Here is a 72089-nt window from a genome sequence, read left to right as displayed (position 1 = left end):
AAGCCCCTACACAATTCTAGTAGCAAGAGATTTCTAGTCTAAATCACAACACCACACACAAGCTATACTAGCTACATAAACAAACTAGAGAGCAACTAAGAACTAGTTACTACTAAAACTACAACTACACTACTCTAGCTAGCTAAATCAAGCAACTACCACTCACAAGCACAATAAGAAAGTAAATACAAGAGTGAGTAGTAGTAGTAGTAGTAGCAAACCAACGAGGACAAGTGATCAACATAATGATTTATCCTTGTGGTTCGGTTGCTTGCTAGCAACATACGTCCATGTTGTTTTGAGTCCCCAAGTGATGATTCGTGTGCTAACTAGCGTGACAAGGTAGACCCACAACTTGGGTGCCACAAGAATCAAGCACATGGTACACTCCAACTAGCCACGAGCATTCCACTAGAGTATCCCTTTGCAACTCAACTGAGGTGGGATCATACCTCTCACAAATCACCGGTTGGAGGCAGAGAACAATCATCAACACTCCCCTCAACAACCACAGCTGCTCTGAGCCATCTAGATGGTGGAAATCACCAAGAGTAAAAAGAAAACCATAGCCTAATCGAAGAACTAGTGCCACTAGATGCAAGACAACAAAGCAAAATGCACTAGATCTCTCCCAAATTCACTTTGGATCAAGCACAAGTCAAGAGATGAGTGGGAGGTGTTCTTGGAGGCTCACAAGTGTGTTGTATTGCTTACAATGCCAAGAGAGCTCTCAAAGAGCCAGCCAACACCTTTAAATAGGCATCCTCAGATAAACTAGCTGTTGGGCTAACTGCGTAGGAACCGAATTGGTCCGATGCCCACCTGAACACCATCACCGGACTGACCGTTACGTGAAACAGGAACCCTAGTGCTTTGTTCGGTGCTCGGTGTTAGCACGACCAGACAAATCTGGTGGCAACTCAAATCATGGCCCACAGAAAACTAGCCATTGGCCTGCCAATGACTATTGTGTAACGCTTTGTCCGGTGCTTGTTAGTGGGTTAGCACCGGACATGTCTGGTTGCAAACCCTAGCCTCGACTAAGTGACTTCGTCCAACACCCTCTTTGTAGCACATTGTCTGATTCCCTCTACAGAGGCACCTCAAAAAGCTCCATTTTGACCACTTTTTCAAATGTGCTAACTCCTTCAAGTGCCCAACATGTGCAGTTGAGTTAGCATTCTCCAAACAACTTCCCAAAGGGTTTTCACTTGCATCTCATAATGTCACTAGGTCTAATGCATATGCAAAGTCATTTCATACCTAGTGTCACTTAGATAACCAATTAGACTTTAGAGTTCCCCTCTTAATAGTATGGCTATCTATCCTAAACCCGACCACACACTCTATTAGGTCTTGGCCGGCAAAACAAAACTCTAGCATATACCTTTGCCTTGATCATCATAGGGTTTTGTTTTTTCTCTTTCTTCTTTTCCATGTGTGGCTTGCTCCAATTGGATTGATCACCCTTCATCCATCTCTAAGCCTTTTCCACTACCTTGGTGTGACTTAACCTAGCTTCGTTAGTCCAAAAGTTGTCTCAGTTACCAAAAACCAAATATATGGCTTTCAATGGTCCGTTGCAACAGCTAGTATTTGTGGCGGCACCGGAAGCCTCCGGTGGTGCAATAAACATCTCAAGTGCTCACTAAAGATAGGTTGTTGTGCAATAAACCAAATATATGGCTTTCAACGGTCTGAGCCTAACAAATAGTTTGTTGTGTTGGGGCTATATATATTCCCAACCGACCAAATGCAGTGTGTGAGCTAGTTGAAAGCATAAGAGTTGACTCATCGACTAACGCTCTATCCACCAAAGTGCTTAATAGAAGATTAGGAAAATCAGCTAAGGTGTTATGGCATAAATGGTCATTTAAACATGCACCATGTATAGAGCTTGATGTGAGATCTAGAAAGACCTATAGAGGTATCAATATTTAAGCCTTATAATAATCACTTATACTCCAAAAGAATCTTAAAGAACAAGAAAGTCACAGGTGCCTTTAGCATTTACTAACCTCATCCACCTCTCAAGACGCACTGGTAGAGAACAGAACTTTACTCCCGGTGGGGAACCCCCTCTAGTCCCGGTTCCCCACCCAGGAGCAAGCATCCGAGACTAAAGGGGGGTCCTTTAGTCCCGAGTCAGGAACCGGGACTAAAGGAGGACCTTTAGTCCCGGTTCGTATTACCAACCGGGACTAAAGGTGCCTCCTGACATGCCACGATGGCCGACACCTTTAGTCCCGGTTGGTAATACGAACCGGGACTAAAGGTTTTATTCCTTTTTTTTCTTTTCTTTTCAAAATAGGTTTTCGAAGTCGTATTGTACGCTGCTAATTATACATTTATACGCGCGTATAGTATGTTTCGGTTCAAGCACAATGAACGTATTAAATCACACAATTCAAGCATAGAAATATATATATATATATATATGCATGCATCATATATATATTTACATGCATGCATGCATATGTGTATTTTGCATTATATTATTTCATGTGCATATATTACAAAAAGATTGCATTATAGTTGTTGTGATATAACAAGTTTCCTCTTATCCTCTAGCTTGGCTTCCATGGTAGTGTTGGGTCGAAGTAGAACTCGCCCTTGGAATCGATGACCTACTCATTAAAAAATCCAGCTATAGACTCTTGAATTGCTTTGATTTGGTCTTGCCGTATGACCTTTTCCTCCAACCATCGAGTCTACAGGTTTGAATTAAAGGAAAATAAATTAATATATGTACATATATATATAAAGACATAGTAACACAATCAATAATAATAATTAAATGAATATATAGTGTATTTTTAACGTACTTTGAGTCTCTCTGTAGGAGTTCTTTGGGAGACCACCTTGATAAACTTGCAAACATAGTAGCCACAGTAGTTGTTCCCCTGTTCCTGCCTCAGACACCACTTTACGAGAAAAAGATTTGTCATCCAATCTGGTGATCCGGTGAAAGCTATATGTTTAATTAATAAAGATGATGCGATTCAGAGGGACTTACTTTCAAAGGGATTACATTCAGTGGCGCTTTGCATTTTTCCATGTGTTGCTTCTCAATAAAGGTTTTCCAAACACTGCCCAATAAAAAATTTGCCACGTCATCAGATATAGTTAATCATCATGTTTGTGTGTATATATAGTTGCTAGAGATCCCTGAAATTACCTCTGGATAATATCTATCATATCTTGGTAGTCTTGTTGTGGTTTTCTCATCGAGTCATAGATTATCAAGTGACTTTTCACCAGATCGATGTCCATCAATATCCAGTGATTGCTTGCATGTGTTTATAGGATATAACGCATAACACTCATTAATTAACTAGAATCAACATATGAGTCATTAAGGATGATCGACATTATTAATACTCACTTGAAGTTATAGGGAAAGAGTATATCCTTCTTGTGACGTTGGTTCACTAAGAAGTTCATGAGGTTACTCTCTTAACTCAGACTTCCAATTAGTCTTTAGAGTAATTAGGGTCTTTGAATACTATATGGGGATCAACAAAACCAATTTCATTGCAGTCCTTCCTTTCTGAGCTCTATCATTGTAAATCTACATATATATAGTACTTGTTAGGATAATTTATATGCATATACACACATATGATGAGTTTAATAATAGATCAAAAGAATTATTACTTATAGGCAATAGCAGCTAATGATAACTTTGTCCAGAGAGGTCAGGTGGCATAGTTGATGAAATTCTGCAAAGTCAACATACATAACATCATCGCCACGGAACCAATGTTTGTCTCTAATTCTAACACCAACGTAGAAGTCTCCACCGGTAGACGCCTGCATGTACCACTTGTTTAGCAGGTACATTTGTGTCCCCAGATCAGATAAGGCTTGAGGGTTGTATAGACTCTGGCCTAGTACTAAATTTTTTCTTTCCAAATATCAACCTCCGCCACACTCTCAATGTTTCTATCACCAAACATCTGGTAAAGGTCGAGACTAGTCTCATCAATAAATTCACCAAGGTGATCCAAATCGATATCCGGAGGTATGTTTGCCTAATGCATTAATCCTAAATTCGAACCATATTCATTACCAACAACTAGCGGGGGACTGATTGGTGCGCTTGTTGTCCGAGTTGGGCAACTCCTTTCCCTGTCCGCTTCTTTTTCTGTGCCGCCTCAATTGACTTGGTGAGAGTGCGGTCATAGTCCGATAACGTTGATTTGGACGGCTTACGAGATTCCCGCTGTTGTTGCTGGTAAGAAGCCACCCTTTTTCTTAGAATATCTGGAGCTACGAAGAAGTATGGTTTCTCTAGGTTTCTCCTTGCTTCTTGATTCTTTTTAAGTTTGTCATAGAATCTAGACATATCTTTTTTATATGCATCAGTTCCTTCTTCCTTCTCTTCAGATATTATTTTAGGAATAGCCCTTGGTTTCACTGGTGGACTTTCTTTGCAGGCAGGGGACTGGTTCTTCGTTTGAGGGGCTGGCCTCTTGCTAGGCTTCTTGGTAGGCGGGGGTGGGGGAGGCTGTTGGAGACCTCCGTTGGAGGTGTTGGCAGCGGCGTTGGAGACCTCCTTAGAGGTGGCGGCTTGCGGCGTTGGAGACCTCCTTGGAGATGGTGTGGATGCAGCCTCGCCTTCCAACACAATGTCATTGTACAGAGCACTATAATGATCTGGCTGATTGAACAATTGGATTTAGGTTGAGGGAGGATCTGCTACAAAAAAGGAATGACATATTATTATGAGCAGATTGTTAATTATTTAAGCCAATACTAAATTAATGATGTAGTGTTTTCATCCGCACATACCTATGGTGAGGTAGTTCATGATGAGGTGGAGCCGACATCCCTGGAATGATGATGTAGCGCTTGCTGCCATAGAATGAATGTCTTCTCCGCTTCTCCTAGAGTCTTCTCGCCATCACCTCCAGGAATGTTAAGAGGCAAATCACTAAAACCTTTTTCAGCTTTATCTACCGAGATGGTAGCATATCCTTCTTGGATTATATTCCCATGAATCCTTGGTGTCTTGGTTCGATCGATAGGATTAACAAGACCGATAGCCACCTTGATTGTGGAATTCCCCTTCGGAATGTGTAGCTCACACGTTGTACAAGGTTCAGTGACATCATCCACAGGGAAGCGCAGTCCTGTGTCCCCTTGATTTGATATCTCCGTGGAAGCGCAACTACTTTTCAACTGAACAGATTGGCTAATGTTGATTCCTGGCTCTGATGCCTGCTTGCTTGCACTCACTGCTATTTGCACTTGCCTTCTGATTTCCTCTTGCATTCTCGCTTCAAGGTTTTTTCCCGCTCCTATGCTTCACGCACCGCTTCCTCCAACCTCTGGAGCCGCTTGTGCCTCTTCTTCCTTCTTTCTCTGGCGGCTTCTGTAGGAAGGTCTGTCCTGAGGGAATCTATGCTCTCACGAGACACTTCCTTTGCCTCTAGTTCGACCACCATGTTCAATAGTCCCGATGGCAGTATGTCAGCTCATCCTTCTCTCTGTTGGGCCTGAACGCACCACTAGCAGTAGCTCTCTGAGCATAAAACAATCTTTCTGCTGCTTCTTGCAGTCTTGCGCCATAAACGCACTTCCCTGTCTCCTGGTCTAGTGTTCCCCCATGAGCGAAAAATCAATTCTTTGCACGTTCTCCCCACTCGAGTGATTCTGGTCTGATACCCTTGGCAAGAAGGTCTGCTTCTATTTTGTTCCACTTCTTAATGGCAGTTGGGTAGCCACCTGATCCCAAGTTATGGTGGTATGTCTTCTGTTGGGCATTACGTTAGTTCTTTATCACCCGACTCACACCCTCTTCTGAAGTCTTGTACTGTACAAACTCATCCCAATAGGGCCTCTGCTTTGAGATCAGGCCTAGGACAGTAAAATCTGGTGCTATGTTCTTCTTGACATACATCGTGTATAGGTGTTTCTTCCAAGTCTAAAACTGGGTGGCCATCTTCTTCATTGCCTAATCCCTAACTCGCTCCTTCAATTCATCACTATCAATTATATCATCATAACCATCTGTTTGGAGCGTGAAATGTACCAAGACATCTTTCCAAATTAATGTCTTGTCATGATCGGAGACAAAACTGATATGAGGAGCATTGGTCTTCTTCTTCCATTCACAGGTACTAATCGGGAGCCGGTCCCGTACAAGGTAACCACAGTGGTGCACAAATTTCATTTTATTCGGCCCCCCCGGTTCTCCTGTATCCACATTGAACTCTGAGATGATGAAGCGGCCCTCCAATGGCTTTTTGGGACCTCAAACATTTTTACTCTTCGTTGTAGTTGTTGATGTCGATCCAGAGGGCTACAAAACATAAACATTATTTTTAATGTCATGAGCACACATAAGACATATGATAATATATATAGCTAATAATAAAAAATATATACTTGGCCAATATGTTGTTGCTCATTTTGTTCAAGAGCTAAGTACTGACTTCCATCATCTGCATCCTCTTGCACGTTATTTTTAGCACCATCATCGCCGGCAACTTGAGTGCCAGTGTTGATCAAATTCATCATCAACTCCTCCTCATCCATGTTTCTCGGGTCGGCCATCTAGCTTCAAAAAACAAAACCAATATATAGTACGTCAAATCTTTGCTTACATGCGTAAAATCTATGAACAATATGCATTATTAAATCTTGCCCCTCGGTCATGGACGTAATTCGCCACACTAGGGCGAAACTGCATTGGTACTAGGGCGAATTAGGGTTATACATAAACTGGCAGAGGGCGAATTGGCATCGGTGACTAGGGCGAACCACGTCGGTGACATCAACAGCGCGGTTCGTCTTGGTGTGATTGTTTAGCGTTAACGATAACGATAATACGAATGTTGATCGACTAGGCCACGAGAGAGGGCGGTGTGACAAGAGTGGCGGTGCTCCACTCTGCCGTATATATGTCTATACACATGGGTGAACGAGGGTGGCGGTGCTCCGCCGTATACATAGAAACGCATGGGCGAACGAGGGCGGCGGTGCTCCGCGATGTATATATACATGCATATGAATATTAATGACGTATATATACATGTCGGCGTGGTGGCCAGTGTGCTGACGACGATGACGTGAGGCGGGCCGGCGTGCTGACGACGACTGACGTGAGGCTGGGCCGGGGCGGTGTCGGTGCGTGATGTTGTGATCCTATGTACCATGTGAACCATGTAGTCATTCATCATATGAGAAAATTCTATGTTGATAATGTAAGTATAAGTCATTATGAAATATAAGTATATGTGTCTTATTGCTAATATAACCATTACTATTTCCTGAAATGATAAGAATTTATCTTCTTTTTGGACTTTTCTTTCTTGTGGCCCAAATTGTCTGTAGCCATGCATGCAAGTCCAACCAAAACTGCTTACATCATCACATGTGATATTTTTTATAAACTAAAAAACTGCTTAGTTTACAAACTGGGCATCCAAATTGAGTTCCTATTTGACCGGGAGTTATATACCAGAGAGAATTACTCCCTGACGCCAGCCACCTAGCCGGGAGTAAAGGGTCTTTACTCCCGGTGCGAGTTACCAACCGGGAGTAAAGGTACCTTTACTCCCGGTGCGAGTTACCAACCAGGAGTAAAGGTACCTTTACTCCTGGTGTGTCTTCTCATTGCCACGAAAGCCGAGAGACGAGAACTCACCTCGGGCGGGCGTGGTGGAGGGCCATAGGCGCGAGGAAGAAGAGAGAAAGGGCGGTGTGACGAGAGTGGTGGTGCTCCACTCCGCCGTATATATGTTTGTACACATGGGTGAATGGGGGCGGCGGTGCTCCGCCGTATAAACCCTAAACCCTAGGGCGAACGAGGGCGGCGGTGCTCCAGCCGTATACATAGAAACGCATGGCGCTTACATACAAAGTTTTAATCCCATCACACACTATATATTATATGATTAAAGAATCATTTGAAAAATTTTAAAATTGAATTTGAAAAACTAAAAAATTTAAAGCATAATTTTGGGGCCATATACTATTTTAATTGAAAATATCATCAAGTAAAGGTTGTACATGTCTTCTAGCTCAACAACTTCAATAGAAAGTTCTTAATCTAACTTGAAAGGGTTATGAACTTCATTGCGCTGTATTTCTTTTTGAGACCGGTCACATTATTACCAACTATGTCTACAAATCGATTTCAGGGTGATATACCAACCGTCTTTATAAATCGATTTATGGTGGTAACTTGAAACATCAATCGTAATATCTGTAACTATTTTTAAAGATAAATGGTGACTAGCCACTGTATCGTCGTACGCTTAATTTGCCGTTTTCGTTGGTGTCGCTGGATGACACGTGTCAGTTACGTGCGCTAATGACGAAGACTACGCTTGTCGTCGTCGTTAAGGAATGGCCTGGTGGCCGACAACAGCCGCTTGTGCACACTCGCGGACAACGAACTTAACATTTGAACAACATAGTACACATCCGCAACAACACAGTACACATCCGCATTGTTCAGATCAAGATCGCATCACGAACAAACTTACCAAAACTTACCAAACCAAGCAGCGGCTGGCGCGCGCGTTGGGCCGGGGTGGGCAGCAGCAGGCGCCGTGAGGTAGTCGGCGCGTGGGGTGGCGTGGGGACCGCGGATGCGCGCGAGGCGGTGGCGACGACCGACATCGAGCGGGGTGGCGGCGGCGTCCTCGATGTGGCAGGCTAGGTGGCGTGGGCGCAGGGGGAGAGGAATCGGTGAAGAACGCAAGGAAGAAGATGGCACTGGTATATATAGGCCACACCCCTTTACTCCCGGTGCTATCCCCCCACCGGGAGTAAAAGTCCTTTACTCCCGGTGCGTGTTACCAACCGGGAGTAAAGGTATACCTTTACTCCCGGTTGGTAACATGCACCGGGAGTAAAGGGTTTTTTTTGGCGGGCCACGAAACTGCAGCCCACCTTTACTCCCGGGTGGGCTTCCCACCCGGGAGTAAAGGTGGCCTGCAGTTTCAGTTTCCCGCCTGTTTTAAGCAATAGTCTTGTTAAATACAATAGAAATGCAATAGTTTTTGTTAAATACATAATAAATTAAATAAAAGGCATAAAATTATTTTGTTAAAAATATGGATTTTCTTTTTCTTTATTGCACATAGGAAAAATCTATTACCTAACTTTTTTATTTTTTGTTACAATTATAAAACATAATGTAACTAATATTTATTATTTCAGTTAATGCAAAAATAGTAGTGTTTAATTAAAATTATTAAAACTATTGGTTTGGACAGGAAATTTGTTTTCACATCATTTTAACGTTAATATTTTAATTTTTCATCACTCAAGTATCCTAATTTACCTTTTTGAGAGAGAAATCCCACCAAATCAAACATTGATTTAATTTGAAACATGACATAATAAACATCTAAATTCACAATTATTACATAATATCTCAAACACACACTACATTAAATCACTATATCATCAAGTGGGACACAACAGTGAACTTCTTCTTATGTATGTCCCTTGGTTATGATCGCGTCGTAACCATGGAGTGTCCTCATCATTTACCAAGATGCTAGCGTCTTTGTTCACTTTGAATGGCAGGAATTCGGTCATCCTTTTCATAATCTTCTGACATAGTCCGACTTGTCCTCAATTCCCACGATGACTCTTTTCCCTGAAAGAACTATGTGGCGCTTTGGCTCTTTGGTTGAGTCATTATCGTTTTTTCCTCTTTTGGTTTGGTAGACATATCATTGACATAGAACACCTGATTCACATCCTTGGCAAGGACGAATGGTTCATCTTTGTACCCAATATTACTAAGGTCTACTGTTGTCATTCCATACTCATTGTCTACTGTTACCCCGCCTCCGGTCACCTTGACCCATTGGCACTTGAACAATGGGATCTTCAAAGTAGGTGCATATTCTAGTTCCCATATTTCATCTATGCATCCATAATATGTCTGCTTATTCCTATTCGGGTCTGTGGCATCTATGTGAACACCACTAGTTTTGGTTGGTACTCCTTTTATCTTGGGCTACTGTGTAAAATATGTTCTCCATTTATCTCGTACCCTTTGTATGTGAAGATATGCCATGATGGTTGCATAGCCAATAAATACAGTTGCTCATGGATGCTCTCATCACCATGACATTTTTTCGCAACCAACCTGCCGAAAGTTTCCTATGTGCTTACGCGTAATCCAAGCTTCAGTCTTTCCCTAGGAAACTCGGATCGTAAGAGATCCTTGTGTGTCTCAATATACTGGATCTACCAAAGAGGAGTTCTGTAGAACTGTGTAGTGCGCTTTATTGAAATAATCATCATCCTGTACCAATATATGTTTTCCTCCCTAGTGTCCCCTTTCCGCTTAGTCTCCCCTCATGTCTCGATTTAGGAACACCAATCGAGTCAAGGTTGGGAATAAAGTCAACACAGAACTCAATGACCTCTTCTGTTCCATAGCCCTTGGCGATGCTTCCTTCTGGGCAAGCACGGTTGTGAACATATTTCTTCAAGACTCCCATGAATCTCTCTAAGGGGAACATGTTGTGTAGGAACATAGGACCGAGAGTGAAAATCTCCTTGACTAGGTGAACTAGGAGGTGTGTCATAATATCAAAGAAGGAAGGAGGGAACACCAACTCAAAGCTGACGAGACATTGAACCACATCATTCTGTAGTTTAGCTAGATCAGTTGGATCAATTGCCTTCTGAGAAATTGCATTGAGGAATGCACATAGCTTCACGGTGGCTAGACGTACATTTGGAGGTAGAATTCCTCTTAATGCAACTGGAAGTAATTGCGTCATGAGAACATGACAGTCATGGGACTTTAAGTTACAGAATTTCTTCTCTAGCATATTTATAATACCCTTTATATTCGAGGAGAATCCAGATGGTACCTTGATGTTGTTTAAGCATTCAAACATGATTTCCTTCTCCTCTTTGCTTAGAGTGTAGCTAGCAGGACGTAAGTAATGGCGTCCATCATCTGTCTTCTCTGGATGCAGGTTGTCTCTTTCTCTCAAACAACGCAGGTCCTGTCGTGCTTCAAATATGTCCTTAGGCTTTCCATACACACCCATAAAGCCTAGCAGGTTCACACAAAGATTCTTCGTTAGGTGCATCACGTCGATCGAGCTATAGACCTCTAGGACTTGCCAATAGGGTAGGTCCCTAAAATATGGACTTCTTCTTCCACATGGGTGCGTGACCGTTAGCGTCGTTCGGAACAGGTTGGCTTCCATGTCCTTTTCCAAAGATGACTTTCACATCATTGACCATATCGAGTACATCCTCACCAGTTTCGGTTGCGAGGCTTGGTCAGGTGGTCTGCCTTCCCTTTAAAATGCTTGCCTTTCTTTCTTACGGGGTGATTTGCAGGAAGAAATCGACGATGGCCAAGGTACACGACCTTTCGATATTTTTTCAAGAATACACCTCTAATATCATCGAAGCAGTGTGTGCATGCATTATATCCCTTGTTTGACTGTCCTGAAAGATTACTTAGAGTAGGCCAATCATTGATTGTTATGAACAACAATGCTTTGCTTCGTAGGTAGTGGCGGGCAATTCATTGTCATTCGGAAGCATCTTCTTTTAGGGTTTTTAGTAACTCTCCAAATCCCTTGTCACATACATCATTCTTTGCCTTCCATTGCAGCAATTCTAGTGTGGTTCCCAACTTTTTCTGCCCTACATCACAAGTTGGGTACAACAATTTCTTGTGATCTTCTAGCATTCGCTCGAACTTGATCTTCTCCTTTTCACTTTCACATTCTCTTTGTGCGTCACGAATGACCTGAGAAAGATCATCAGCTGGCTCATCTTCTGCGGCTACCTCTTCTCCAGCTTCTCCCATTGTAGTATCATTGAAGCACGCACCATCGGGAATAATATCAATTGTCGTCCCATTGTTCTTCTTCACCTTCTTCTATTACAACACCGGTTTTCTCCAGTGCTTTGTCCAACAAATATAGTTTGGCATGAAATCCGACTTGAATAAGTGTGAATGAAGAGTCCTTGAGCAAGGATATTCCACAGTATTCTTACATATGGCACATGGGCAGCATATGAAACCGTCGCGTTTGTTTGCCTCGGCCGCACGTAACAAAGAATGCACGCCGTCAATGAACTCTTGGGAGCGGCGATCAGCATTATACATCCAATGACAGTTCATCTGCATTACATGACATAAATACCATATTAAAACCTAGATCATAATTAATTATTTATACAACATGCGTGCCACCACAAAAGATACAAATTTATGAAAGCATCGCTACAATGTAGATAATCCCAACTACCACTAAAAGAACTAAAGCTAAAATACATTTCAGGAGCACAAGGATTTCGCGATCAATCTCAACTAAAACAGACAGATCCCCCGATTGTGCAACATCTTTGAGCTTCTTCGGCTGGATCACTGCCTCATTAGCCGCCGTATCTACCTGTTGTGCCAGATATTTTTGCACGAGTTCAATATACTCTTCCTCCCAGTAGAAGCCTGAACATCGTCCACTGCCATCCTACTGAAATTAAAACAAAAAAATAGAACTTTAATCACAACCATCATGAAAATAGGTATAAACTAACCATAATCATTAAATACGATAAAATAACTCACATTTTGATCCGGACACTTGTAGAAGATACGATCCTTGTTGGGACCCTCCTTCTTCACTCGGTACTCCATCACAATCTTTGTCTCATCATGACACTTGCCGCATGGAATGAGAGGGAGGCCCGGCCTAAGTCGCTTTGGAAACCCATGAGAGGCCGAGGACCCAGAAGCAGTTGCCATCTACTCTCTATACTCATTTTTTAATACACTATAAATTTCTCCTTTTATAAACAAATAAAATTAAGAAACTATAAAATTATCTAGATCTCTAAACAATGATATTTTTAATGGTCATTGTGTTCTCATCTTTTACTGCGGTAGGTAAGTAATTCACATGATATTTCCACAAATTAACAGAAGAATGAGAGTGTACATACATAACAATCGATTATCGTTTATATTTATATATATACTATGTTTGGGTACGGTGATTGACAGACTACTATGATGATATCGGGACGTGTGAATGAATAACCATCCGTACTAGTTGACCTTGCTTATGTGATCATCTCGGCAAGCATTTCTCTACCGGACGACACCGTACTTGACCACGGAAGAGCTCTAATTCTACGAGGAAGGGAACACGGTCTTCCACGACCGTTGCCGCTCTCCCTCGTAGAATCAAAGCTCCTCCTTGACGTCCGTTACCGCTCGGCAGAGAACATGCTCGCTAAAATGAACACGGTCCGCTAGTTCAACTAGTATGGATTTTCTATAATTTTCTAACTATTTTCTAAGTTTTTCATTTCATAAAAAGTTAAAATAAAAAGTACGGTGATTGACAGACTACTACGACGATATCGGGATATGTGAATAAATAACCATCCGTACTAGTTGAACTTGCTTACGTGATCATTTCGGCGAGCATTTCTCCATCGGACGGCACCGTACTTGGTCAAGGAAGAGCTCCGATTCTACGAGGAAGGGAATACGGTCTTCCACGACCATTGTCGCTCTTCCTCGTAGAATCAAAGCTCCTCCTTGACGTTCGTTACCGTTCGGCAGAGAACATGCTCGCCGAAATGAACACGGTCCGCTAGTTCAACTAGTACGGATTTTCTATAATTTTCTAACTATTTTCTAAGTTTTTCATTTCATAAAGAGTTAAAATAAAAGTACGGTGATTGACAGACTACTGCGACGATATCGGGACATGTGAATAAATAACCATCCGTACTAGTTGAACTTGCTTACGTGATCATCTCGGCGAGCATTTCTCCACCGGACGGCACCGTACTTGGTCAAGGAAGAGCTCCGATTCTACGAGGAAGGGAACACGATCTCCCACTGACCGTTGTCAGCTCTCCCTCGTAGAATCAAAGCTCCTCCTTGATGTCCGTTACCGCTCGACAGAGAACATGCTTGCCGAGCTGAACACGGTCAACAAGTTCAATTAGTACGGATTTTCTATAATTTTCTAACTATTTTCTAAGTTTTTTATTTCATAAAAAGTTAAAATAAAAAGTACGGTGATTGACAGATTACTACGACGATATTAGGGACATGTGAATAAATAACCATCCGTACTAGTTGAACTTGCTTACGTGATCATCTCGGCGAGCATTTCTCTACCGGACGGCACCGTACTTGGTCAAGGAAGAGCTCCGATTCTACGAGGAATGGAACACTGGTCTTCCACGACCGTTGCCGTTCTCCCTCATAGAATCAAAGCTCCTCCTTGACGTCCGTTCACCGCTCAGTAGAGAACATGGTCACCGAGATGAACACGGTCCGCAAGTTCAACTAGCTACTTTAACCTTCTTTCATGTAAATATGCAAGCTTGAAGTGATTTTGAGCTCAAATTGCTTACAAATGAAAAAAACCACAATAAAGAACCATATATATATAGTGAACAAAATGAGATAAGACAATGGTGAAAATGAGAGTATGAGATTGGTAACATTTACAACTGAAGAATCGACGAAGAAATCGAAGAAATCGACTGGAGGAATCGAAGAATGGATGGAGGAACAATGGAGGGAGGGAGGAAGCAAGAACACTACTTGCAGCGAGTTTCAAAATATGCTGAGCTCGGGCTCGAGGGAGGAAGGAGACGGCCAGGATATAAAGGGGGGACCTTTAGTCCCGGTTGGTGGCTCCAACCGAGGACTAAAGGTAACTTTCCAACCCCGGGCGCAGCCACAGCCCGGGAGTAGACCTTTACTCCTGGTTGGAGCCACCAACCGGGAGTAAAAGTATACCTTTAGTCCCGGTTGGTGGCTCCAACCGGGACTAAAGGTCCCTGCCAACTCTGTCTGGCGCAGTAGCCAGTTGGGCAGGGACCTTTAGTCCCGGTTGGAGCCACCAACTAGGACTAAAGGTATTTCTAGTCCCGGGGGCAAAAAATTCTGGAACTAGAGCCCATTTTGGCCGAGGATCAAAGGTCTGTTCTCTACTAGTGACGTTGAATCTTTCTTATCAAATAATTACATGTGTTGTAGTATTACTTTATTATAAAAAATTAGTAATAATAATTATACTATCAATATAGATATTATAAACTTTTCATGTAAAACTATAAGTTTATCTCAAGTAACAATTTGCATAAATTATATGCTGAGGATATTAAAATAATCTTAATAATTTAGTAGTATCATTCATATGAGTCATTAAGAAAATTCTTTTCATAGTTGCTGAAATATAATGTATATGTATTTATCGCTCATTTATGCATGTAGTGTTTTCCTAAACGCTAAACGGTAAACAGTCGGTCACCTACCGTTTAGCCATTATTCAGGGCAAAACCAATTAAACAGGACTAAACGACCAATTAAACGGGGTAAACGGGTGATTAAACGGAAACAGCGCACCGCCGTGTAGTGTTTACATGGTGTTTAAATGAGATAAATGGCCGTTTAGGCAAACAGTGATGCATGCATATTTGATCTTCATGATAGTACAACATGTATGTTTACTTTAGCGAATTCTAATATATTGATAATGATAGAAGTGGGCAATTTAGAAACATACGTGTACAATTTATGGTTATTTAAACATTTTTCGTTATAGCATATGTTGGCAATTTAGATATATATTTGAGAGGAGATATCTTAATTTTTTAATAATAACAGAAGTGGTAATAATTTGGATACAAATTTTAGATGTTACTTAGATTATCTATCATAATGGTAGGTGAGTAATTAGACACAAATGAGTGTTTACTTGATATTATATCTTATAATGGCATAGGTGGATAGTTTAGATACGTATTCAGGATTATTTTATGTTGTATTTCATAATGACAGATATGTGAAGTTATTTATAAAATATAATAGATCTGATTGCTATATTATTAGTGGCGATTAGAGTCTACCAAATTAGTGGTCAGAACCTTATCAGTTTTGGAATAATTTCTAGGAATTTTATCTTTTTTCTAGCACATGTTGCAAGAATTAATTCGAAGGCTCCATTTCGGGCCTCTAGTTAGCATGTTTTTTATATGTATTTAGTTGAACCTAAACTTAAGTTATAGAAGCTCTTGTTTGCAACATTTTCTTGTGATATGATTAATATATATTTTTGCTTTAAACTTTTGATCTCATTAGTTGATGCAATTTTTTCTCCACATGTTAAGCTGAAACACTTGTAATTGTTGTATATCTTTTATTCAAAATTTTACTTTTATTGTGATATAATGTTTCAGTCAAAATGTATGAACTTATTTAAAGTAAGAACTTATAAATTTATTGTATGGAGTGTTAATGTAATTCAAAGTGAACTATTAGTGTCATTTTTATGTGGTGAAGATATTTTTCATCTCTTAATAAAAATACTAAAATAAATATAACATATGCATGTTTACATGGTGGCGCATAGCATTATGCTTACTTTTAATTTAACTAAAAATGATTCTTGAGTGTCTAATTTAGAAACATATATAACATACTTTATGTATATTGTTTTATTTTTCATAATAGCTTATATTTATATTTATATGTAGATTTGATGGACATTTAAGTTATGTGTACTTTAGATAAAAAATAGAGTTGTTACTAAATATTTTATCATTCATAATGTAGATGTAGATAATTTAGATGCAACATGCAAGTTACTTTGCATTATCTTTCGTAGTATCAGAGTTGGGTAATTTAGTTAGAAATTTATAGGGTTATTTTTTTTTGACCGAATCAGCAGGGGAGCCCCCCTCCTATTTTTTTTCTTTTTCCATTAAATGAAAGAATTATAATTACAGTATTTACAAAAAGCAAAAGTGAAAAGAGTACAAGGCTTCTAGGCCCAAAACGAAAAGATCAAAATCATAAAGTATAGCTATCTCTCCAGGTTGTGAGGGGGGGCCTGCCTTTTTGAATTGGCCTTAGTGCACACTTGGCCAAGCTCCCCTTTGAAACTCCTCTTACAATCATTAATGCTAATCTGTCCATTGTCAAAGATGACTGCATTTCGTGTTGTCCAGATAACCCAACAAGATGTTATGCAAATTTCTCTGAAGATAGGCATGTCGTTCGGCTGGTCATATTCCCGCTTATTCCAGCTTGTTTCAGCTTATTCTCTCTCACATAATACTATTTATTCATCCAAAACCATCCGTTTTTACTGTAGCAGCGGACCAGCCGAACGCGTTGAGGGCTCCCAAAGTTGGTTCTGGCATCGATCTATCACCTTGTCCAGGGGTGGCAGGTTCAAATTCCAATAGATAGGAATTGTAATTATAGTGGCAAATAAATGTGGTTATGTCAAAGCAAAGGGATTATTTTAAATTATCTTTCATAATGATAGTGGCTAGAGATGATGATTAGAGTCTACGAAATTAATGTCTAGGTGTTTCTAATTCTTACAAGAAGTTGTAGGATTTTTCTTGTTTTCCTAGTGTGTCATGAGGGGCCCTCAATTAACAATAGTAAGATTAAGATATATAGTTTACTCAAATAATGTTTTACTATACCGTCAAAATATCATCGGCATCATAAAACATCCAACTGGCAAACATGAGCTCACCAAAATAACTTTTGTAATACACCTAGATATACATATGCTATGTCTAGCTAGAATCTAGATACATAGCAAAAGTTATGTACCTATGGAAGAAAAACCAAAGTAACTTATAATTTATGATGGAATAACAGGCAAAACTTGGTGGCAGTGCTCAAATTAAACTGGGAGCCGTAGAAAAGAAGTTGTAGCAAGATTTCTTGTCAGTGGCTTGCATATATATCAACGATGGCGTCCATGTCGGCGACCATGCAGGCAGCAGCCCGGAGGCCAGGATCCTTTCCTCAGCGGCGGCGACGTTCTTGCTCCTGATCGATGTGGATGCACATGCCGCATGCGATGAGACTGGATCTCTCGGACGGGTCAAAGGGCATCTGGCAGTGCTGCGACTGTACAGGGAGGCAGCATCGATCCGGACATCCGGTATTTTTGTTAGCTAACTAACTGTATATATATAGGTCATATGTGACGACCACAAGATCTGAAGATCTATCTCGACGCCTAGCTGCTTACCTAAGAATTTAATCTTAAATAGTACAATTAGGGCCTGCATGCATCTGATGAAATGATGATCAGCTAGAGCAGCGAGGAGTCCTTTGAGTCACTAGTTTATTCCACTGCAGTCTGGAGTAATTTGTTGCACAGTATTATATTATAAATAAGCATAACACATTAGTGAGAAATTGGATTAGTATGTTCTTGAATCTACCTTAGTCATGCTAGCTGTGTTAGATGTTAAGCTGTCAATTACTCACCTTAGGCGCAAATAAAGTGATGCTTTGGATGCACTTAGCCCCTTAAAATGCAAATATGATCAGTAAATCAGTAATTCCGTTTGCAATGTACACTACCCAACTTATATAGTTATATTAGCATGGAAGTATCTGAAGATGCCTGATTCTCTATGTGTATTCCATTTTTGTACCATCAGTATATATGGAGTATATCTATAGCCTGAACAGCAAGGTTTGCCTAAAAGAAAATTCACATGGTGTGTAACTGCAGTCATCCACATATACAATGACATAAAGATCACCTATTTTTTCCTATTACCATGAAAAACAATCGATGCTTCGAATTGGAAAGTAAATCTTTCAATCTCTTACTATGAAGACAAAGAATACACACAACAGCTAGCTAGCTGGTGAAGTCGATCTCCACAGCTTGTCTATATATGTATTCGGAGTAACGCGGATCGTTGTCAGCATGTAATAATTGTAATTAGACCGGAAACTCTAGTTATTCTTGTTATGAAACAAGCGAAAACAATCAAGAAATTGTCAGCGAGCCAACATCTCACTAGACAAGAGAAATTAACTGCATACCTTCTGATGCAGGCACTTGGAAATTAACAGCCATGCATACGAGAGGGGAATTGATGGACGATGCAACTGCCGATGAAGCAAGCGGTAGCAAGATGGAGTAATGCCTAGGGGAAGCCTCCAAAAGGATCGCATGATCCGTCGAGAAGTCCTTGTAGAGGACGACCAGCCATGAAAGAATGGAAGGAATGATGGATCAATGCGATCCCTTTGGATGCTTCCTCCAGGCATATTGTTCTCTCTCTCTCTCTCTCTCTCTCTCTCTCTCTCTCTCTCTCTCTCTCTCTCTCTCTCTCTAGAAGCGTGAGAGAGGTGTTGTGCAAGAAAGCTCCAGTGAGGTCCTTATATATAGCTAACAACCTTCCTTTGCCCATCATGGTTGCTTAACTCACCTCCCAAATAGAACAATAGTTTATATTATTTTTGCAATTTAGCCCATTCTTGAATCAATTTTTCGGCGCATCGTAGACGTACCATAATATTGGTACCCAGAGTTAAAGATTATCGTCTTAAAACTTTATAATCTTGATGATCTCATGCTTGTGGCCGAATTTTATGAATTATATATTACAAATATTTATCAATCTACTAGCACTTAGCAGCATTTTATATAACAAATTTGCGTGCTTTCTGGATGGCGCATAAGCATTTGCTTGATAACATTGTTAATCAGCACATATATATGCTAATGGTTTCTTTACGCTTTAATCAATTATGGATGCATCATTAGACGAACCGTAAACTGGGGCTTCTTCTCCCCAGATGGCAGATGCCCTCGCCTTTCTCCAATTTTAAATACACTGGCTTGCGAAATCGGCTTTACAAGCAACACTCACATGATTGATTATGGAAGCTAGGGGAGCCGGATGACTGTATGAGCACCTGCAGGATCTTTTGGTGATTGGGGACACAATTTTCTTAGGGTAGATTAGAGATGCATGTGGGCCTCGGAACAACTAATTAATTGCAGCCATTCAATCATTAAAACGCACGCATCCATTACTGTGATTCCCCCTAACCGCCTTTCTAGCAGCTATGCTTTCAGCAGTTGCGAGGCTTAAGCATCTTTACGTCTATCTTAATGACAAGTGCTTACTAGTCTTTTGCATATTGTAACTAGGCTTGATAAAATAATCAAAAGTCCTAGATTTTGCTAGTAGCAGGACAAATGTCCCTGCAGATCTGGGTACCAATCAAGCCACATATATCAATATATGCGCGCAGTACATTCTTCTTTTGCAATGTTACCGAGGTTGATACAGTGTTGTAACATGCTTCAACAATATCCCTCTGTCCTTTTGCTGCTTTGCTAGGTGGTCTTGCTGCAGTGCTGTAACATGCATCATCCATACCAAAATTTAGACAATGGAGTGACGGATTTGGCAAATCCTTTTGGGCGTATCTACAACCTTAGAGTGCTATTGGTACACACACACACACACACACACACATATATATATATATATATATATATATATATATATATATATATATGCACCATGCATGTATAGTCCAGTACAGAGAACTTTTCTACTATTTAATCTATGCATGAAAGTTGGAAGAATGCATTGAACCCAGCTACAGCTTGGTGTAACAGTGAATTGTTCAGGAAGAGAGTGTGGATTATGTGAGAATAAATTTGGACCAACAGATACAGCTGTGTAGTTAAATAGACACTGTAGGGGATTTTCTTCTTCTATACATACAAGATCAAGGTGTATGTAGCCTTGTCTCACTATGGGGAAAGCCTAGCAATCAAGTCCTTCTTAATACTGCTTTACTCAACTGTCTGTGAGTGTGAGGTAGAGGACATGCAGTCATCATGCATTGACAGAAGGCATACACATAACCTATTCCCAAGTGCAGTGCAGTGCAGCTTATTAGTTGAGGTGTGAATGATTCAGTGGGAAAGTTCACCTCAAGAATGGAAGAATTCTATGCTTATTCGTCAGATGTCATGTCATGAATCATGATTGGACCAGTATTTGTAGCTTTTTGTCACCCAATGAGGCTGGTGCATCGCATATATGTTGCCGGAAGGTGATGAATAATCTGCCGGCCGGGCAGTAACTAAAGGTAGATCACAATGCCGTGTGTGGTTTTCATGGCATCTAGCACTGCTGATTTGTTTCCCTAGGGCTCTTTATTTGTCGATGCCGAAGATGGAAGAGAGATATGAATATATGATCTGACAGCATGTGCATCCATTATATGATTCCTCCTGACAGTGCAAGGCCCAGACATTCTTTTTGTGAGCGCGATCAGTTAGCCGATCGATCGCCACCAGAGATGCAAATCTTATCTTAGCTACAGCACCTTCTAGCTAGCTAGGACAACAGCTCCTTCTAGGACGCTGCTCACATGTCTGCAATCCAAGCAAGCAAGGGCCCTTCGTCTCCTGCACTCCACTCCTCCTCTGGTCCTCCTCGCCGCCCCTCCCCCAACAAAACCATTTTTCAATGCTGCCGCCGCCTGCAGCTTCATTCATTCAGCAGCATGTATGCCATGCGCTCACATGTAAAGATCCATACGACTCCATCACATGCGAGGCATACATGCCCATGTTGCGGTCTCTCTCCTTCGCTCATGCTGTGCTGTGAACCGTGAGAACGCCGTTTGCGTGGAAGAAACAAGGAAAGATATTGCCGCCGAACGTAGTACGTCCTTCGACGCAACAATCATTGGAGAAAACTCAGGTGAAATGTCAAATAGTGAGTGCATGCACTGGTCCTGGAGAGCACTGTTCATTCTGAATTGAAGGCCTACTCTCCTTTATTATCTAATATTTTTCGAAAAAGGTATCTTATAACAAAAATATATTAAGGAAAACAGGAACCAAAAAAAGACCATGCTAAAAATGAAAACCACACAAACAAAATCTAATAAAGTCTTTACCTCCGCTGCATCCACAAACTTCACGAGCCTTTCACTATTGCTAGATAGAACACTAGTGAGGCGGAGAGAGAGAGAGAGAGCGCGCGCGCGCCGAAGGGCAGTTAGTAAAAAGAATGTCACCATCAGGTACACCTAGATAATGGTGTTGTGGGTACGATCACGCTGACAATCTAGGATATCTGGAGAGAAAGAAACAACCATGTATTTAGAAAACAATGCATGGCTGTCAAACAAGTGGTGCACCGAATTAATTAAGACGAAGTAAGGTTGTGGGGTTTGTGGAGCTACGCAGGCAACAAGGGGCTAGGACTTCTACTGTTGACTCCAAAGCTCCAAGCTGGAGTTGCGTCTGTCTGATTGTCTCGTAGGTCACAGACTGTAGAATCGCTATTTGTTTTCTTGTAAATCTGAGATGGCATGGGACTCAGAAAGCTAGCTGAACCCCATGTAAATATCGGGCTGAAGCAGCTTGTGCCGCTCATAGGCCTTGTAATTATGCTCTTCTCTTATAAATGAAAGCCGATAACTCGGATCTTTTAAAAAAAAAGATGTTGTGGGTACAAAACCTATAACCAATCATACCCATGGAAGAAACCATCAAAGCAAGATGGCCAAGGGACCAACAATACATTACCACAAGAGTCACTGACACTACCTCTATTGACGAAGGCGAGAAAAGATGGATATTTTATTTGGATGAAACCTTAATTAATTATTGAATCTACTATAGAGGTATGGATCCATACTCCCCCTAGCTCCCTACTAGCAACTTGCTAGATAGGAAGAGAGAAGGGACCGGAGGGGCGACGACTCTAGGTTTTTCTTTAGCGATGGACACGTTGGCTCTGTTTGATTTTCGACACGAGTGAAATGATTCTCATAGTGTAACTTCAAAAGGAACCCAATACCTTTGTTGAGAGGTCTTAAAATTATAAGATTAATATAAAAAATACACTATAGATTTGTGATGACCTAAAGAGATAGATTAAACCAAAGAATAAAAACCTATTACAATTAAAATAGTAAATTTAAAATAATGAATTAAGGAATATAGAAAATTCATTTCCAGATGAGTCGGAAAGAAAAACACCTAAATAAAATTACATGTAGAACACAATCAGTAAAGGAAAATTTTAAATAAAAAGTATTAAATGTCAATAGTTTGATCTCCAAATGAATTATACAGAAAATATATTCTGTATAAGTTATAATTAGTAAATAGCTAAAATCAAAACTATAATTTACGAAAACAAAGTAATTTCACTTCCATATGTTGGAAAAACTAAATAAAAAATATGTATTACTAAGTAAAATTACAAAGACATCATCTTTTTCAATCTCCATGGTTAAAATTACCAAATTCATCGTACAGATTCAGATCATGAAGATCTAGATCTATCAAAAGATATAGTAAAAAATGAATATAGACTCCAATAACATAGATATAACAAGTGTGAAGGAGATAGTAGTGTAAAATTCAATCAACGTTACAAATGGAATTTGCCATGATAATAAAAATAAGAAAACCATAGAATGTCTATGGTGAGTTACATGCATAAATGCAAGATCTATCCAAGCCAAAAATCAATACCTTTGCCTGCATATGAAACATCATTGAAGCGCTTCAAATCCCCTGCTACTTCTTCCCCATCATTCTCTATGCCTTGCCATCCCAACATGTCCTCTTGCAGTAGATCTAAACTCGTTGAGACACTCTTTCCCATGTTCCTAGCTAGAAAGTGTGCATCACTGCAGGCATAAGGCCGACGACATGCGATATCATAGTCGCAAGTTGTGGCATGCGACATGGGGATGGAGCCATCATGGGCACAAGTCCAGTGAGCTTGGATCCAATGCAGCCGCAAGAGTGCCCCACATTGCTCTAGTGGACACGTCTGCCGCTACTGCCTTGTCCCAGGATAAGTCGTTGGGCCCACTGTCTCTCTCCCTGTTTTTCGCTGCCAGGAGGAGAAAGCGATGACCAGGCTACCGCCAATGGCCATTGTTCACCAATGTGTCCCGTCCTTCTCCACCAACACGCCATGTCCATGTCCATGTCATATGAGGAAGAAAAGGAGGAAAGATGGGAAAGAAAATAAAAGGAAGGAGATGACTTAGGGTAGGCACAAGAGCTAGTGTCGGTGCCGGGGACCGAGGGCTTGGTGGGCAGGGCGCCTGGGGTGGGCATGTGGTACTATGGTAGCCTTAGGGGTAGACTTAGGTAGTAGCTGGGGCCAAGGTGGTGGGCAGAGTCATGTCGGGCGCTAGAGTGGCCAGGGTGGCGAGCAGCACAACCAAGGCTAGGGTGGTCGGCACGGCAGCAGGGGCTAGGCCGCCAGGCCGCACCATCGCTATGGTGCTAGTGGTCACCAGGGCACGACAACAAGTGTAGGAGTTCATTGGGGGCCGCCGCCCGGGTGCAGTGGTTAGGGGGGCAAGACCAAGGGGCCCACCACGACGAGGAACATGGAGCATGGCTAGTATGTATTGGGGGGGGGGGCTCAGCCGACCCTCTGTGCTTGGCTTCTCATTTGACGTTGCGGGCTCTGCTAGTGCTAGTGGGCAGCTGGGGATAGGGAGGGTGCCCACCCTCTGCTCAATGACGTTTCTTGATGGGCAGTGCAATCATGTAGGGCCGATGAGCACAGCCTAGAGGCGGGGGGGGGGAGGAGGGGCAGCGACGCCGATGAGCGTGAGCACAGAGGCAACGGTGGTGATGCTTGAGGCTAAGGAGAGAGGGTGAGATCTCCAGCATGGGTAGAATACAAGCTGTCCATCCCCAACATCGGCTTTGGCAGCCATGATGAAGGTGCAGACGCCCATCAAGTACTGCTCGTTCGTAGCTGCCAGACCGTACATCTACCCTCGATCCATCTCTGCACAGAAAAATATTAAGACTTCATGCCACATAAATATGGGGAGAGTAATTATAGGGAAATAAAAAGTGGAGCCTTTATGAACAATAATTGTAGCTCAAAACTACAATTTCTTCTACACTAATTTAATTTGGTCGCACCATTTTGAAAAAAAAACAATTATTCTACACTAATATTGGAAAATTGAAATTGGTAGCCCCATAAAAATTGAAAATCATAGCGCCATAAAAACAATTATACACTAATCAAGAACAATTGTTCTACTTCACGCCACATAAAAATGGAGAGACTAATTACAAAAAAATTAAAATTAGAGACTTAATCATGAACAATAATGTAGCTCCAAACAATAGGTTGGTAGGTGTCGGGTTCATAAATCCGGGGTCCCTCATGGACCGGCTTCCCAGCAAAGGCTCGGCCCAGCAGGCAAACGTTGCAAACGACGCGCAACTCCTGGGCCGGCCCAAAAACTTAAACGACAGGCTGGAAGGGCGATCCAAGTCTCCGACTGGAAGGCCTGGCCGAGGAGGAACGGCGCCCGCTTTCAACTCTAGCCCTCCACTCCGACCGAAAGGCCTCGCTTCTGGCTCTGACCCACGTCTCCGACTGGGGATGCGCCAAACCCCTGCTCACTGCTCTTCTCCAACTGGCGCAATCAGAGCCAACTGAGACCGACCGACCAGGGACGCCCACTCGGTAAGGACCAGGAAGCAGACAGAGAAAGTAAGGCAGGGCACTCAAGTCAACCGCAATACCAAGGATCGTACCCTGTGCACCTATAGGACAGTACTCTACGACCTCCCTGGCATGACAAAACCCAAGCAGTGTTGGAGGCGCCGACATTTACCCCTACAGTGTTGTGGGCACCATCAACTCCCATACCAGACAAATATGGTAAGGCCCCCCCCACGTGCCTCTGAGGCATCAACAGTGTTGCGGACGCTGGCATTTACCGTACCAGGTGAACATGGTAAAACCCCTTACATGCCTCTGGGTATCAACAGTATGGCAAGCACCGATGTCTGCCATACCTAAAGAAGACGACGCAACCTCCCACGTGCATCTGACATTAAACAGTATTGTGGACACCTACCATCATCTTGTACCCACCGGCATGGGCAACAAGACTTAGTAGCATACGCACTCTCTCCCTCTCACTTGTAAAGCCATCCCCTTCATCAATAAAAGGGAATGCGCTCTCTCCCAAAAGGAGATCGATCAGTTCACTTGTATTGATTCACCCTCTGTAACTTTAGACACTCTAAGGTTATACCGAACACATGCTCAAACACTTAGCACATAGCGGGGCTCCCGTCACTCTCGGCCCTTTAGACCAGAGTCCAATCGGACCTCTTGTACCTCCCATCTTTCTCCCTTCCGTTTGTAACCCCACAGCAAACTTCAAGGACCTGGGCTCAGGAATAAAATCACCGACTGACTCAAACTGAACGTAGGGCACGTTGCCTGAACCAGTATAAACCCTGTGCCATTAAGTGCTAGGCCACCTCCGATCACAACGTACAGCAAAACTACAAATATTTATGTGTTGGTCACTTTCTGCACTGACAGTTGGCGCTGTCCGTGGGGATGACATTATACGTTCAACACTTTTTGGTCATCGGATGGCCCACTTTTCCGCCACCTTCGCCATGACAGGCTCAAGCGATATGACTCGCTTTGGCTCACTGAAGTTTCCCGCACTCCCACCTGTTGGGATGTGGGTTCCACCCGTCTTCGAGCCGTCCCAGGCCTTCCTCTTTGGAAGCCTGGACTTCGTCGCCGACTGGCTCAGCGTACTACACCTCCACGAGAAGGCACTTGTCCCGGCGCCCATCGGAGGAGCGCCCTCCATCGGCTCCGGGACGCACGACGACTTCAACGGCGAGGTGCCTGCGCTTCATTCCAAGCAAACTCTCAACTCAAACCCCACTGTGAGTAATGTACATAATGTTATTTACTCTCTATTTACTATCTCCTGTCGATTATCCGGAGAGACCGTATTGTCCGCACCGCAAACATCGTACGACCGGTTCCCCTACGGCCTCGCATCCCCTGCGGACGCATGCGCTCAAGGGCCCCGAGGGACGCTGGCGCCGCCCCCTCTCACATTCGAATTCATGGGAATCGTGAGCTATGTTCCCACCACTTTCCACAAACTCCTAGATGATGAGGTTGAAAGCAACGGCTCCAGCATCGGCGATGTGGCCCCTAGCCAACGTTAGTCCCGGGAGTGCGCTATGGCCGACGCTCTGGGGCAGCCACCGATGGTTGCAGAGTCTGTGCAGACTCACACCCCTCCAGACCCACATGTGGGGGCCCTCACGATTGCACAAGGGCACGCCAAGGAGCTACGACAACGGTGGTAGAACCAGCCGTCACCTATGCCGGCACACTTGGTGCAGCATGTTGTGCCCCATGCGTGTGACTCGGCGAGTGGCGCTCGAGGTCACGCCCGTCAGGTCCAGCGTGACATCATGAACGAGGGGAATGACCCCCCATAGTTCGCTCGGGCTAGCCAGAACATCGCCATCGTGGCTATGCTTCTACGCAGCGTTCCTGAGCCCATCGACCCCTAGGAGTAGGCGGTCTACCAAAACCTCTGGGCGCTGGTGGAAGCGGCCGCCGTACAACAAGCGGAAAGCTCCACATCGTGACTCCGACTAGCGCCCACTCTCCCCACTAGGGGAGTGGAGATGCGCCAGACAGATCGCTCCATCTGCTCGCCGCTGTAGCCGCCAAGCGCAGCACGGGAGGCCACAGCTGCGCCATGGTCTGACCCAGCGCATGCTCCGTACCAACCGCCAGTACGCGAATGGCTCGATCCGAACCAAGACGCCCGCAGCGTCATCAGCAACCGGCATCAGGCCCGGTGTGATGATGACATTCATTGGGCGCCGGTAAGGACAGGCAATGTAGGCCCTGGTTGGACCATCGAGTGGAGCGGTGAAACACGCCCTAGGCATAGTCGCCGGCCAGACGACCGGAGTCCTAGCCCGGAGGGCCCGGGACCACAAGCCTTTGGGCGATGCATTCGGAGGGCGCCGTTCCCATGGTGCTTCTGGCCGCCCACCAACATCGCCAAGTACACCGGGAAGACGAACCCCGGTATATGGCTCAAAGATTTCTAGCTCACCTACCGAGCCAGAGGGGTGAATGATGACCATTTCATCATTCAATATCTCCCCATCTGTGTAGGGGAACATGTTCGAGCATGGCTCAAATTCCTCCTGCATGACAGCATCCGCAACTAGGCGGACCTCAAGAGGATCTTTGTCGAAAACTTCCAAGGGACATACGTCTGCCCTAGGAACTCCTAGGACCTCAAAAACTGCCAGCAGGAGCCCAACGAGTCTCTACGAGATTACATCCGTAGGTTCTCCCAACTATGCAACTCCCTCCCTGATGTCGTCGACATAGACATCATCAGCGCATTCCTCTCTAGGATGACCTGCAAGTCCCTGATCCACAAGCTTGACTGCCTGAAACCCCGTACCACCCGCAACCTGCTCAACGTCGCCACAAACCACGCCTCTAGCGAGGAGGCGATCGAAGCAGTCTTCAACGGAGGCTGGGACAAAGGAAAGGCCAAACACGAGGACCAAGACGAGGGCCCCTCCACACAAAGGGGTAAGAAGAACAAAAAGGATCGATGCTGATCGGACAACACCGCATTGGTAGCCATAGCTGATCGCATGGGCAAACAGCCCCAGCAGGGCCTGCCTGACCACTTCAACAAGCTCAAGGATAGCCTATGCACCAACCATGCCTACCCCGTCAAACACCTCTACAAGGACTGTGAGCTCCTCAAATGTTTCCTGTGATAGGCCGGCGGGCCGAAAGGAGACGGTAAAGAGGCGGCAGCCAAGAAGGGAGGCACGGCAGGCTAGGACGGGGACAGCTTCCCCAACCCCAAGGAATGCATCATGATCTTTGGGGGATCCGAGGCCATCTGCTCCAAGTGCTAGCACAAGGTACGCTATAGGGAGGCATGCACCACTGAGACGGCCGTCCCCTTCTTCCTTAGCTGGTCGGAATCTCCGATCACCTTCGATCAGAGAGACCACCCCTCACACGTCACGAGACCAGGATGCTACCCACTCATTGTTGACCCCATCATCCGCAAGAAGTGCCTCACTAAGGTGCTGATGGACAGAGGCAGCGGCCTCAACATCCTCTACGTCGACACCCTCAACACCATGCACATCCCCCGAACGGAACTTCACCCAGCGGGCTCTCCCTTCCATGGGGTGATCCTAGGAGCGCAGGCATACCTGGTCGGGCAAATCGACCTACTCATCACATTTGGCAACCGAGCCAACTTCCGCTTGAAGGTCATCACCTTTGAAGTGGTGGACTTCCTGGGGTCCTACCACACCATCATGGGGTGGCCATGCTATGCCAAATTCATGGCAATCCCCAACCACACCTATCTCAAGCTAAAGATGCCAGGACCGAACGACGTCATCACCGTGAGCAGTGCCTTCTTGCACGCCTTCATGTGCAACCACGAGCACTTTGAGCTCACCACTGTGGTCGTCAACTCGTCCGAGCTCCCACAACTCGGGGAATCATTAGCCCCAGCAGTCCTGGACTACAACAAACTGACTTCCTCAATGGCCTTCCGCCCGCTCGAGGAGGCCAAGGCGGTGGGGATCGACCCCATTGACCCAACCAAGATGGTGTGGATTGGGACCCAGCTCCTGGCCAAATAGGAATACGAGCTTGTCGACTTCCTACGCGCCAATCACGATGTCTTCGCATGGTAGCCTTCTGACATGCCGGGCATACCGCGGGAGGTTGCCAAGCACGCACTGTGCCTCATCTTAGGCTCAAAGCCTACCAAGCAGTGCCTATGTCGCTTCGACGATGAGAGGCACAGGGCCATAGGCGAAGAGATCGCCAAACTCCTGGCAGCCAGATTCATCAGAGAGGTATTCCACTCCGACTGGCTTACCAATCCTGTTCTTGTTAAAAAGAAAACCGGGAAATGGATAATGTGCATTGATTATACTGGCCTCAACAAAGCATGTCCAAAGGATCACTTTTCTTTGTCGTGTATAGACTAGATAGTCGACTCCACCTCAGGTTGTGAGATCCTCTCCTTTCTAGATGCCTACTCGGGCTATCACCAAATCATGATGAAAGAGTCTGATCAGCTCACAACCTCGTTCATTACCCCATATGGTTCATACGCTACATAACCATGCCCTTTGGCTTGAAGAACGCTGGCGCCACCTACCAAAGGTGCATGCAGCAATGCTTCGTCGACCAAATTGACCCGCTCGATCAGCCTAATCAAGCCGAAAGGCTGAAACCAACAATCGCCGTCTATGTTGATGATATAGTGGTCAAAACGGCTCAAGCTTGCGACCTAATCACAAACTTGGCCACGACATTCGTGAACCTTCGAAGGTTCAACATCAAGCTGCATTCCAAAAAATGTGTTTTTGGGGTTCCAAAGGGGAAGCTGCTTGGATACATTGTGTTCGAGCGTGGCAACGAGGCCAACCCCGAAAAGATCATGGCCATCTCCAACATGGGCCCTATATGCAACATCAAAGGTGTGCAAAGGCTCACCGGCTGTCTGGCTGCCCTTAGCCAATTCATCTCCTGGCTTGGCGAACAGAGCATGCCACACTACAAGCTCCTCAAAAAGGCGGATGCCTTCGTGTGGACTGAGGAAACTCAGCAGGCTCTAGAGAGCCTCAAAGCGACACTGATGTCGGCCCTGATCCTCGTCGCTCCCAAATGGGGAGAACCCCTCCTCCTCTATGTCGCAGCGAGCAACCATGTGTTGAGCGCCACCCTAGTCATCGAAAGGGAGGAGCCAGGACACCACCTTAAGGTCCAGCGACCCGTATACTTCATCAGGGAAGTACTCACCGACCCCAAGGTCTGGTACCCCCAGGTGCAGAAACTCTTATACGCCATGCTGATGGTGACCCAAAAGCTCCTGCACTACTTCACCGACCACGAAGTCGCGGCATCACTTCATATCCGCTCGGGGACATCATCCGCAACCACGACGCCATGGGATGGATCTCCAAGTGGGCACTCGAACTCATGGGCCATGACATCAGGTATATCCCCTGTACCACTATTAAGTCTCATGCTCTCATGGATTTTGTTGCCGAATGGACGGAGGTCCAGCTACCGACTCCGGACGTCACCCACGAGTACTAGACGATGTACTTCAATGGGCCCGTCATGGTGCCCGGCTCAGGGGCTGGAGTGGTTCTAATCTCCGCAGATGGGAGTAGGCTCCGCTACACCATCTGCCTCCACTTTTTAGCCTCAAACAACGCCACAGAGCATGAGGCCCTCATCAACGGACTATGCATCGCCATCGAGCTTGGCGCCACATGACTCTACATTCACGGTGACTCAGAGCTGGTCGTCGATCAGGTCATGAAGGAGTCCTCCTACAAAAGCCCCCTCATGACAGCATACTGCCAAGAGGTGTGCAAACTCGAGGGTAAATTCTAGGGGATAGAGCTGCATCATGTCCCCCAAAAGGACAATGATGCCGCCGATTTTCTTGCAAAATTGGCCGCCAGGAAGGATCTATCCCCAAGCGGGGTCTTCATCAATGATCTCCATGAGCCATCCACCCACATCCTGGAAGGTCTGATCCAAACACCCTGATGCCAAGCCGGCACCTGGGGGCTCCGACCCCAACACCAAGCCGACACTCAGGGCTTTGACCCCAGTGCCTCTATGATGACATAATCCATTGACGTCGCTATATTGGCACTCGATCAAACCGACTGGCGAGCGTCGCTACTCGCCTACCTCCTCAAGAAGGTTCTCCCACCCAAAAGGACTGAAGCCCGACAAATCGCTCAATGCGCCAAGACCTTCATCGCGCTCGGTGATGAGCTCTACAAACAGAGTCCATCGGGGGTGCTCATGAAGTGCATCCCTACCAACCAGGGGAAGCAGGTCCTCCTCGAGGTCCATGCTGAGATCTGCGGATATCACATGGCCCCAAGGTCAATGGTCGAAAAGGCCTTTCGCCAAGGATTTTACTGGCCCACCGCGCTATGAGATGCAGAGGAGGTCATCCACAGGTGTGAAGGATGCCAGTTCTATGCTCGGCAAACCCATTACCGGCATAGGAGCTCCAAACCATCTCCATCACCTGGCCGTTCATGGTCTGGGGCCTTGACATGGTGGGACCCCTCAAAAAGGGCCCAGGCAGCTTCACTCACCTGCTCGTAGTGGTTGATAAGTTCACCAAATGGATAAAGGCCAAGCCCATCACCAACATCCGCTCGGAAGAGGCGGTCATATTCTTCCTCAATATCATCTACCGGTTCAGCGTTCCTAACTGTATCATCACTGACCACAAAACTAACTTCACCGGGAAGAAGTTCCTAGACTTTAGTGATGGATACGGCATCAGGATCAACTAGGCCTCGGTCGGACACCCACATACTAACGGTCAGGTCAAGCTTGCCAATGGCATGGTCCTCCAAGGACTTAAGCCATGCATCTTCGATCGACTCAACAAGTACACCGGGCGATGGGTTGCGGAGGTCCCAGTAATCCTCTGGAGCCTGAGAACGACCCTGAACTAATCCACGAGGTTCACACACTTCTTCCTGGCCTACGGAGCCAAAGCAGTGCTGCCCTCCGACCTCGACCACGGTGCCCCAAGAGTGAAGGCTTTCGACCATGACCGAGCCACGGAGGCTTAGCAAGACACAGTTGACCTGCTCGAGGAGGCCCGCTAGATGACCATCATCCGCTCCGCTCGCTACCAGCAAACTCTCCGTAGGTACTAAAAAAGGAAGATCAGGGGGAGGATCCTTGAAGTCAGTGATCTTGTGCTCCAGAGGACCCAATCAACGAAGGAAAAACACAAACTCTCTCCACCATGGGAATGACCCTGCACGGTGACTGAAGTAATCCGACCGGGCGCCTACCGACTGAAGGACAACAATGGCAACATTCTCACCAATACTTAGAACATTGAACAGCTACATCATTTTTCCCTTAAATTTGGTCTTCCGCTTTTTTATTCAACACTTGCTCCTGTAAAGCACCCCAGCCCGAACACTTTCAGCCTAGGTCACTCGGGGGCTCCATGAGGGTACAATACTAAATACTACCTCTCTTTTTTACTATCACATGGTAAAAACTTTATCCCCGAATGAATGAGCATTCCATTCCTTTGATTACCCTACGTGACTTCATTCTTACTCCCAACCGAACGCACCCCGCCATGACCTACGGTTATGAGGAGCCAAGCCCCGTGGGCCATGCCTAGGTTCTTAAAAGCTATAGCCTATAGAATGAACGGGTAGGTGCGAAGAAGAAAGGATAAAAACAAAGCTATGCTAGGATAAAAAATAAGGAACGGATAGTGATTCTATCACAAAAATAGAACTAATATAGTCATTGATACAAAAATTGTTCACATGGGGCCCCCACAAACTTAACGATTACATTTGTTGACTACTTCTACTCCAAATACTACTATGGCCGCTCAGTGGCATCGGTTGATGCCAAACAAGAGGCCACGGCTCACGCCGCCGGACATAACCACCTTCGTAAGGGCCTACCCAGTTCTGCTCCCTCGACTTTGGTGAGCATAATGGATACCTCAAGGGCCCTGCTCGATTCTACTCCCTCGACTTCAGTGAGCGCAACGGGTACCTCAAGGGTGTCGCACCCATAGATGCTTAGTAGAAGAGCATGGAGCTCCTGACCTTCTCATGCAGTTGAGGCAGCTCCTGGGCAGGGACACTACCCGCCGAGGTATGGCTGCCGTGGCTGGAAGATATCTCATCAAACTTTATGAACTAGCCAACCTGAGCAGGTGCAAGGGCGAAACCTCCCACCAGCGCAGTCCCGAGCGTCTTCCTCTCCAACAAGGCTCGCCCGGAGACAACTCGCCAGAAGGAGTCCACGTGCGGCTCCATCCCGATGAAAGCCTCATAGACGGTGACAAAGTCAGCGACGTACGGCACCCTCTAGTGCGCCACCTTCTTCGGTGGAACCAGCCCCTTCTCGGCGAAGCCGGCCATCACCATCTCATCTACATTGGGGGACCTCCAACTAGACACTGTGCTCCGAAATCATGAATGGGTCTGTGAGTTCTCTTTTCCTCCTCCCTTCCCCTATTTAAAGAAAAGGCAGAGCAGTTGAGGAGAGGCGAGAGGACTAGGGCGAGAAACCCTCTCCGTTCCCCCATTTAATGTGGATGGGAAATGACGGGACGCGCCCTGACCGATGGGACGTACCATGCCTGATGGAACGACGTCTGGTTAGATGGGACATGGCCTAGGTATGGCCCACCACTACCACAGACCGAGCGCAAGAAACAAAAGCGCCACCACACGCAGGTGGCCCTCCGCCTTCCCAGGTGGAACTTGGAAAGGCCCAACTACGGGATCTCCGCCCAAGAGAGACCATCAGGCTTCCTAAAGTCAATCAAACGGCTTAAGAAAAACACTGAGAGACAGGTAAGGAGCAAAGGGATGCCCCATGTGGGCCATGCTGACTTCGTCATGAATGACGAGCATGGATCCTGGTTGGACATTTTCGATTGAAGCTCTTCAAAACCCCATCACTCGAGTCATCAAGGTAACATTACTGACCCCCGCTCTTTCTTTGTAATCATTCATATATCCATACACATATTCATTCCATACGCCCGCGCCCCCTGAACGATTCTACCCGAATCGCCCAAGGGCTCAGGAATTAAGGCAGCGCATATGCGGTTAAATGCATCGCAATGCTCCATGTTGCATCACGAAGCGGCAGTTACCTCATTCAACATGAGCGATGACCGACCGAGGTTCGAAGGCTGGCCCACGAAGGGCTCAAGGCCACCTTGTGTCAAACAGAGCCAGGGGAGAAAACACAAATGAGCCCTGAGTGGCCCTCACCCAGTCTGCCCTAAAGCAGATAGGGTCATCTCAACCTTCTCGTTCGATCCTAAACCTCTGCCAAACCCATAGAATCTCCATCGAGGGGAGACCAACGGGCCATCCGGGTCGGTCTCCAGAACGACCCAAGCATATACCAGGATGTAGGTTAATGAGCAGTGGAATGTCACAAGAGGGCTATGCTGACCCCGTCACGAACAACGAACCCAGATTTCACTCGATCATACCTGTTAGCGAGCTCACCGAGTGCGTCACTCGAGCCCAAGCCATCAAGGCAAGCGACAAAGCTCAGGCCCTCCGGTTGTGAGAAACCGAGGACGGGGTAACGCACAAAACTCAAACCAAGCCCAACGGGGCTCAGGGGCTCAAGACACCTAAAACTAACTGCATCGGCTGCGCGGGCTGCACCAATGCTAGGATCCACGAGCTTCGTCTCGCTCGATCCCTAAACTAACTGCCTTGGCTACGTGGGCTGCACTGATGCCAGGATCCACGAGCTCCGTCTTGCCCGATCCCTAAACTAACTACCTCGGCTACGTGGGCTACACCGACACCAGGATCCATGAGCTCCGTCTCGCTTGATCCCTAAACTAACTGCCTCAGCTGCGCGGGCTACATCGACGTCAGGATCCATGAGCTCCATCTCGCCCGATCCCTAAACTAACTGCCTCGGCTACACGAGCTGCACCGACGCCAGGATCCATGACCTCCGTCTTGTCCAATCCCTAAACTAACTGCCTCGGCTGTGCGGGCTACACCGACGCCAGGATCCATGAGCTCTATCTCGCTTGATCCCTAAACTAACTGCCTTGACTGCGTGGGCTGCACCGATGCTAGGATCCATGAGCTCGGTCTCACCCGATCCCTAAACTAGCTGCCTCTTCTGCGCGGGCTGCACCGACGCTAGGATCCGTGAGCTCCATCTCGCCCGATCCCTAAACTAACTGCCTCGGCTGCATGGGCTGCACCGACGCTAGGATCCACGAGCTCTGTCTCGCCCGATCCCTAAACTAACTACCTCGACTACGTGGGCTGCACCGACGCCAGGATTTGTGAGCTCCATCTTGCCCGATCCCTAAACTAACTACCTCGGCCATGCGGGTTGCACCAACGCCAGGATCTGCTAGCTCTGTCTCGCCCGATCCCTAAACTAACTGCCTCAGCTGCGCGGGCTGCACTGATGCCAGGAACTACAAGCTCCATCTCGCCCGATCCCTAAACTAACTGCCTCGGCTATGCGGGCTGCACCGACACCAGGATCCACGAGCTCCATCTCACCTGATCCCTAAACTAACTGCCTCGACTGCACGGGTTGCACCGACGCCAAGATCCGTGAGCTCTGTCTCACCCGATTCCTAAACTAACTGCCTCGGCTGCGCGGACTGCACCAACGCCAGGATCTGCGAGCTCTGTCTCACCCGATCCCTAAACTAACTGCCTCGGCTGCGCGGGCTGCACCGACACCGGGATCCGCGAGCTCTATCTCGCCCGATCCATAAACTAACTTCCTCGGCTACGCACGACAACTTGGTTGACAACTCTGTCTCAACTAAAATGCACGCACACACGCCCGCTGACAAAAGCCCCCAGGCGATTCTACCTGAATCACCCGGGGGCTCGGGGGCTACACCCGTGGGTGGTGCGCTCACGTGCACCCGCTGACAAAACAAAACTTCCCCCGCTGGCAACATGAAAACCCCAAGACGATTCTACCCAAATTGCCTGGGGGCTCGGGGGGCTACACCCACAGGTGCGCTCACGCGCACCCGCCGTCAAAACAAAAATCCCCCAGATGATTCTACCCGAATCATCCGGGGGCTCGGGGGATCGGGTTGGGTTCATAAACCCGGGGTCCCTCAGAGACCGGCTTCCCAGCAAAGGCTCGGCCCAGCAGACAAACGTTGCAAACGACGTGCAACTCTTGGGCCGGCCCAAAAACTTAAACGATAGGCCGAAAGGGCGATCCAAGTCTCCGACCGAAAGGCCTGGCCGAGGAGAAACGGTGCCCTCTTCCAACTCTAGCCCACCTCTTCGACCAAAAGGCCTTGCTTCTGGCTCTAACCCGCATCTCTGACTGGGGATACGCCGAACCCCTGCTCACTGCTCTTCTCCAACTGGCGCAATCAGAGCCGACTGGGACCGACTGACCAAGGACGCCTGCTCGGTAAGGACCAGGAAGCGGACGAAGAAAGTAAGATAGGGCACTCAAGTCAACCGCAATACAAGGACCGTACCCTGTGCACCTGTAGGACAGTACCCTGCAACCTCCCTGGCATGATAGAACCCAAGAATTGTTGTAGGCGCTGACATTTACCCCTACAGTGTTGTGGGCGCCATCAACTCCCATACCAGACAAATACGGTAAGGCTCCCCGCCCCACGTGCCTCTGAGGCATCAACAGTGTTGTGGGTGTCGGCATTTACCGTACCAGGCGAACATGGTAAAACCTCTTACATGCCTCTGGGTATCAACAGTATAGCAAGCACCGACGTCTGCCGTACCTGAAGAAGACGATGCAACCTCCCACGTGCATCTGACATTAAATAGTATTGTGGACACCTACCATCATCTTGTACCCACCGGCATGGGCAACAAGACTTAGTAGCATACGCACTCTCTCCCTCTCACTTGTAAAGCCACCCCCTTCATCTATAAAAGGGGATGCGCTCTCTCCCAAAAGGAGATCGATCAGTTCACTTGTATTGATTCACCCTATGTAACTTTAGACACTCTAAGGTTATACCGAGCACATACTTGAACACTTAGCACATAGCGGGGCTCCCGTCACTCTTGACCCTTCAGACCAGAGTCCGACCGGACCTCTTGTACCTCCCATCTTTCTCCCTTCCGTTTGTAACCCTACAGCAAACTTCGAGCACCTGGGCTCAGGAATAAAGTCACCGACCGACTCAAACTGGACGTAGGGCACGTTGCCTGAACCAGTATAAACCCTATGTCATTGAGTGCTAGGCCACCTCCGATTACAACGTACAGCAAAACTACAAATATTTACGTGTTGGTCACTTTTTACACCGACAGTAGGTTTCACATGGATTTGTTCATCAAAATGAAAATTGGCAGCCCTATTGGAAAAAAATCTACTCTACTCCATACAAGAACTAATTAAAGCATCACATACTAGCAATCATCAAAACCGCCATGTAATTAGCTAGGAATTAAAATGGGTTCATAGACACCAACCATTTGGAAGATGGATTCACCACAATTTGGATGTATTCCTCAAAATCCAATTGAAAAGCGCTTTCTAAAATGGAGAAACAACTAGAATGAGAATCAAGCATCTAGCCATCAAAACAATTGTAAAGCTACAAATTCAAAGGAGTGGATGCTTATTACTTTTTTTTTGCGAAAAAGTGGATGCTTATTACTAACCTTAAAGTAAGAAGATTATGCCCATGCTTGAAAATCCATTATCTTCATTGAGCATTTTGGTGAAGAACGACCACAACAATGGTGAATAAGAGGAGGGCACGACAATGAGTGTGCTCGGGATGGTAGAGAGGAGTACCGTAGAAAATCACTGCCAGCGGCTTAAGCCAGAAACCGGCAGGCAAAGTCCACATTTATGCTGGTTTGTGGCTAGAACCAGCAATGATATACCACTGTCAATTTACTGCCGGATCAAGCCATAAACTGGCAGTGATGTGGACTTTCACTGCCGTTTTTTGGGGACTCCCAATCATTTTATGATTTTGAAGCTCAGAACCGGAAGTGAAGAGTCATCACAGTTGGTTCAATAGAAACCGACGCTGATGGGCCGGCACTGTATATCAATTCTGTAGTAGTGATAGGAAGGGACTAATTACAATTTAGACATTAGGCTGGTTGCTGAGTCATGCCACATCGAATCTAAATACCGAACCAAGAGGCATGGATCTTCAGTAAACCACTTAAAAAGTTTATGGAGCCAAAACTGCACTTTCAAAAGTAATAGACCTAGGTGACACACAAGCAAAATTTAATGAACCTAGGATGTATTTAGCTCTTTTGTATTTGATATAAACCTTGGATAGGAATATGAAAAGAGGCTAAAACTGCAGCATATATATGCTTGCGGTTCAACAATCGTGTGCATACGAGGCACCAACAGTGCACATGCTTGAGAAGCCCACGACCTATGTGCATATGCCTGAGGAAAGCCACACGCCATTAGCTAGACTGAGGAAAGCCACCTGTGCATATGCCTCCAAGGAATCGTTGGGAGGATCCCGTTGGCCGTTTGGTAAACAAAGATTTCCTTCACCTAAAAGGCTGGGTGGGCACAACCGTCTCACTCTCAGGGAGGAACGGCACCGTCCTCCCTCACATAGTCACATGCCTGAGCTGCATGCACCATAGCAGCGGCAAGAAAGAAACAGTGTGTCCTCTCCTCTCGCCATTTGTTTCCTAATAACCACCGGTAACCACATGTCATTGGAGAGGGCACGCAAGTACGCACGTTGTGATCACAGGAACAGCTAGCGTCTCTTTCTTCCTTGGTCACCAATGATTGACGACGAGTGCACGCCACAGCGAGATATATATGGTCGCCGTGCCGCACAGCAAGATTTGGTTGGGTCAGAGGTTGCATATATATCTCTTGCTTTCTTTCTTGGAGATCATGGTCAAGCTGAAAAGAAGCAATCGACGACGACGGGTCGTTGTGGAACGTGGACTGGCCTGAGATCTGATGGGTTTAGACGGACAGCGCTAGCTAGCTAGCGGCCCAATCATCTGTGACGATGATGAGGGCGATCTTGCATGATGAGGTGCTGCTGGACACTGCCGGCCCGGCTCATGATCCTGGCATGTGTGTGGTACCATACCGCACGCCTGTGCATGCCCAAGTGGGCAACTGGCCATGTAAACGCAACCAAGAGGGTGTTGTATATTATATTCTTGCTTCGTGTTAGCTTTCTGGTACGCATCGATTGGTGACATCATTTGAGCTGTTTGGTTTGTTCGTTCATGTAGGTTTACAATGACAAGATTCTCCAATACCACTGTGGGGAAGCTTTACCAATTACCATGTCAAAAACATAGGAATAGTAAGGGAACTTCGAGGGGGAATTATGTGACCTCACCTAGGGATCAACATAGGCCACCCTCGGCTTCTACCATGTTCCTCGCCCCCGTGCTGCCTCCCTCTCAAATCCGTGACTCCTGAAGTCTTATATAACCATAAGGATGCCGATCGCGGGGTTATTTCCCTCCCCAATAACTCATTTCTTTCCCCTTTCTCACTCTCCTAGTATTGTGGTGGAAGCACACATTTGACATGATGTTATTGTTTGTCTATGGCAGCACACGTCAAATCCATGTGACAGAGGCTCTTCTTAGTGCGGGAGCAGCTAGATCTATACTTGTTAGGTTGGTGGTGGTCGTGTGTGGCGTAGTTGATGCAGTCAGAGACACATCAATCTGGATATAAGATGTATCCAGAATTGGCTCTTGGCTGAATCTAGGGACATGGGCCATGTGCACACCAGTGCAAGGCGATCACTAGGTTGATGATGGCAATGGCTGTGGGTGCCGTTTTCTCCTTACACTACAAGAAATGTGGCTTTACATGACGGATTACTTTGATCACAAACACTCGAAAACACGTCACGGTTAACTTACCATGACGATCTAAAAAAAGATCATGTATCCCACGTCATACATTTGCTAGACCGAATCGAGCCGTCATAGATTGGCATTTGTGTTCGTCATGGAATCGTTGGAAGTCCACTTAGCCCAAACTGAGCCCGATAGTGTGTGACAAAATTGAACGTCATAGCCATCTACCATGTAAGATGTTTCTCCGTCTCAGATTTGAGTTGCCATGTAAGCAACATGTGTTCACCAAAATTGACCATCACAGATTATATAATGAAAATCACATAAAGCCCAACAATTTGGTTAACTCAATTTCCAGTACATTAACACAACATGTTCTGATCATCATAAAACTTAAGGAAACTCACAAATAGGTCCTTTTCAACCTTCACATCTATTACAATAGCATTCTGGACAGCCAATGCATAGGCTTGAATTTTTTTTTTTTTGCTGTATAGTGGCACTCCTTCAAAAAAAATCCATTGCATCAGGTTCCTGGTCTTTGTACTTGTCTCCCTGGAAATGATACATATGCAATATTAACTCACATGTAGGCAAATTAAACCGTAGGCAAGGAACAAGGCTGACATGTACAATAAGGACAGATAATAATGCCTAATCAGAGTTCACCTCAAGACAGATAATCAAGTCTCAAACAATTATTGCTAACTTACCTTGTCGAAGTGTTGCTACTGCTATCTGAAAACCAGGGAAGGCACGCCTGATGGCTGTCAAATGTTTTCTGATCGGCTTATCGTTCCTAATCGGTCTGGTACCGCTAATCGGTCTGGTACCGATTAGGATGATCAAGACGATTAATTGACGATCAGGACGATTAATCGACCTCTGATCGGTCTAATCGTCCATATAATCGTCCAGCATATAGCAGGACTATATAAGTATATATCATATATGTATGGTATATATATAATATACCATATACTATATATTTATATAGTAGACATCGAGCATATTTCTAGTTAGTTGGTTACTTACCTATGAGATCTGACTCTATATTCTTGTCCCAGCCTCCATATGTTTGTTGATTTTCTACATGAATAATAGATAACTTGAGTAAGTAGATACAAAAGAATAGTGTGACAGACTGACAGCATTACAGCAGCACATACTCAATCCAGATCCAGAAAAGTAGGAATTAAGAAAACTAGAATAGTCCACAGCTTACTTAATATAGTATGAGTACTGAGTGCATACTACAAACTAAATAATTAAACACTGCAAACAACATTCAGAGTTTTAATGACTCACCATTAGAGGAGGAGCTCATCTTCGTGCTCCCTGGACCTGCAGCCTGCAGGTGCGGAAGAGAATAGGCAACCCTACAGCAGAAGAGAGGAGGAAGCAACAAGCAGCAGGGAAGATCCACGGATGGGTTGCTTGGATTGGAACTGAAAGGGAGGGAGGAGGGAGTGAGATGCACGCAGCAGGGAAGAGATGGAGCTCAGCTGCACACACAGCGGGAGTGAGGAGTACCGAGGACTGAGGACTGATGAGAGAAAGAGTGGGGGTGAGGTATATAAGAGAAACCCTAATGGGTCTGGCCCAAATAAATATAGCCCAGTAAACTGAAGTAGCCCATCTGCCAGTGCTGATCGGCAAAGAGACCTAATCGGACGATTAATCACGAGTAATCGATGATTAATCGGACGATCAGGTTTCTGATCGCTCTGATCGAATCGGAGATCCTAATCAAGTGCTAAGTACCGATAAGGATGATTAATCATGATTAATCGCGATTAATCGGACGATCAGAAAATATTGGCTGTCACTGTTGTACAGGTAGAGACAGAGAACAATACAAGTTAGAAGGCAAAAGCAGAATTTTAATCCTACAACATCCAAAAATGACACATTCTGATTGTCAACTACATCATCTAAAAATAGAGAACATTACACAACTCTTCTTGCAAGTGCTTAGTGCATCTAAAAACAGATAACATTACACAACTCAGCTTCAAATCACACAATCTCACAAATGTTGCATTAGAATTTTCCATGAGAGCTACATCAAGTATATAAAAATATTACCCAAGTATGAACAACTACAGCTTCACTGTATCTAAGAATGTTACCCAAGTATCATACATCCAGCATAGTTCAAACACAGTACTACAACATTTCGAGTATGCTACAAGTGTCATTTTGTACATCATGACTAAAATACTAGATACAGCTAATACTACCTACAAACAAGCAAAATGAATCACTCTGCTTCTGAACTGCTGCTGCATAGCCATGCAGATAGGCAACGCTCCAGATCTAGTCCGCCATAACAAATCCACTCAGAAATGTGTCAAATCGTGACAAAAACCAAATCCACTAGCAGCTTAGTGCAGCAACAAATAGAATTAGCACACAAAGTACCATCAAAGAAGAGGAAAGGAGGGAATGAATACCTGTGTTGATCCCTGTTGTGTTCTTCGTCGACAGGAGTCAGGCTGCCGCCCGTGCGAGCTCGACGGAGCTGCTGTTGCTGGTTCCCCAGCATGTCGCCGGAGCTGCAGCTGGCACTAGCTCTCTCGTCTCTACCGGGATCTGAGAAGTCATTGGTGGAGAGGAGAGATTAGACCGGAGCTGGTGCTGGGGCGAGGGCCCGCGCTCGCCGCAACCTCATGCCGCCGGGATCTGGGGAGGGCGCACACAACGACGCGAGCTGAGGAGCCGTAGGACCACCGCCGTCGCCGCTGCATCGCCCCTGCTGCCTTGACGCCGATGAGAGAGAGGGGTCATGAACTGGAAGGTGGAGAGAGAGGGACGATGCCTGTGGAAAGAGGAGGGAGGGTCGGAGGGGAGAAAGAGAGAGGGTGAGGGGCGGTTGACGGGAGGGAGACAGGGAGGGAGGCTAGGGTTTGACCTGTGGTGGGCTTACAGTGGGCTTCGGGTTGTACTACGACGATTTCTTATAACGTCATCTCTAATTCATCATGTAAAGCCAGATTTTTTTTTGTAGTGTTAGAGGCATAAGTTGATAGACCCCAATCCTCATGGTGTGAGATTTTGCAAGTGAAAAGCTTGTCTATCCTATAAAGGAGATAGCAGCGCCAGTGGTACTTTGTATCCCTCCTTGGAGGCATCGTTCTAGAAGGCTCTTGCTTAATCCTGACATTCATTGAAGGCCGTTGCTTCTATGGGTTAGGAGGAAAAGGGATGTTCCAATTTGATGGAGCTTTTGTGGAAAAGAAAAGGCTCAACTATTACTCAAGGCATTGATTACTGTTTTGATAGCTAGGTTGCTAGAGGACAAGTGAAATTCAGATATATACAAAATGTTTTAGATGTACTGTTCATCACCTTCTTTGTAGGAAGACAATTGAGTTTGATGGACTTTAGCCATCTCTTTTCATAGTCCAAGAAAATAACAGAACTATGCCAAGCTAGCTTTTTCTCTGTAATTGGAATGTAGGTTGATAGGTTGTTTTAAGCTTTACCTTTAGTATGATATTTTATATGTTTAGAGTATAATAGATCCCACTTTGTCCCGTTATCCAAAAAAAGAGTATAATAGATCCCTTTTTATTTCTTTCGTTTTTATTCCACTATAACGGTTGTGTATACTGCTTTGTTACAAAGATCGAAACTTTATTTAAATATAAAGGTTACTTCATCTAAAAAGGGAGATAATTCTGCAAATACTATAACCAGGCCATTTGATCAGGTCATTTTGGGCCGACCATCGGCAATAGTCAGTTAATCGGAGCTCTAGAAAGATCCTTGCGGCCCACATACCTGCCCGTTCAAGATAAACCTTAGCTCGACGAGAAATGAAGCCCATAAAATTTTCAGGCCCATGAATGAATTCCCTGAAAATTGAAAATAGGTCTAGTTGGTTTTGTGGATTGAGTTTCAGTACATAAAAAATCGTTTCATTTCCTTCTGTTTGTTCTCAAAAGAAAAGGAAATTTCCATTTATTGTACTGCATAAATTAATACTACGCAGAAATGAAAGGTGCATTAATCATTTCCTTGTTATGAAATTCAACTCATGAAAAACTTGGCTGGGTCTGCCTTCTGCAGCTCATTCTTGGCTGCTCTCACGCCACTTTGAGCTCCAAAACGCAGGCATGCGTGTAACTTTAATCCTGTCTTCTTAATAAAAGACGTGCTTGAACAGATCCTGCACTTTCGCGAAAAAAAAAGAAATTCAACTCGTGTGCATGGGCTTAAAGCATTGCTTGACTTTTTTTATGGTAAGCATTGCTTGACTTTGGTCCTATTGCAGTACGCTTGTGCATGCCCAAGTATGGAACTGGCCATGTAACGCAAGCAAGAGCGTGTAATGGACCAATCAAAGTTATAATAGATCTTCCAGAAAAATATCCTCCGCTGAGAGCCTCTAATCATTGTGTACCTAGAAAAATACGCACAAGAATTCGTCTCTATTAAAATCAAAGGCTAATAAAACACCATAAAAATTTCAATGGCCACGATTCGATGTGTGATGCTAGGCTTCTCACCCCGTGCCCTACCCCACGCCCCCTACACGCTGTCCACAACTAACAACCCAGGATCGAATCCCCAAATAAACGAAAAAAGCTTCCTTAAAAAATATTTTCTTCTTCGTGGCGGTCGTCGAGCGGCATCGCGGAGCGGCCGCCCCGCCCCAGGTCGCGCTCGCGCTCGCCAAGCGACCGGGCTACCATCCCACAACGACGAACCACGTTACTGCCCTCCTCCAGGCCCCACCGTGATCCCGCATGGCCGCCGACGCTGCCCTTCTCCAGGCCCCGCAGCGATCCCGATCGCGCTTGCGGTCTTCAAGCGGCCGGAACACCATCCCGCGACGCGCTCACGCTCGCGGTCGTCGAGCGGCCGTGCCACCACGTGACCATCTCCAATTTCCGGCGGCGCGTGGCGGACGCGGCGGGGGACCTGGAGCGTGCGGGAGTGGACGAGCCCATCAAGGTACATGCGGTGGCGGCGACCGGTGTGAAGTGGGACGCGGTTCACCTGGGCTACGTCGGTCCTGCCCGCACTGCGGGCCCCTTGTCCTAGAAGGACAGCGAGGAGACGCGGTGCCGCAAGGAGCAGCGCTGGCTGCAGGAGGAACAGCGGTGGCTCCGCGAAGAGTCGCGTTGGCACGCCGAGCGCGAGGCCCTCCTCGCCTAAGTCGCCGCTCTGCGACTCCGCCTCCGCGCGCTCCAGGGATCGCGCAACCCGTCAGCCAAGTGCTACGTAAGTCACCTGCTCCCTGAGTCAGAATGTTTTGTGGGCGCGCGCGGGTGTTCGATGATTCGCCTGACAGAGCCGGCTTGTGTCACCATCCGAGGAGACCTACTGGAGGCTGCTCGCTGAGAAGCTGCTCAACAAACGAACATGTATCCTCGCCTTCAGGAACGAGCCGTATGAGTCTGAGAACGTCTCGGCAACCATTGCAGCTTCCTCCCACCACACCAAGTCGGCCAAGCAGCGGTGGCATATTCCCCAGGTATATGCATTTACTGCGTGTTCATCACTTGGATGGCGATTTCTGATGCTGCTCGAAATGTATGCAATCTGTAGAGAGGACTCTAGACGCACCAGAGCTTGTTGATGACGACTAATACCTCAACCTGCTCGACTGAGGGAGCAACAACTTGCTGTCCATTGCTCTGGGTGACACGATAAACCTATGGGATGCATCCAGTGGGTCCACATCTGAGCTTCTGATCATCGACAATAACAGTGGTCCCATCACAAGCGTCAACTGGGCTCCAGATGGCCAGCATATCGCTGTTGGGCTCAACTCGTCTGATGTCCAGCTCTGGGACACCAGCTCCAACTGACTGGTATGTGCAGTGTCCTTGGTCATCCAAAAATGCGTGCACGTTCTCTGTTGTTGAATTCAGGTCGTTCTTTCCTTGCAGTTGAGAACTCTCAAAGGTGTGCATGAGGCAAGAGTTGGCTCACTGACATGAAACAACAACATCCTCACCACTGGTGGCATCGATGGCAAGATCGTGAACAACGACGTGAGAATTAGGAACCATGTTGTGCAGACATACGAGGGGCACAATCATGAGGTGTGTGGGCTTAAGTGGTCTGGATCAGGGGCACAGTCATGGATGACACCAATTTTTAGTCTCACAACTAAGTTCCCCAATCTCAAATCCACCATTTTTTTTTTGTCTCTACAGCCTGTGCATTGTATATCAATTAAGTCCAGTTTTGATTATATTGTCAATGTTCACAAACGGATGCCATATTGCAGCTGTCAAAACATATCAAGGAGAAAAAGATAGAAGTAAATGTTTTAGTTTTGATGTGGTATTTTTTTCCTTTTTTTCTGCAGGCTAATCTCTTGCTTGATGCTTTTAACAAGAACAGAGCTTCATTCTCAAGACATGATTAATGAAAAGCTTCAGAAAGCTAAAGAGATTGGTATGGAAAGCTTCCCCTGTTCGTTAGATGTTCGTTAGAGGCTTACACTGTATATATTCAGATTTTTGTATGATAATATATTTTTCTGAAAACTTGGTCACGGGATGCTGTGAGTTTATACTTGACTGTGTACATTCAATTTTGTATATATAATAATATTGTATTTCTATCGCTCATTCAGTTTTCATGTGTATTCCTGAAATACCGCTGTTGCATTAGCACGGGGTATATAGTAGTATATTCTTGCTCCGTGTTAGTTTTATGGCACGCATCGAGTGGTGACCGACTGACCGTCATTTGAGCTGTTTGGTTTGTTCGTTCCTGTAAGTTTACAATAACGCGATTCTCCAATATCATTGTGGGAAGCTTTACCAATTACCATGTCAGAAATGTAGGAATAGGAAGGGAACTTAGAGGGGGAATTATGTGACCTCGCCTAGGGATCAGCAGAGGCCCCACTTAGCTTCCTACCATGCTCCTCAATCCTGCGCCTCCCTCTCCCACACATGACCTAATGCTGGTAGGAAGCTATGTGGGAGCAGGCCACACTTAACTTCCATATTTTGTTTCAAGTAATAATATGCTGTGAGACTGCTAGTTGTACTAGTCAGGTAATGTTGTTTCACATAACCACTACACCCCCTTTCAAAAAAAAAAAACATAACCACTACACCCTGCAAGTACGGAGGTACCGCTCTGTATTCATGATGAAAAATATTGACTACATATTGACAACTACTAAGCCCTGCAAGTACAGAGGCTTCATATGCTGCTGCAATGATAATGTCATCTGCTCCAATTATGGAACTTTTTAGAGATAATTTCAAGAGTACCAAATATATCAGTTCTGAAGTTACCGAGAAGAACTTCAGAAATCACATTTTCTGTGTACTGTGCACTGAAAACTGCAGCATTGCATTATCAGGTTTGTCTAGTGCAAGTTTTCCTCTCTTTTTTTTCTTGTACATTGATGCACATTCTTTGCTTAAGCTGCAGTAGCCATCATGCCTAACTGAGATTGGATTTGGGACTGATCCCTACTAGTGTTTCTTTCTGTTATGCTTTTTGTAGCTCTGTTATCCTCCAGTAACAATGACATTGATGAAGCATTTTTGTTTACCCTGTACTGCTTGTGTATAGCCTCATCCTCCTGGAGTTTTTGAACTGAATGAATTGGGTAATTGAATTAGAAAAGTAGTGTGCTTGTGCCATTTATATTAATTAGTTGGCTTGTTAGCTAGTCAATTCCTAGAGCCATATTAACTTGCAAACCACGGCCGTAGAGCCTCCACGAATTGCGTTCTTCACTACCTATGCATCTAGGCTGTTGCCGATCAATTTCATCCCAGCCATATCTTCGTTTGTGTGCTTGTCCTGAAGGTGTTTCTTAACTCCAGCATGGCTGAAAGGAAGTGAATGTGTCAATATAAGGAACAGAGAGGCAATGAATTATTTATATTGGCTGGTACAAGCTTTATTTGATTTAAAAAAAAAATATTTGCGCACTAGTAGACTAATTGCAGATAACATTTGTGTATGAGCCTTGATTTGATCTCTTGTTTGAAAACTGATAAACTAGATTCAGATTTCAGAGTAACGAAGAAGCTAATTTACTATTACTCTCTGCAGCTCTTCAAAATGGATGTGTCCATGGCTACTATACTGCTCATTACCAATCCCCGAAGCTGATGTTATGCACGTGGCAAAAGTTACTGGAAGGAAGACCAGACCGTAGCAATGTGAGATAACAATGATGGTATAGTTCAGAAGAAAAGAAAATGGTGAATAGTTGAAGCCGAAAGCGGATCACGATGACCATTTGGGGGAGATGTAGCCACAACATCTGCCCATCTCCGAGCATTTTGAAGATGGTTATGCTGGGAAGGAGAGCCGAAACGGGTGGTTATGCTGGGAAGGAGAGCCGAAACGTGGTGAAGCCCGGAGGGGGGGGGGGCGCAGACTGGAGGCTGCAGTGTCTATGCCCACGACGACGACATCGAATGCAGCGGAAGGAGTCCCTCAATGTGTTGCATGTGGCTGTCATCGTCACACTGCACATGGTTCGTCCATCTCGGACCTTCAATCTTTGTTTGGGCCTCTGATGGAGTGGCTTCATTCAGATCTCCAAGAGTTCTTCGTATCTCGGCTTGAGGAGGTGGTGCATCCTTTCATGGCTAAGACATAAACCATCAAGTTGCGGCTTGCACAGATGGCCAACCTCAAGTTTCATTGTTGGAGCTAGGGTTGTTGCGTAGGGGATAGTAATGGGAGGTCGGTGGTCGAGGTCTGATCGCCCGGCGGCGGGGTTGCGACGCCGTGCTCGGCGTCGGGGTTCAGGCGAGAGAGAATGAGAGCGAGAGCGCCAAAGAGCAAGAGAGATTAACTCAATCTCTGGCTAACCTTTCATTAAACACATTGTTCAATACTTATACCACAATCCTAACAACTTAGCTGCTAACTTTAAGGGATAACAATCAAAGGGAAATATCACTCCTAAACAATCGGATCGACTAACAAAGAAGCAAACTTCTGGACGGCGTGGTTTGGCACGCCTTGGCTAGTGACCACGCTCTGGCGCTCCTCGGCCTGGTCCACTCCTCAGCCACTTTTCTTGTTGCGACGCTGATAGACGTTGCCCACCATAACATTCATGATGCCTTCCAAGCCTACAAGTGTGTTAGCTAGCGCTATCTACATTACCATCTCCCTCGATTGTGTTGCTATTTCTGTGTTGGATGCAAACACCGTTCATTGCATTTTGCAGCCACAGGAGTGATAGTATTTATATAGAGTACTCTGTGTTGTGCCCTGGGCCCTTCAAATTGACATTATTTCAAATCGTCACTTCAGCATTTTTGAGATAGTGCTTTCAAGTTCAGTACTTTTCTTTGGTATAATCAGTTACTCACATCACATGGCTTCTGTAGCCGGTAGTGATGATGAAGTCTTTTCTAAAGGAAACTTCCATGATCAGTTTGCACAAGCAACTGGACTCAAGATCAACTTCCACAAAAGCACGGTGCCAATCAGGGGCGGATCCAGCGGTGGGGCGGGGGGGGCTCAAGCCCCCCCTACCCAAACCGAATCAGTGCAAATTACTGTAGAGCCCATATGAATTTTTAGGCAAAGTTCTATAGTATAGGGGGAGCTGAGAATTAAGATCGAGCAGCAGTGTTGTTCAGTCCCCCCTAAAATATTTCCATCTCTGACCTTCAATCACAGTGCAAGGAGGGGTAGGCTTCAACAATGCATGTGCCCGCGACATCAGTTGATGCAATGGTGGCAGTCCTACAGTGTCAGCAAGGAGCCTTTCCACAAACCTATCTGGTGCTTCCACTCTCCAACACCAAACTCAGACTGTCCGCCTTCGCGCCCATGATTGCCAAAGTGGACAAGTACTTAGCAGGTTGGAAAGCAACACTCCTTAGCCCTGCTGGCCGAGTGACCCTGATCAATGCAGTGCTTGATGGGCTGCCAACTTATGCCATGGGAGCCCTCTTCCTGCCAGTGGGGGTGAAAGAAGCTCTGGATGCCAAACGACGAGCGTTCCTCTGGAATGGGTCAGATAAAACGACCGGAGCAAAATGCCTAGTCGCATGGGAAAATATCTGCAAGGCAAGGGAAGATGGAGGCCTTGGGATCAGACACCTAGACACCCAAAATCCTTGCATGTTGATCAAACTGCATGATACATTGGCTTCACCACCCCGGAGACTCATCTTGGGCAGCTTGGGCGAGGAGCCATGTCAGACCTCCTCGGGGATGTTACGGGTCCACACTGGGAAGCAATGAGGGAACTGTTGCCGGCCTATAGGAGCATCTCACATGTCAGAGTGGGAGATGGGAAGAAAACTTCCTTCTGGTATGACAAATGGCTGACAAACACTACACTTGTTGAAGCCTACCCCTCCTTGCACAACCACTTCACGATTGGAGATGTTTCAGTAAACACTGCTCTCGGCAATGAGTGGAAGTCCATGATTCGACCTCGACTAACTCCCCAAGCCAAAAATGAGCTGGATCAGTTGAAACACCTCCTCCAGGACGTCATTCTGGAAACCTCTACGGATGACATGCGTTCACCAAGATTGATGGCAAACTTGTTGCTAGAATGATATACAAAGCATTGATTAGAGAAGAGCAGAAACTTCCCTACTTTGACTTTGTATGGTGCAACCATGCTCCCCCACGAGTGAGATTCTTTGCTTGGCTCCTAGTTCAGAACAGAATTCAGTGCAAAGCTAACCTAGAGAGGAAAGGCATTTTATCGGATGCCCTGTGTGAGCTGTGCAAGAGCCAAGACGAAGACGCTGATCACATCATATCGGGTTGCACCTTTGCTCAGTCCTTTTGGGGACGAATTGGCTGGAAACCTAATGAAGTTCGGAGGTTGTGGGAAACCAGAACACCACCCTGAGTGCCCAAGGCGGCGACACCAACCTTCCTGCTCTTGTGCTGCTGGGAGCTATGGAAACATCGCCATGATGCGGTGATCAGAGGAATGACACCGAGCGTGGATAGGTTAATGGCCACTTGCAAAGCCACTGCTATTGATTGGCAATGCCGATTGCCAAGAAGATCCACCGCCTTATCTACTTTCTAGGGATCCATTAGTCTCATGTAACTAAGTTGTTTTACTTTCCCATTTCACCTCATTTGTAACTTGGCACCATGCCTAAACTGGGCTAATGCCCCTCCACCCACCAGGTTTTCCCAGGATCTGTGGTAATTGATCAGGTGGGGACAAATCATCCCCCCGTTGCCTTCCAAAAAAAGGAAACCTCCATTTTTTCATGTAATAATATGCTGCGAGACTGCTAGTTGTACTAGTTGTAAAGTAATATGCTGCTCCCCCCTGTGTACGCGCGACAGGGGCAAGCGTTGAAAGGGCTCCCCTGCTGCTACACTATAGCCGCGGCAGGGGCAGGCGTCGAAAGGCTCTCCTGCCGCACTGTAGCCATAGCAGGGGCAGGCGTCAAAGTCAGCCCTGCTGTCACATCTAGTCACCGTAGTAACATGACAGTCTAACATGTCTGTGTACTAGGATTAGATGGGTAGAGTTGTATATATAGTTTTCCACTGTAACTCAGAGAAGAGAGTGAGTTCAGTTTGTCATCTCATCTGTAGAGCTCCGGCCAACGCTGGTGCTTGTGCTAGGAGTGTGTGCACTCTATTCTCCCTCCCTCTTCTACATCCAGTCGTAGTGTGTGTGCGAGAACACTGGTGAGCGGTCGGCTCACCCGTGCGGGAGATCTTAGGACTAATAAGTGGTATTAGAGCCATACAAACGTCGTCGCTGGACTAACCGTTAGCGATAACGGACGGTTCAAAGATAGGCAACAGCAGCAGCGCTGTTGTGGCTACCCAGCCATGATAGGAGGTCATCATGTGCATGGTGTGGGAGGTCAGTGGCACCACTTAGCCGACACTGACTCACACCAACTATGGTGAGTGGGCGGTAACCATGAAGGTCAAGCTCAGAGCCCGATGGCTCTAGAATGACATTGACAAGGGCACCGACAACGAAGAAGATAACATATTAGCGTTAGAGGCTATTCTCGCTGCTGTGCCACCAGAGTACAAGGAGTCATTGGGGGAGAAGAACTCTGCTAAGGAGACGTGGGAGGCTATTGCAATAATGCGCGTCGGCTCCGACCGCGCAAAGAAGGCGACGGCCTAGCTGCTAAAGCAGGAGTATGTCAACCTCAAGTTAGAGGATGGTGAGTCGGTGGAGGACTTCTCCCTCTGCCTGCAGTCGCTCATCAGCAAGCTGAGGAGCCATGGCATCACCATCGACAAAGAAGAGGCGGTCTCCAAGTACCTCCAATACGTGCCGATGAAGTACATCCAAATCGCTCTCTCCATAGAGATGATGCTGGACTTATCCACCCTCACCATTGAGGATGTGACAGGCCATCTACGGGCAGTGGATGAGCACATGGAGCAGGCCACAGCAACGATGGACAGCGGCAAGCTGCTGTTGACAGAGGAAGAGTGGGCTGCCCGGATAAAGGAGAAGAAGTCTAGGGAAGCCTCCTCTAGCCACGGTGGTGATGGAAAGCACCGCGGCGAGGCTTCTTTGGAGAAGAAGAAGAAGATGGTCGACCCCAACGCCTGCCGACGCTGCGAGAAGACGGGCCATTGGGCAAACGTGTGCCCAAATCATAAGCAGGAGAAGAAGGTTGAGGCTCATTTAGAGTAGGCTAATGAGGATGATGAGGCCACTCTCTTGATGATGACATTATGTGCACTGCACAACATTAAGGCCAAGGAGAAGGGAGAGGTGATGGCGGTGGAAGGGCACGGCAAGGCTCTAAAGGTTGTCAACCTCGATGAACCGCACGCCCAAGTCCACCTTGGACGTGTGGGCGACGAGCAGGAGCAGTGGTGGCACCTGGACTCTAGCGCCAACAATCACATGACGGGCTCCAAGGAAGCCTTCTCTGAGCTCGATGGCAACATGACCGACATAGTGAAGTTTGGTGACGGCTCAAGGGTGGTGATCCGAGGGCACGGCACCATCAACTTCAGGTGCCAGAATGACGAGCACCATGCACTGACGAATGTATATTATATCCTCATAGCTACGTTCAAGCATCATCAGCATTGGCCAGCTGGATGAGCGCGGCAGCGAGGTACTGATCAAGGACGATGTCCTCAGGATTAGGGACTGGGAGCAGCGGCTTCTTTCCAAGGTGAAGAGGTCCTGGAACCGGTTGTACCTGCTTGACTTGAAGGTGGAGCAGCCCATCTACTTGGCTGCATGGCACACGGAGGAACCATGGCTATGGCATGCCCTGTATGGCCATCTTAGCTTCTACGCGCACAGTCAGCTGGAGAAGATGGTTTAAGGGCTGCCCCACATCAAGCACGCATGCGAGCTATGTGACAACTGCCTGGCCGGAAAGTAGAGGAGGCTACCATTCCCAAAGGGGCCAAGTATCACGCGGCGGATGCTCTCGAGCTCATCCACTACGATCTCTGCGGGCCAATCAGGCCAGCCACAAATGGTGGTCGGTAGTACTTCCTCCTACTCGTGGATGATTGCAGTCGCTATATGTGGCTGCAACTCCTGACGAGCAAGGATGAGGTGGTAGAGGCAATCAAGAAGTTCAAGGCATACGCGGAGGCGGAGAGCGACAAGAAGCTGCGCGTGCTGCGGACTGATCGTGGCGACGAATTCACTTCAGTGGAGTTCGCTGCGTACTACGTGGATTAGGATGTGGTGCGACACCACACCACGCCATACTTGCCATAGTAGAATGGCATGGTAGAGTGGCAGAACTAGACAGTGGTTGGCATGGCTCGATCCATGATGAAGGCCAAGAGCATGCCGGCAAGGTTCTGGGGTGAGGCGGTGACCATGGTGATGTTTATCCTCAACCGTGCGCCCATAAAGGCCCTGAAGGGCATCACGCCGTTCAAAGCTTGGTATGGGCGCAAGCCAAGCGTATCCTTCTTCCAGACATTCGGCTGTATCGGCCATGTTAGGAAGATGAAGCCGGTCCTCACCAAGATGGAGGATAGGAGCACACCGATGGTGCTCCTAAGCTATGAGGAAGGTACCAAGGCGTACCGGCTCTATGACCCAAGTGGAGGCAAGGTGGTTGTCTCGCACGACGTTGTGTTCGACGAGAAGGTGGCCTGGGACTAGGACAGTCCAGGCACGTGGAAGCTGGTGGCTTCACCAACACCTTCGTTGTTGAGCACTTGGTCATCCACGGTGGTGGAGACGCTAGAGAGGAGATGCTGACCACTCCAGCAATAGAGCCGAGCACTCCTGGAACGGTGCCGAGCACTCCAGGAGTGGTGCCGACCACTATAGGATGGGTACCAAATGCTTCCGTAGCGGAGCCGAGAGTTCTTGTAGTGGTGCCAACCACTCCAAGACTAGTGCTGAGCACTCCTGCAGTGGTGCCAACCACTGCAGGAGTGGTGACGAGCGGTCCAGGAGTAGTGCCAAGCACTGCAGCTAGGGTGCCAAGCACTCCAGGTGCTGTGCCGACCACTCTGGCAGAACAGGGGACTCCATCGATGCCGATTGAGTTCGCCTCACCTTCAAGCGACATCACCGAGTTCATGGATGCCTTCCATGACAGTAAGGAGGTGTGGTTCCACAGGCTGGACTACATCATCGGCTGCACAGGGTCCTCAGGCCTGGCGGGTTGGCTGCTCAATGACCTAGAGCCGCTTCTCGTTAGTGTAGACGAACCACCCACATTCGCGTTGGCCGAGCAGATGCAAATTGGCGACGGGCGATGCTGGAGGAGATGAAGGCGATCGAGGAAAACAAGACTTGGGATCTCATCGATCCACCTCCAGGATGTCGTCCGATCGACCTGAAGTGGGTGTATAAGGTCAAGCGGGATGAGCAGGATGCCATTGTCAAGCATAAGACGCGCCTCATCGCCTGAGGCTTTGTCCAGCGCGAGGACATCGACTTCGAGGAAGCCTTTGCGCCGGTAGCGCGCATGCAGTGAAGGACTGACGCGTCCATCACCTGGACATATAATCAGCCTTCCTAAACAGTGAGTTGGCAGAGATGGTCTTTGTTAGGCAACCTCCGGGTTTCGCCATCAAGGGAGCAGAGCACAGGGTGCTCTGACTACGCAAGGCGCTCTATGGGCTGTGGTAGGCCCCGTAAGCGTGGAACGCCAAGCTTGACGCCACGCTGGGCGAGCTTGGGTTCACGTGGTGCGCAACCGAGCACACACTCTACACACGGCGATGGGGGAAGGAGGAGCTCATCGTCGGTGTGTATGTGGATGACTTGATCGTCATCGGCGCGTGTGCAGAGGACATCGACAACTTCAAGCGTGAGATGGCGGCTCATTTTCGAATGAGCGATCTCGGTGCGCTCTCCTACTACCTCGGCATCAAGGTGAGACAGGGGTAGGAGGCGCTCACGCTCGGTCAGAGTGCGTACGCCTCGAAGCTGTTGGAGCAGACCGGCATGGTTGAGTGCAAGCCGTGAGTGACTCCGATGGAGGAGCGACTGAAGCTGACGAAGGCCAGTACCACGGCGAAGGTAGATGCAACACTCTACCGAAGTATTGTTGGCAGTCTGCGCTACCTAGTCCACATGAGGTCGGATATTGCGTTCGCCGTGGGCTACGTCAGCCGCTTCATGGAGGATCCCCGAGAGGATCACTGGGCCGCGGTGAAGCGGCTGCTGCGCTACGTTAAGGGGACGGTGGATCAGGTGATCGTCTTCTCCAAGACCGGTGAAAGTGGGCTGCAGCTCACTATGTTCAGCGATGCAGATATGTCGGGGGACATCGACGGACGGCGGAGCACCTCTGGCGTGCTCATCTTCCTCGGGTCGGCTCCAATCTCATGGTTGTCGCTGAAACAGAAGGTGGTGGTGCTGTCCACGTGCAAGGCAGAGTACGTGGCGGCGGCCACAGCGGCGTGCCAAGCTTTGTGGCTGCGCCGGCTGCTGGGCGAGCTAACCGGTGTGAAAGCTCACCCGCCAGCACTAATGGTGGACAACTAGCCCACCATTGCCCTCGTGAAGAATCCGGTTCTCCACGACCGGAGCAAGCACATCGACGTCAAGTTCCACTTCCTCAGGGACTGTGTAGATGGAGGACAGATTGTTATCGAGTTCGTCGAAACTGGTCGGCAACTCGCAGACGTCCTCACCAAGCCGCTCGGCTGTCTTCGGTTCATGGAGCTGAAGAAGATGATCGGCAAGGTGGAGGTTCTAGGGTTAGCAGCAGGATTATGAAAAGAATTGTAAAGTAATCTGCTGTTCTCCCTGTGTACGCGCGGCAGGGGTAGATGCTGAAAGGGCTCTCCTGCTGCTGCACTGTAACCACAGCAGGGGCAGGCGCCGAAAGGCTCCCCTGCCGCACTGTAGCCACAGTATGGACTGGCGTCAAAGTCAGCTCTGCTGTCACATCTAGTCACTGTAGCAGCATGGCAACCTGACATGTCTGTGTACTAGGATTAGATGGATAGAGTTGTATATATAGCTTCCCACTGCAACTCAGTGAATAGAGTGAGTTTAGTTTTGCCATGTCCTCTGCGGAGCTCTGGCCAACGCTGGTGCTTGTGTTGTGTGTGCGCTCTATTCTCCCTTCCTCTTCTATCTCCAGCCGTAGTTTATGTACGAGAACGCCGGCGAGTGGTCGGCAACCCGTGCGGGAGATCTCGGGACTAACACTAGTCAGGTAATGTTTCACTGAAACGCTCTGCAACTGCAAGTACAGACGTACCGATCTGTGTTCATGAAGAAAAAAATTGTACTACATATTGATTACTAGTCCTTGGAAACTCTGAGAAGGACAATATTTCAAAACACTAAATCGTAAAAAGGGAGCAAATTTCTACTCATAGTTGGCCTCTTCCATAGTCTAAGAGCTCAATAAAACCAACCCATAAAGCATCTTGGCTTATCCAGCATGGCAAAATATCCTAAGAATTGGCCGCCTGCTCATAAGTTAAGTCAAGTTCGCATAGGGCTGCATGGCCGAAATTCTTTTTTGCTGAGTTCAAGAAGAAAGTAAATTGTATCCACGGTATCAACATGCAATGTTCTTATATGAAACTCACCGCAAGATAAAAACCTTCACGATCTCACAAGTCACAAAACTAGGCTGAACTGTCTCGGCCTTGCAGTTTTTTTAAAAAAAAAAAGTCACCACGGGAAGAGGATCCCCATCTGAATATTTTATTGCTCACTTAGTGCCTGTGGGCAAGAGTTTTACATCATTTGATCACTTGTGATCTAAATTGTTTTACATAGCATTTGTGCACGCACTTCACGCTTTCACAGACCGCAGTATCTACATGTTTTTTTTTCAGGAGATTAGACCTGCTCTGAATCCTCCCTTGCATCAACAACCAACCCGTCTTGGGGCATAGCTATCCCATACGAATTTGGTGGCCGGAATAGGTGTGCCATCTCTTGATTTTAGAAGCCTGTGTATACCTCCTGAGTCAAATTTACCATGTGGTAAACAGAAGGCGCCTTGTGTGTCATCCTCCAAGTCACTGAACTGACAATTTTCAAGCAGGTGCTGAGCTTCCTCAAGTTTACCGGCCGCCTGCACAGAGAGTCGTTCAACCAGGAAGTCTGAATCATCAACTCCAGCCTCCCTTACCTGTGCAACTGAAAGCTTTTTTCCGGATACAGTGACTGTATAGAGCAGAAAAAATCCACCAGTGCAGCAGTGCTTCGTCCCCAGCCCATGCGTCATGCCAAAATGACTGTCGTGGTTGCCTGATAGAGGGGAAGCAGTAGGCAATCGTTCATCAAGCTGAGGTCCTTGACGCCTTACAGAATTTTTTTTAGGGAACAGGAGGGGCCAGGGCCCCTACTGAAATTTTATTACCGTAACCAGACGCCTTACAGAATTTGAGACGGTTATTTACTCAGCAGTGTGCAGCTAGCGCTACCTACACTACCATCTCCCTCGCTCGCGTTGCTATTTCTGTGTTGGATGCGAACACCGTTCATTGCATTTTGCAGCCCTAGGAGTGACAGAACCGATAGTATTTATAGAGTACTCTTCTTCCTGCGGATCCCTTGTGCCCTGGCCCCTTCAAATTGACATGTATGCATTATTCAGGCTATCCCTCCAGCGTTCTTGAGATAGTGGTTTCAAGGCCCAAGAGCATAGGTTGCTCACTGCCATGGAGCTTCACCTATGTCGCCGCCTCAAATCCCGTGGCATTGGCCTCGCCGCTATTGAAAAATCAAGAATCAGACAGAGATCGAGGCTAACTTACATCCGATGTGGTGATGCTAACACTAAATTTTTCCACAGTAGAGCCAATGCACGACGGAGAAAGAACTACATACATTGTCTACATACGGAGGGGGGGATCGCGATGGCGCAGCAAGACAAAGAAAAGGTGATATAAGATTATTTTACGAACCACATCGGCTCCGTGGTCCCGAGAGCGGCCACCATAAACTGGCAATCCCTTGGCTACATTCAACATGACCTCTCCGAGCTGGAGGTGCCTTTCTCACAAGAAGAAATAAAAAACACTATATATTCAATGCCTTCCGACAAAGCGCCAGGACCGGATGGCTTCACGGGTGCCTTCTTCAAAGCGTGCTGGGAAACCATTAAGGAAGATGTTATGGCGGCAATGATCAGTCTATTCAATCTGAATGCACAGGGCTTCGAGTGGCTAAATTCGGCATCCATAATCCTTCTACCAAAAAAAACCGATGCGACAAGCGTCACTGATTTTAGACCCATCAGCTTAGTCCATGCCATTGCAAAGATCTTCTCCAAAGTGTTAGCTAACAGACTTGCCCCTCGACTCAACTCCCTTGTTTCGAACTGCCAGAGCGCTTTTATAAAACACAGAAGCATCCATGATAATTTTCTGTACGTCCAGGGCGCGGTAAAAAGACTACACAAGCATAAGCTTCCGGCTTTGTTCATGAAGCTTGACATCCATAAAGCCTTTGACACGGTGCATTGGGGGTACTTGCTTGAGACTCTTCAGGCTCTGGGCTTCGAACAACGATGGCGTGAGTGGATCTCCATCCTCCTACGTACATCCACTTCGACACCCATCCTGAACGGAAGACGGGGGGCCACCTTTAGCCATGCCAGAGGCGTCCGCCAAGGGGATCCGCTTTCCCCCATGCTTTTCATCCTAGCCATGGACCCGCTTCAACGGTTACTTGACCTGGCAACCCAACAGGGGATACTCACCCCATTACCAATCACAGCGGCAAAATGGAGAACCTCAATGTATGCAGATGACGCGGCCATTTTCGTCAACCCCACGTACGACGATGTGGACGCCGTCAAAATCATCCTGCAGGCTTTTGGCACATTCTCCGGACTTCATATTAACCTACAAAAGAGCTCAGTACATCCTATTGGTTGTGCAAACGTGGACCAGACCAAGTCCTAGCACCTTTCACCGGCACTAGAGGGGGATTCCCATGCAAATATTTGGGCCTTCAACTACACATTAGAACACTGCAAAGGGTCCACGTGCAACCTCTCATAGACCGTATTGGGCAAAGATTACCCAAATGGAAAGGGAGACTACTAAACAGAGCGGGACGCCTCACTCTTGTAACCTCTGTCCTATCCTCCATGCCAACATACCACCTGACAGTGTTTCCTCTAGCCGCTTGGGCTAAGAAAAAGATAGACAAAATCAGGAGATCTTTCTTGTGGAAGGGGGACGAGAATGCAAATGGCGGCCACTGTCTAGTTAACTGGCAAACGGTTACCAGGCCAAAAGACATGGGAGGGTTAGGGGTCCCGGACCTCGAAAGATTTGGGCGAGCCCTCCGTTTACGATGGCTATGGCAAGATTGGGTGGACGACTCCAAATCTTGGAGCGGCTCAGAGCTTCCATGTACTGAGGATGACCGCCTTCTCTTCAACTCCTCAATCATTATTTCCTTGGGGGATGGTGCAAAGACAAAGTTTTGGCACCACGGTTGGCTCGATGATCAAGCTCCTAAGTACCTAGCCCCCAACTTATTCCGCCTGCTCTCAAGGACAAACCGAACGGTGCAGCAAGAGCTCCGAAACAACAATTGGATGCATAAACTTGGAAGGAAAATCACCTCGCCCATCCACATAGAGGAGTTTGTGTCCCTCTGGATACGCATACAGGATGTGCACCTGCAACAGGGCGTCCAGGACACCATCACCTGGCGTTGGACCAACGATGGGAATTACTCCACCCGATCGGCCTACAGAATACAATTCAGAGGTTCGCTCCTCCACTTTGGTACGGACTTGATTTGGAAAGCGCATGTGGAGAACAGATGCAAGATCTTCGCATGGATCTTAGTACAAGACAAAATTCTAACGGCACAAAACCTACAAAAAAGAGAGTGGCCTCACCAACAACAGTGCGTGATGTGCAATGGACCTTTAGAGACAAGCCTCCACCTATGCCTTAGTTGCCCTTTTGCAAAGGCGGTTTGGAATCAAATCCTCACGTGGGAAAACTTCACTCAAATCCAACAACAGCAAAATGCAAACCCCACCCATATCAAGTCTTGGTGGGAAGACGCGGCGGCAAAAGCGCCAAGAGCGGAGCGTCGTAGGCTTAACGGAGTAGCTATCTACACCTTTTGGAATATATGGAAAGAGAGAAACAGGAGAATTTTCGACAATATGAGTGAAACGGTGCCGCAAGGATTAAGGAAGACATTGAGCAAAGGAAGAGAGCATTCGATTACATTTAGCTCGCATGCTTAAGGGGGGGGGGGGGGGGGGACTTTAACCTAGTTGACTTTGCTTGTACATAAACTTTCTTATTCCATCTTAATTGAAAGGCAGAGCTCCTGCCAGTATGTTCAAAAAAAAAAAGTTCAGTACTTTTGTTTGGTAATCAGTTACTCACATCACATGATTTCTGTAGTTGGTAGTGATGATGAAGTCCTTTACTAAAGGCAACTCTGTTTACTTTTTCAAGTAATAATGTGGTGCAAGACTGCTAGTTGTACTAGTCAGGTAACACAACCACTACGCTTCGCATGTACAGAGCTGCCGCTCTGTGTGTTCATGAAGAAAAGAATTGACTACATATTGACACTAATGACATGGCATCTCAAGATAGGGGGGCCACATGCCAGTAGTGCGGTAGGCGATGAGAGCGACATGTGGACGCACATATCGGTGCAATTTCATCGTGCAATCAGCATGAGCATGGCACGCTAGTGGATTAACTCAAGTTAGGGTGATTTAGACGTCACGTAGCACAATTAGTAAGTTTAGGAATTCAAAGTGTATTTTTGGAAGTTTAGGAACCTAAATGGCATCCCAAGATAAACTCAAGGACCATTTTACATTTAATTAAATAAAGCTTTTTTTGAGACTTAATTAAATATCTAAAAGGAGGAAACTTTTGTATGTAACTATAATCGGGACTTTTGATCAGATTATTTTGGGCCGACCATCGGTAATAGTACTCAGTTAATCCGAGCTCCAGCAAGCTCTTTAGGGCCCACATACACTGCTCCTTCGTGATGTCCTGATAATAGTAACTGGGCTGTTATCGACCAGCGCGAAACGAAGCCTATAAATAAATTGTTCAGGCACATGAATTTCCCTGAAAAATGAAAGTATATAAAGTTGGTTTCGTGGATTGAGTTTCAGTACAGGAAGAAAAACCATCTCATTTCCTTCTGTTTTCATAGAAAAAGGAAACTTTTATTGCACTGCGAAAATTGATGGTAACGCAGAAATGAAAGGCACATAAATCATTTGCAGTACACATAAACTGTGGGTTTATCCGCTGGAACTAAAAAAAATGCCTTGATTCCATTAGATAACATGGGAATTTTTAAGCCTCCAAAACTGAATTAGCAATGCTTGATGGAAATTCAGACATCCAAACCACCGTGATTTGCTAACGACGTCACAGACACATGCGCGCAACGCAACACCTAACCTGCAGCCTACCTGGATATGAAATCTGAATTCCATGACTGCACAACCGCACAAGCTCTCTTCTTCCATAACAGTAGTGGCGAATGCTGGATATCAGCAGCTCCGTCCGCTCCTTCAAGCAGGCACTGCCCGACGCCCGGGCCTTGGTATTTGAGGCATTGACCTGCGCCACCCATCTTGCTGGAAGACAGTGAGTAATGAGGTGAATGGAAGCGGGTCGCGCGACCGGGTTCTCTCCGTCTGCATCCTAATGTGCTCTTCATGACCTGATGTTTCATGAATTACGATGACAGACGTTTCAGGATATGCCACAAGATAAACAAAATGTTAATAGAAGTAAGCGACGATCTGAGGAGCAACCTCAAGTTTCACGATGCCTTCCAAGCCCGCAAGTGTACTACTCGCGCTACCTACACTACCAACCAATCTACCACCTCCCTCGCTTGCTGTGTAGCTTGCGTTACCAATTCTATGTTGGATCATGCTAACACACTAACACAGTTCATTGCATTTTGCAGCCTCAGGAGTGATACATATTTATAGAGCATTCTTCTACCTGAGGATCCCCGTGTGCCCTGGTCATTCAGGCTGCTGTCCCTTCAGCGTCCTTGAGATAGTGCTTTCAAGTTTAGTACTTTTCTCTGGTATAATCAGTTACTCACATCACATGGCTTCTGTAGTCGGTAGTGATGAAGTCCATTCTAAAGGCAACTTTCTTATTTTTAATATGCTGCGAGACTGCTAGTTGTACTAGTCAAGTAATGTTTCACACAACCACTATGCCGTGCATGTACAGAGGTACCGCTCTGTATTCATGAAGAAAAAATTGGCTACATTTTGACTCAGTCGTTGGAACTGTATTGGTGAAGAAGAAAAAAATGAGAAACCCTGAATCATAAAGAAGGAGCAATTTTACTTGTAGTTGATCTCTTCCATAGTCTAGAGTTCAATAAAACCGAACCCATAAAGCATCTTGGCTCATCCGGCATGGCAAAACAATACTTGCCTTATGTAACACCATGAAATTATTTTGCTACTATGTTTAGCAATAACGAGTAAACGCATCATAATTCTTGGAGAACATTCAAATACCCCAAAGAGCCAGCTATATTAGAGTAATTATGTTAGAATTGAGTGTATAGCTTCTCACTTGTTATGGCTTGGACCTTTTATGGTGGATCTTGGGGTACAGATTCCTTTTTTCTACATTTTTCGAGAGAGAAAAACTTGGAGGAATTTGGATGGTTTGGAGGAATGCTGGAGGAATTTGTGAGAGAAAAACACTGTTCCGGATGAAAAAAGAAGCGGATCAAGCCGGGTTTAAGAACACGCGAAACCATCCAAATTCCTCCAGAATTCCTCCAAACGAACAGAATGATGTCAACAAGGAATTTTTTGTCGGGGGATAGGTCCCAATCCCCTCGAGGTGAAAAACTCTCAGTCCTCGTCCCCATGAATGCTCGCGGGAGAGGTTTGCATCCCATCCCTGCCCCCATTACAAAAGCAAAATTTGGACAGCAAAAGCAAATTCATGATGTCAAATCAATATGAATTGAACAAGCAAGATTTCATATTACAAGAGACATCTAATTTAGGGTTTAGTTTGCGATTTATACCACCAGTCTATGTGTTGAACTTTTGGTAGGATTTTAACAAGGCGACAGTAACTCTGAAGTTTGAACCTACGGTCAGGTTGTGGTTTTTTTACTGATGGATGCTGGCAGGCAAGAGGCAAGCGTCTGTTTTATGTGTGATGCAGGGATCGACGGTCTCTTGGGTACGATTGTTGTTTAGTTTACTGATGGATGTTGGCATCTCTCACCGGTCTCCCGTCTCTCCAGTCTCCAAATTCCAATGTGTGTAGTTTCGCCTAATATTGTGCATAGATGTGAAATATTGTTGGCGCAGAGAATCTCTTGGGTATGATTATTTGACACAAAAGGCTTAGGAGGTAGGAGTATGTACAATGTAGAGTCGAGGACAAATTTCACTCAATAATAGTCATGGGGATCTCATACTCCTGTATGGTAGTTTCAAGCATTCTTGCATCAGCTGAATGTGTCACGAGCACACAATATTCCATCCTCCCGATATATATAATAAAAAACCTGGACCAAAGCAGTACAACAAATCTTTCATGACAGCAGCTTATCAACATTTTGTTATGTTGGATAATCTTTACTACAGACGTTAAGGATAATCTCATCTCTTAGTTCTTTATATACCAATATATATATGTGCAGAAATACATCAGCCAGAAGGCCACCATGTTGACTTCAACTTCCAAATCAGAAGGAAATTGCAGTTAGTTCTTATGCATTCCTATAAGTTTACCCTAGCATGTTAAAAAGGATTTAGGACACAAACTGAAGTTGATGCACACATCCCTTTGGTGCACAGCAAACACAATTGTTACAAACGAAAACTAAAACCTGTAAAATCATTGATCTTCGTCCCCTTTTTTCCCTCGATGGGCCATTACATTTCAGAACACAAAACTGGAGCATAATGCACAGAGGAACACAAGATGAAGTGCTCATTTGCTCTTCTTAGCCTATGGTACAACACAAGACTTAATTCTACACCTCAGGTAGCTTTGTCCTACCAACAACTACAAAACTGCCACATTGCCGATCGTGTAACCACTCTGATGCACTTACATTCTGATAATAACCATGGCCAAAATTTCACTCAAGTTTAACCTCTTTGTAAAATGGGAAACCTCAGCTCTCATCATCCATATCAATGCTGGAGAGTAAGCTCTTCAATGTCTCGTATGTCATGAAGGCAATTCCAACACTAGGAACAACCTTGAGGTACTCAGGTGCAATACCTCTGTAGAAGCCACGCAGACCTTCCCTCTGCAAGATATCACGGATAGTTCTAGTTATGGTTGATTTCTGGACAGACGCTGTTCCAGCTGCTCCTTGAAGTTGCATCCGACGTTTTACAAGATCAAGGGGAAATGTCGCTGCAACAATGAATATAGAATTTAACATCCATTGTTGAAAACCATTTCTTTTATGATGTCATGCAATCAATTTGGCAATGCAAGTGGATAAATTTACGTTTGTCTATCCGCTTATAAAAGAAAATAGCTGCATAAGTGTGCTGCTAGCTCCTTCAACAGAGAACATTCTTGTGGTGCAAGCAATAATATAAGTGCATGTCATGGATTTGTTTATTCAGTAAAGAAAATATTGACAACGAAAATCATTAGGGATCAAATGTCAGTTTACCTGTTGATGATGCAATACCAGATAGACTCCCACAAAACAAGCTAACAACTGCAGTTGAATCATGGGGCCTGGTGCATTATGTCCATAGGCATCAGTTGGAATTTTGGGCAACACATTCAAGAGGGCATTACAATATAAAACAAAGAGTAATAATGATGAGCACCTTTCCATTTGCCAATGAGACCTCAGTGATTCATAGACAGAAAAGCTGATTGCTATACTAGGTGCGACTCCCTGTAATTCCTGAAAGTTACTGGCAACCCAACATTAAAAAAACATATATAAGTAAAAGGTCCATGACCTACCAACAACGTGGCCCCAAGACCTTTGTACAATCCTTTGACACCCTCATCTCTACAAATTGTAGACACCGCATGGAAGATGCCCTTGTAATACCTAGTGGTTGTCTGCAGAAATTTAGAGGAAAAGACTAATATAAACCCTTGGTCCATAAAGCAACACCATGCAAAGCTGATTTAAAGGAGTACAAAATTGACCAGGTGTTAATTTTATTCAGGATATAAGATATAATACTGAATATTACCTGTGTCGCCAAACGAGTACGGACAACATCCAACGGGTAAGTTAAAGATGCAGCAGTTATTCCCGCCAAACCACCACCAAGCAAACGTACAACACCAACATTATTTGAGTCCGTATCCAGGCCAGGAACCGTTTGGAGAAGCTGAAATGCTTATCTAAAATCAGGTCATGAAAATAGTATTGAATGCTGAAGCTCACTATGTAATGTTTTATTTAAGTGCTAAAGCACAGAACCTTGGTGCTTACATTTTTGTAGCGCTCATATGAATAGAAGCTGATGGCAGAATAAGGTAAGCGGTGTACAATTGTCACTAAATTCCCTTTCCAAAAGGCTCCAAACCCTTCTTCTCGAAAAATTCGTGAAGCCTCATGCCATATGCTATACTTCTTTAGAGTCGCAACATCTGAATGCATACCAGCTACCTGTCAAATCAGCATGGAACAGACTTGTATAAGAAATTTCAATGTCAAGAACCTGTTTCTTGTGAATCAATATCAGATCAGGCATGCACACACAATTAATTCATAACAACTGCAGTAGTTAAATATTGTGAAGCAGAAATAAAGAGGTTAGGACACTCATTAAGCATCAGAATGGATTGCTGAGTAAAAGAGAACAATGATAAATGCAAAACTGCAAAATTTCCTATATGATACTGTGTTGAACATTTATTAAATGTGTGCAATTGGCAAGGTTAATTAATGTCTCCACCTATCTACAAAAAGTGATGTAAGTTTCCATATATGATAGAAACAATTTGTTTATTAATCAGAATGTAGATCATAAAATTCCTTTTTAGCCTATTTAGTACAATTCTAATAGCAAATGTAGTATTCATGTTCATTGAAAAGAGATGTCCTGTAACATGCTTGCTTAGTTACTTTCATGATATACTATGTACTTCAAATTGCAGGATGAAGTAAACTCACTGGATACTAACACAAGGGGAAACCTACTTTTTTTCTTTTAGTTTACACATTCAATGATTATTCATGATAACTTCAGTCCCTGCAAACCAAAAATCCTACAATGGGGAAAAAAAATTTGTTCTGAATGGCTAATAACCTTATACAGGTTGAGTCCTATAAGCCTTATAAGTATCCTAAGTCCTATAAGCCTTCCAATTCTACTATGAGATGAAAATACATTTTTAACATTTGTTTCAATCCTCTATCTAACACATCTTTCTGGAGAATCTGCATCTAGTATTCTAGTGTATGCAAATACAACTTATAATCAAACAGAAGAACTTGCAAAAGCGACAATACACAAAAGCTGTCTTGTCCCTCTTAGCTTCTGATCCCTACGACTAGCGAAATGGCTAGGTATCTTGTTCTTAGCATATGATTCCTTTCAATGACCATGAAGAGCAGCGACAAGGTGCACTAACAACACCCCAAAGAAGGAAGATATGATTTCCCTAAGTCTCACATCAGATAAGTTGTTACTCCATTCTTTTTTAGACCAAACAGAATTTCAAAACAACGGATGGCATTGCTTTCACCCACTGACAATGAACCTCAGGGCCACGCAAAAGGGAGATTGCTTTTTGGGCAGAATCTCCTCCATAACAATCATTAAAGCACTAGTGAATCAACTAGTAAAAACAAACAGATATACATATCTTTCTTAATTAGCTCCATGTGGCTACTACTGCTAGCCTCCACCAACCATTTGTAACTGAAAACAGGGGACGAATTTCCGTGCACAATTTCCCCATAGAGCACCAAACAAAAACAAAAGGGACTAAGATAAGGATGCCTCTTGCGTGTGGACGTATAATGGTGTAAGCCCCCAATCCCTTCCCCGCCACTCTTCGATTCCAATCCGTACCATAACGCTTATATACAGCATAAAAACGTAATGTAAAGTCTTGTAATTACAGATATAGGCTGGGAGAAATTCCACCTGGAAGAGGATGGTGAGCCGCGCGAGGGGCGCGGTGCACGTCTTGCTGACGGCGCCCGCGAACCCTCCGGCGGCGAGGTGCGCCGCCGTGCCGATGTGGTGCTGCTCCTGGCAGCGGCCCACGGCTGCGCGGCTGCCGCCGCCGCCGCCGTCGACGACGCCGCCCACGCGCGCCTCCGTCTGCATCGGGCGCGCGCTCGGACGGATAAGGCTAGGGTCCGCGGCCGGTGTGAACGCTCCTCGCGGGGTTGCGGCGCGGCGACGAGGTCGAGGGGAGGGGAGGAGCGGAATTCGAAGCTGCGAGGGTGGGCGCGTTGTGGTTGTGGCTTCCGCCTCCGCACGTTTCTCTGCTCTAACCTCTGTCGCTCTTCTTTCTATGTTTTTTTTCTTTTTTTTAAAAAAAAGAAGAATTTTCGGACCCGGCACAAATCCGACTCGGATTTCGAATTCGTATATGATTTCATCAGAAATTTTACTGGTATATTCTATCTATATATAGTATACAGTAGTATGTAGCCAAGTGGACCACGTGCAGCTATTTTTTATTAATTTATTTATCCAGGACAATGCCAAGGCCAGGCGCAATGAAGATAGTACTAGTAAGCAATCTGAAATTCTAAATGTTGTTTTAAAAAAAAAAGATGGAAGTTTTGGTCAGCTACTTCATGGCAGCGACAGGTCCTTTAGCGCATTATCTAATTATATTACTACTATACTAGTACTGTGTTGAACGGCTTACCCTATATTTGATTTGTTCGGCTTCTTTTTTTTTCAGTCGGTATAATATTTTTTTCTCACAACAATTTAATCAGAACAGTATTTTTCAGCAATATTCTATCAGCCGAACCGGGCGAGGAGCTGGCCTGGACCCTGGAGCATGGCGATGTAGTAAGGGTCACGTGGATCACAAGCGACTAGGATGGCTGAACGCCCTCGTTTATTCCTTTTTAAAAGAAATTATTCGCTTAATAATCAACCAAAAAGATGCATACACCGTTCATTTTCTGCAAGCCGCTGCTGCGTCGTGATATGACAAGTTGTTTCAAAGGTCCAAGTCCCAACAGGATAGGACAGCAGCATCAGCACACAGCACGAAACCATGGAACAGCGGGAGCAACAGCCCCTAGATTGTCGAGAAAACCAGAATCCCCCGAGACTCAGAGAGAGAGAGGGAGAGCATCCCGTGCCTGCATCACTTGCTAGCGTCGCTGCCACAACACTTTTTACATTCTTCAGGGGGGAAAAGCAATAGAGATGGTGCGATGCGATGCTAATGGATCAGGATTAGCAGCGTAACTTGCCGTGCGACAACGCGATTAGCACTCGCCAAAGCAGTCTGAGGAAAGTAAACTATGCAGGGCAACGAGGCCCTACTTCATTTTTATTTGGAAGAAAGACCACCGCCTCATCCATTCTCAGTCTCAACAAACTTGATCAGCAGGTTCAGAAGTTTCTTTCTAGAGTACACTCTACTTTCAGAAAATTTGATGCAAATTTCTTCTAAAGATCACATTACATCCTACAAATTGTGTTTCATTTCGTTCCAAAAGGAAAGGATGAAAAAGGGATATCATTTTTCTACCTTCTTAACATTTTTTAGGGGACTCGGGCTGCAGGATGCAGAAGAGCTCTCAACCTCTGGCTCTTCACCACCAACGGCTGCTTCCATCTCTTCTTTGATCACCATCTTCTCCTAACATCAATTGGCAAATTAAAAACCAACTTGATCAGAAAACTAGGAGTTTTTCTACTATGCAAACTGTGTATCATTTCTTTTCAAAATGAAAAGACAATTAAAGGGCCGTCACGTTCTACCTTCTTCACTTGTGAACTGGAGCCATGGGATGCATAAGAGCCCTCATCCTGTGACAAATCACTATGATAACCACTATCGAGCAGCTGCAGCTCATCATCGTTCAGGACGTGCTTCACCACGAAGCACCCATTGCCAAAGTCCACAACAAAGGCACATCTCTGTTGCGAACTGATGACAGCTGAGATGCCATCACCTGTGACCTTTCCAATAAGCTCTGCTGCAACACCTACAAGCTTTTGTGCTGGACCATCAAATATCATGACATTCATAGAGCCTGTCTCATCTTCCATCACTGCATCCAGCTTGTACCTTACATAGCAACAACATCAACCTGGTAAGATCTTTCAAAAGGAAAACACAACATGTTGCTGCATATGAAAACTACGAATTGAGCAGCCATGTGGGAATGGAAGAAATAGTCTTTCAGATTCTCACCTAACAGATAACTTGTTATTTGGACAACCATCGTTGCACAAGAATTTGCTTCCATCCCAACTGATCGAGTGATGGCAGTGAAAGCATGACTGGTATGACCGACCTTTTATTGGAGTCTATGCCTTTCAAGGTGGCTCTGCACAACCAGGTGCGCTGCCATAGAGAAAAGGGGACAGATAAGTGAGCAAGACATATGGTTTGAATCTGATCAAAGGGCGCCACCTAACCTGTAATTCATCTGAATTGAGGTTTCTCAGCTGCTTTATTGTTCGCCAGCTATCAATTAACTTAGTTGGATTTACAGGTTTTTTGAAGCCGACATGGGAGGCAATCGATCGGTTTATATGGACCATCCAAGCTGCATACACATAGAACTATTAGCTCTGGCCTTATGTAGCCTTGATCAGCATTTCTGCTCAAGTATAAATGATTGAGTTCAGTCAGTCCACACCTTGCACGGAACTTTTGCACCTCCTCTACATCCAAATCCAGGAAGTATTTTGAAGCTGAAGTTGAGTGAACTATAAATCCTATTTCTAAATAGCATGATGGTGAGATGAGATTTGAAAAAAAAACAGGGAAAGGACGATATTATGCCGTTAAAGAAATAACTGAGAGTATAGATCAGACCTTTGTAGCGCTCAACAAGCATCCCTGCAAAAATAGCAACAATTGGGATTTTTCGGTCTTGATTGAAAACCTGCTCTGCGTTGAAATTGTGACCCAGATCTCCATAGAGAGTGACATTCAATTGCTTTCCCCTGTAAACAGTAATACATAAAGTAAGGTGCTGGCACAAAAGTAAAATGATGATTTGGAAGGAAGATTAGTAAACCATCACCCCAAATCACGCAGATGTATGTTGCGAAAAGATATGTTACACAAACCATCCCACTTCCAAGTCCACCCCTCATCTTCAATGGATACTATCTGGCCAATAACACCTGCCATGCCAGCAAGCAAGCAAGTAAAAGGGTCAATTCAGGCATGTGCAAACAATTTGCAATGATATTATCAGTTCCCAAGAAAATCCACCTGTAAGCTCGTGTCTTTGTCCCTAGAAGAAACATCACCAAAATCAACAAACTCAAAGCTATGGAGAGGTATCGAAGAACCGGCGCGATCGTTAATCTCATCCACCTCTGTCTGTTCTCCCATGCTAATCACTAAACCATTGCTGCAGGCCATGTAGGACTTTAGTTTTTTGCCCACTTCAAAATTCGACAAGGCATAGACCTTCCCTTCAACTAGCTGGTGTTTGAGTCGCTTCGTGTCGCAGGGACGCGCCCACGCTTGCATAACTACACCCTACAAAATTACAAATCACCAGGGCGAAAAACATATTAAGTGTGCTGATACTGAAAAATCAGGCACTAGAAGTGTGCTACTTTGGTGACCAATCGGTTTAGTATGGACTAAAGAACTTCAGGTTGGGGAATGGACTGGCTCACCTCGCCGTCGATCAGGAGGCAGCGGAGACCGTATTCCTCGCCAGTTTTTGGATTGGAGGCCACCCAAATCCTGGAGACGCGCACCCGGACTCTGCTCCTATAACCGTGGCATCCGAGGGTTAACTGAGACAATGGGGTGAAGGCACCTTGAACTTGTGATGGACCACGCATTCCGGCCTGGGGGCTCAAGCTTGTCCTCATCCCTAACCCTGAGCTGCACGAGAACAAAGAACAGAACACAGGTGACAGATCAGTATAGAGCTAGAGTCGCAGAGACAGAGAGACACCAAAACCAGAGACGAGCCTTTCTACAGCCTGCGTTTAGTTCGCGAAATTTGGGAAATTGGTTACGGTAGCATTTTTATTTTTATTTGATAATTATTTTCTTCGTCCTAATTTATCTGTCGTTTTTTATGTCCGTACCACGACTTTGACTTAATTTGTATAAAATATGTGTAACATTTGTGTCTCTAAATAAATTTGTTAAAAAACTAGATTCAAAGATCTTTCCAATGATGCTAATTATATATCATAAATAATAATATTTTTTAATATATATTTTGTTAAAGTTGTTTTTCGGGAAGCGAGAACGACAAATATTCTGGGACGGAGGGAATAGTGTTCAATTATGGACTAATTAGACTCAAAACGTTCGTTTCGTGATTTTCAACTAAACTGTGCAATTAATTTTTTTTCGTCTACATTTAATATTTCATACACGTATCGCAAGATTCGATGTGATGGATACTGTAGCACTTTTTGAAAAAAAAAATAGAAACTAAAGGAGGCCTTAAAAAATTCATGCGGG

At 45.8% G+C, this 72089-nt stretch overlaps 4 protein-coding genes and 1 pseudogene across 9 annotated transcripts; 2 read left to right on the top strand and 3 right to left on the bottom strand.

Annotated features, from left to right (window-relative positions):
• Positions 1-28766: 28766 nt before the first annotated feature.
• On the top strand, positions 28767-29333 carry LOC136460312 (uncharacterized). The gene has a single exon (XM_066460064.1). It carries the CDS (start codon positions 28767-28769, stop codon positions 29331-29333), a length of 567 nt encoding a protein of 188 aa, XP_066316161.1.
• An 11213-nt stretch (positions 29334-40546) lies between these two features.
• Positions 40547-42984, bottom strand: LOC136457799 (uncharacterized). 6 transcript variants are annotated; one of them, XR_010759809.1, is made up of 4 exons: positions 42533-42984; positions 41112-41165; positions 40790-40970; positions 40547-40631 (listed from the first exon to the last, which is right to left on the bottom strand). XR_010759809.1 is itself a non-coding variant. In XM_066457804.1 (4 exons), exons 1-4 carry the CDS (start codon positions 42622-42624, stop codon positions 40603-40605), a joined length of 315 nt encoding a protein of 104 aa, XP_066313901.1. In that variant the 5' UTR covers positions 42625-42984; the 3' UTR covers positions 40547-40602. The 6 variants fall into 6 exon arrangements, 2 of the variants coding, with proteins under 2 accessions (XP_066313901.1, XP_066313902.1); XR_010759810.1 differs by lacking the exon at positions 42533-42984 and adding an exon at positions 41385-41521 and having other exon boundaries at positions 40790-40902; XM_066457804.1 differs by lacking the exon at positions 40790-40970 and adding an exon at positions 41385-41524.
• A 9345-nt stretch (positions 42985-52329) lies between these two features.
• LOC136460311 (uncharacterized) lies at positions 52330-53712 on the top strand. The gene is made up of 4 exons (XM_066460063.1): positions 52330-52674; positions 52759-53024; positions 53098-53338; positions 53578-53712. Exons 1-4 carry the CDS (start codon positions 52330-52332, stop codon positions 53710-53712), a joined length of 987 nt encoding a protein of 328 aa, XP_066316160.1.
• A 10593-nt stretch (positions 53713-64305) lies between these two features.
• Positions 64306-67937, bottom strand: LOC136457798 (uncharacterized). The gene is made up of 7 exons (XM_066457803.1): positions 67580-67937; positions 65917-66093; positions 65672-65812; positions 65433-65534; positions 65291-65361; positions 65128-65195; positions 64306-64859 (listed from the first exon to the last, which is right to left on the bottom strand). The coding sequence occupies exons 1-7, from the start codon at positions 67763-67765 to the stop codon at positions 64612-64614; spliced, it is 993 nt and encodes a 330-aa protein (XP_066313900.1). The 5' UTR covers positions 67766-67937; the 3' UTR covers positions 64306-64611.
• Positions 67938-68987: 1050 nt separating this feature from the next.
• On the bottom strand, positions 68988-71520 carry LOC136457796 (replication protein A 70 kDa DNA-binding subunit E-like; annotated as a pseudogene).
• Between the last annotated feature and the right edge of the window lie 569 nt (positions 71521-72089).

This window comes from Miscanthus floridulus, chromosome 6 (genome assembly GCF_019320115.1).
Source record: "Miscanthus floridulus cultivar M001 chromosome 6, ASM1932011v1, whole genome shotgun sequence".
NCBI classification, from domain to species: domain Eukaryota; kingdom Viridiplantae; phylum Streptophyta; class Magnoliopsida; order Poales; family Poaceae; genus Miscanthus; species Miscanthus floridulus.
Note: the sequence above shows the minus strand (reverse complement) of the source record. Positions and strands in the feature narration are given on the sequence as shown.

Coding starts and splice junctions, on each gene's coding strand:
- LOC136460312 (XM_066460064.1), top strand. CDS start 28,767: ATGGACAGAGGCAGCGGCCTCAACATCCTCTACGTCGACACCCTCAAC.
- LOC136457798 (XM_066457803.1), bottom strand. CDS start 67,765: ATGCAGACGGAGGCGCGCGTGGGCGGCGTCGTCGACGGCGGCGGCGGC. Junction 66,094..67,579: donor GGCTCACCATCCTCTTCCAG/GTGGAATTTCTC, acceptor CTGATTTGACAG/GTAGCTGGTATGCATTCAGA. Junction 65,813..65,916: donor CATATGAGCGCTACAAAAAT/GTAAGCACCAAG, acceptor TAAGCATTTCAG/CTTCTCCAAACGGTTCCTGG.
- LOC136457799 (XM_066457804.1), bottom strand. CDS start 42,624: ATGCTGGGGAACCAGCAACAGCAGCTCCGTCGAGCTCGCACGGGCGGC. Junction 41,166..41,384: donor GATGAGCTCCTCCTCTAATG/GTGAGTCATTAA, acceptor TTATTCATGTAG/AAAATCAACAAACATATGGA. Junction 40,632..41,111: donor TATAGAGTCAGATCTCATAG/GTAAGTAACCAA, acceptor TATCATTTCCAG/GGAGACAAGTACAAAGACCA.
- LOC136460311 (XM_066460063.1), top strand. CDS start 52,330: ATGAAGTACATCCAAATCGCTCTCTCCATAGAGATGATGCTGGACTTA. Junction 52,675..52,758: donor ATCATAAGCAGGAGAAGAAG/GTTGAGGCTCAT, acceptor CACAACATTAAG/GCCAAGGAGAAGGGAGAGGT. Junction 53,025..53,097: donor CACGGCACCATCAACTTCAG/GTGCCAGAATGA, acceptor AAGCATCATCAG/CATTGGCCAGCTGGATGAGC.